The sequence below is a fragment of the Lactuca sativa genome, chromosome 8 (genome assembly GCF_002870075.4).
Source record: "Lactuca sativa cultivar Salinas chromosome 8, Lsat_Salinas_v11, whole genome shotgun sequence".
NCBI lineage: Eukaryota > Viridiplantae > Streptophyta > Magnoliopsida > Asterales > Asteraceae > Lactuca > Lactuca sativa.
In genome coordinates this window covers 288513325-288585413 of record NC_056630.2, presented here as the reverse complement: position 1 = coordinate 288585413, position 72089 = coordinate 288513325, and the positions used below count along the sequence as shown (strand labels likewise).

At 36.8% G+C, this 72089-nt stretch overlaps 3 protein-coding genes, 3 non-coding genes and 1 pseudogene across 6 annotated transcripts; 3 read left to right on the top strand and 4 right to left on the bottom strand.

Moving 5' to 3' along the window:
- The first annotated feature begins 13543 nt into the window (after positions 1-13543).
- On the top strand, positions 13544-15848 carry LOC111916954 (GDSL esterase/lipase At5g14450). The gene is made up of 5 exons (XM_023912599.3): positions 13544-14043; positions 14376-14585; positions 14905-15083; positions 15215-15485; positions 15565-15848. Exons 1-5 carry the CDS (start codon positions 13740-13742, stop codon positions 15780-15782), a joined length of 1182 nt encoding a protein of 393 aa, XP_023768367.1. The 5' UTR covers positions 13544-13739; the 3' UTR covers positions 15783-15848.
- A 6-nt stretch (positions 15849-15854) lies between these two features.
- TRNAR-ACG (transfer RNA arginine (anticodon ACG)) lies at positions 15855-15927 on the bottom strand. Its single transcript has one exon. It is a non-coding gene; the product is annotated as a tRNA-Arg (tRNA).
- A 7040-nt stretch (positions 15928-22967) lies between these two features.
- TRNAR-ACG (transfer RNA arginine (anticodon ACG)) lies at positions 22968-23040 on the bottom strand. The gene has a single exon. It is a non-coding gene; the product is annotated as a tRNA-Arg (tRNA).
- A 26614-nt stretch (positions 23041-49654) lies between these two features.
- Positions 49655-49727, bottom strand: TRNAR-ACG (transfer RNA arginine (anticodon ACG)). The gene has a single exon. It is a non-coding gene; the product is annotated as a tRNA-Arg (tRNA).
- Positions 49728-52239: 2512 nt separating this feature from the next.
- LOC111916953 (alpha-L-fucosidase 3) lies at positions 52240-54822 on the top strand. The gene is made up of 5 exons (XM_023912598.3): positions 52240-52637; positions 53448-53660; positions 53740-53912; positions 54032-54305; positions 54424-54822. Exons 1-5 carry the CDS (start codon positions 52376-52378, stop codon positions 54684-54686), a joined length of 1185 nt encoding a protein of 394 aa, XP_023768366.1. The 5' UTR covers positions 52240-52375; the 3' UTR covers positions 54687-54822.
- Positions 54823-56187: 1365 nt separating this feature from the next.
- Positions 56188-59159, top strand: LOC111916957 (GDSL esterase/lipase At3g26430). Its single transcript, XM_023912602.3, has 5 exons — positions 56188-56551; positions 57176-57385; positions 57459-57628; positions 58124-58394; positions 58752-59159. The coding sequence occupies exons 1-5, from the start codon at positions 56317-56319 to the stop codon at positions 59012-59014; spliced, it is 1149 nt and encodes a 382-aa protein (XP_023768370.1). The 5' UTR covers positions 56188-56316; the 3' UTR covers positions 59015-59159.
- Positions 59160-60318: 1159 nt separating this feature from the next.
- On the bottom strand, positions 60319-61439 carry LOC111916952 (phosphatidylinositol 4-phosphate 5-kinase 8-like; annotated as a pseudogene).
- Positions 61440-72089: the final 10650 nt, after the last annotated feature.

Here is a 72089-nt window from a genome sequence, read left to right as displayed (position 1 = left end):
TAGCCTCCACCTATTCACAAAATAAATACTCTTATAAATATAACTCTCGAGACTAGACTCAACCTGCCATTGGCACCCTTAGAAAGGTAAACGACTATTTTACCCTCCCCTCTTGTCACAAGGACTCTATTGACAACCAAACCCTAAAAGTCAACAAAAGTCAACGGTCCCACTTTGACCCTACTCGCCGAGTGCACCCTGATGACTCGGCGAGTTCTCATATGTCCTTTAACCCCTTTGTCCCGCTTGACACGCCGAGTCCCTCCCTATACTCGACGAGCCATACCAGCCATGAATCGCGGGGCCACCCCGACTCAACTCGCCAAGTCTCAAGAACAACTCGGCGAGTACCGTCTTGAACTTCAGTCCTCTAACTCTGTCCTGACTCACTGAGTCATCCCCCAACCCGACGAGTCTACTCGCTGAACAATTTACGTGAAACCCTAACCCTACTCGCCGAGTCTCAAGAGCAACTCGGCAAGTTCATGCCATGCACAAACTCTATTGACCTCCTGAGGTCAGATCTGTTTCCCCAAACCATAGATCTGGCCTCCCCAAGCATGAATGTCACGTAAAGTTCGAAACTTGATGCTTGTATAACCACAACAAGGCATCAAAAGGAGATTTGGTCCCAAAAATGACAACCTAAGTTCAATAACCCCAAACTAACCCATAAAGCTCCAAGGGTTAAGATCTTTGGACCTCTTTGAGTCCAGATCCAAGGCACAAACTCGAAGAGGGACCATTTGCTCCACATAATCACTCTCCAGAGGGGCTTAGAAAACCCTAACTCTAAAGATCAACACTAAAACTGAAGGAGGTTCGAACTATTACCTCAAAATGAAGTCTCTGAGCTCTGGATCTGCTTGAATCGCACCTCATCCTTGCTCTTGTCACCTTCTTCTTGCTAAACCAAGGATACAAGGATCAAAAAGGGTCTTCTTCTCTCTCACAGCGATTTAGCTCTCTTAGGGTTCTCTCAAGGGACTGGTAGCCGCAATGGGAGGCTATAAGTGCCCTTAAATAGGCTCCAAACCCGGGGAATTAGGGTTTCATTAAACAGCGTGGACTCATCGAGTCCACTAATGGACTCGCCGAGTCCGGACGCAAACCCGGATAAACATCCGCGACTCTACTCGGCGAGTTTAGGCTCCAACTCGCCAAGTTCCTCCACAAATTCCAAAATAAATAAATAAATAAATATACCTGGAAATTCAAGATGTTACACATGGGTGTAGTGAGAAGACTCACCTTAATCTGCTGAACACAATAGCTGCTCGCCTAACAATCTGAAACCTCACACTAAACAATAATACAAATAACCCTAAATTAGAATTATAATTCCACCTAATCAAAGAGTCCAAACACTTTAGCCCAAGCCCTTCCATGGTGGCCCAAAAGTCTTTCCTTTACTAATGGGCCTAGGATCCAAGATAAAAGTTATTAATGGGCCTCATGGCCCAACAAGCCCAACCAATACAACCATGGCCCAAAAAAATAACAGTCCACTAGACTCTAAATGGGACCATGACCAAAACAGAATAAGGCCCAATAAGCTTGCGAGCCCACACAAAGCCCAACCCCATCTGAGGTGTGTACGCCCAACGTACCACTCCAATATGCTTAGCGTACTGAGCCCCTTGGCTGTAAACGCAGCGTACATGATATTACGCCCGGCGTACGAGCTGATTATGCACCAACGACCATTAAGTGCTTAATGCTTGAGATTTCAACGTTAAATTTCATATCTGTGTCCATTAAGATGTCTTAGGGCATAAAGTTGGCAACTTTATGCCCTTGCATGCCATAAGGGTCCCCAATACTCTATACTTCCCATTAAGACCTCATTTAAGACTTCAAGCTCATGCATGGAATCAAAATAACCTTCAAGATGGCACCTTTATGCATCTAACATGCTCAAAGAGCTTAGATCTAACCATCCTAGTCTCTGGAGTTGCTCAACTCACAAGAGAGGGTCCAATAACCAAAAGGGACTTCATAACAAAACCCTAGCTCAAACTAACAAAAGAGATGACAAGTTTATGACTTTATACCTCTCGAAGTTCCTTAAGATGAACTAGATGCATGATCTAGAAGCTCAATGACACCTAAGACTTGCTCACCACCTTCTCCTTCAAGGATCACACTCTCACGAAAATCTGGGGTTAAGGGACGAAATGAGGCTATAGAGGCTGATTAGGATTTGGTACAAATGATATAAGGTTGCTTACATAGGGTGCAAGTCCAAGGATTAGGGTTTTAGATATCTAACATGTAGGCTCTGCGTACCTGCTCGTACGCCCAACGTATGAGCCTCAGCCACCCGATGCGCATCTCTCATGTACGCTAAGCGTACCAAATGTACGCCCAGCGTACGGAAAGGTCCTTTTGCCAAAAAAAAATACAAGGAGATAGACAATGGAATGCCTGGATTGGAGTGTTACAACTCTCCCCGACTTGAACTAGACTTTGTCCTCGAAGTCCACAATCGTAAATAGATCCGAGTAATGCTCCCGCATCTCGTCCTCTGGCTCCCAAGTCCATTTGGAGCCCTTCTGGTGCTGCCACTGCACCTTTACTAGCTTGACCACCTTGTTACGAAGAGCTTTAGTTTTTCTATCCAAAACTGAAATGGGTTTCTTCACATAATTCAGACTCCTATCCACCTGAATATCATCCAGAGAAATAACAACAGCCTCATCTGCAACAAACTTCTGGAGCTGAGACACATGCAAGGTGTTAAGGATCTGACCAAGCTCGTCCGGAAGATCCAACTGATAAGCAACCCTTCCAATTCGGGCATAAATCCTGAAAGGACCAATGAATCGGGGCCTTAGCTTGTCCCTCTTCCGAAACCGAATGGCACCCTTCCAAGGTGACACCTTTAGCAACACAAAATCACCCACTTGGAACTCGAGATCTGATCGAAGCCGGTCAACATAGCACTTTTGGAGGCTCCGCACAACCCTCAGTCTATCACACATCTGCTGAATCAACTTAGTGGTGTTAAGCACCACTTCGGTACTTCCCATGACTCGATGCCCAACTTCACACCCAACTAACTAGAGTCCTACACCTCCGACCATACAACATCTCAAACGGGGGTCAGTCAATACTAGCATGATAATTATTGTTGTATGAGAATTCTGCTAGTATAAGGCAAGTATTCCAACGCCCTCTGAAATCCAATACACATGCTCGAAGCATATACTCGAGTGTCTGAATTGTCCGCTCGCTTTGAACATCTGTCTGGGGGTGGTAAGTGTTGGGTTTTGAGCAATCTAACACTTCCTAAGTGTGCATGCAACCCTAATAAACCTTGGATCTATGTTTGTCTAAATACATGCAAAATAATAATTTTCCAAGGTTTATAACCTATCTAACATGGCATGGGGAACATTTCAACATAAAAGAGTTAGAAGAGATTACATACCTTTTTGATGAGTTTGGTTCTTGAGGAGTTTGACGGCCAAGCACCAATAGTGTGAATGCCTCAAATGGAATCACAAAACACCACAAACTCTTGGAAAACTTTGAAAGAGTATACACACTTGTATATTTCGGCCACACACAAGCTCACACACACTAGTTCACTAGTTACCATTTCATGCTCCAAAAGCATGCTTATATAGTGTGCATGGTTAGGGTGAAACCCTAATAACCCATGTCTTTTCCTTTCCAAGGATCCATGGGTTAAAAGCTCCATGGATCATCCATGGACTTCCATATAAGCCTAGCCCATTAACAAATGAGTGTTATCCCACACCATATAAAACAAATAGCCCATAATCTAATTAGTCTTCCTTTTAATCTCTAAATTAATTCATAATTAATTTAAGACTAAAACTAATTAAATAACATAACCTCATATTAATATATTATAACTTATAATATAGTAATAAACATATGTGTATAACTCCCATAAAATTATCCATAAATAGTTCGGGTGAGATGCAACCCAAATGGACCATGCCGGGTCGGGTCAAGTATATACCAAATAAGTTATGGACTTAGACACCTTATCCAACAGACTCCCACTTGGATAAGTCTAATAACTGTATTTGCCTATATAACTTCAGGAACCAACCAGCAATCGTAGCTCTCGAAAACTCCGTTGAACTATGAAGTGCCATTTTAAGACAAGTGATCATATAATCCTCTGTTCTCATGATATCAGCCGGACAAACACATGGAACTATGTCTTGCTTATTGTCTGGCAGTTGTTTCTCGATTTCCGATTTGTTTGACAAAGAACTTCACTGAACACATCGGTTTAGTTCTGACCGGGCCCGGTACATGGGTCAACACAAAATCATCGAGGGGCCCAGATATCGCTTCTATTTCTAGAAGGAATAGATAAACTTCGACTGATATGCTTGTTCTACTACTTATTGAATTGTACATAAAGGCACGTTTTATGACATAAAGTTACTGATGCGTTTACGTGCAATCAATGCACAACCAACTCATAGGTAACAACTCATATCTCTAGGTTTAAAGATTTATATGATATTATCGTCTCACGATCACTCGAGATAAATTCCATGAAGTGATACAAGTGAGCGTGGGTTTATACCAATACTCATAACTTATGAGTACTCATGAATGTTGCAGCAACCATTGCCATGTCTAAACACTTTTAGCCATCTACAAACCCAATTCATGACAATCTTGATTCATACCTACTTCCGACGTATGATCGATTGTGGAGGTTTGAATAAATTAATTATTCTGGAAGTCAAAACATGCAAAACTGAAACAATAGTAAATAATTGACAATGACAGTAACACTTTACTCATAAATAAATCACAAATTTTATTCATCATCAAACGTCGATTACATTTTACAAGTTTCAGAAAAACTATCTAATCTGTAAAACTAATATCGTCTCTCAGCCCGATGCTCCTCGCATGCTGAAAATGCTTAACCCTCGTCAGTCCCTTCGTAAGGGGATCTGCAGGATTCTCATCCGACGATATCCTCCTTGTCACGAGGAGTCCTTCTTCAATCTTGTGTCTTATGAAGTGATATTTTCTGTCAATGTGTCGGGATCTGCCATGATCTCTTGGTTCCTTGGCTAAGGCAACCGCACTATTGTTGTCACAGAAAATCTCCATAGGTTCCTTAATAGCTGGTACAACTCCAAGGTCTCCGATGAAGTTCTTTAGCCATATCGCCTCCTTCGCTGCTTCACTCGCTGCTATATACTCTGATTCACAAGTTGAATCAGCCACCATCTCCTGTTTGGAACTCTTCCAAGAAATTGCCCCTCCATTTAAGGTAAAGATCCAGCCCGACTGAGAGCGGAAGTTATCCCTATCAGTCTGAAAACTAGCATCACTATACCCTAATACTCTCAAGTCATCACTCCCACCAAGGGTAAGGATCCAATCCTTAGTCCTCCGCAGGTACTTGAGAATGTTCTTTACCGCGGTCCAATGAGCCTTGCCAGGGTTCCCCTGATACCTGCTGACCATGCTCAAAGCAAAGGCCACATCAGGGCGGGTACAAGTCATAGCATACATGATCGAGCCAACAGTGGAAGCCTACGGCAGTTGGCTCATCTCAGCTATTTCTGCCTCTGTACTCGGACTCTGAGTCTTACTCAGTTTGGCATTGCTTTGGATTGGTAAATCTCCTTTCTTGGAATTATCCATGTTGAACCTTTTCAACACCTTATCCAAGTAGGTACTCTTACTAAGTCCAATTAGTCTTTTACTCCTTTCTCTTAATATCCTTATCCCTAGGATATAGGCAGCCTCCCCTAGGTCCTTCATAGCAAAGCACTTCCCAAGCCAGGACTTGACCTCCTGCAAGGTTGGGATGTCATTTCCTATAAGTAGTATGTCATCCACATACAGTACCAAGAAGCTAACTATACTCCCACTAGCTCTGACATACATGCAAGACTCATCTTCACTTCTCGAGAAACCAAACTCTTTGACCTTCTCATCAAAACAAAGATTCCAGCTACGAGATGCTTGTTTTAATCCATAAATGGACTTCTTAAGCTTGCATACTCTATTTGGGTACTCTGCACTGACAAAACCCTCTGGCTGATTCATGTACACATCCTCAGCCAACTTTCCATTAAGGAAAGCGGTTTTGACATCCATTTGCCATATTTCATAATCATGAAATGCAGCAATGGCTAGCATAACCCTAATAGACTTAATCTTTGCTACCGGCGAGAAGGTTTCATCATAATCAATACCTTGAGTTTGAGTAAAACCCTTCGCAACCAGTCGAGCCTTATAAGTATGCACTTTTCCTTCCATGTCGGTCTTCTTCTTGAAGATCCATTTGCACCCGACTGTTTTACGGCCTGGTACATTGTCAACCAAGTTCCAAACTTGATTGTCATATATGGACTGTATCTCGCTGTCCATAGCCTCCTTCCATTTAGCAGACTCCGGGCCTGCCATGGCTTCCTTAACACTGCTAGGTTCATCCAAATTTACCAGTGTACTATCACTGATAAACGTATCACCCTCTGTAGTAATATGAAAGCCATAATAAAATGAAGGTGTGTTCCTAGCCCGTGTGGAACGCCTCGGAGGTACAGACATGTCAACTTGCTCAACAGGAGTTTCCTCCTCAGGTTGATTGCTAGTGTCTGAGGTTCCTTCACCAGTTGCTTCTTGAATTTCCTCAAGATCAATTTGCCTCCCACTGTCTCCTTGGCTTATAAATTCTCTCTCACGAAAGACCCCTCTTCTTGCTACAAAGACCACATTCTCACTGGGTCTGTAGAAGAGGTAACCGAAGGATTTCTGTGGGTAGCCGATGAAAATACACCTTTCACTTCGGGGTTCGAGCTTATCATGAGTCTCACGCCTCACAAAAGCCTCGCAACCCCAAATCTTGATGTGGTCTAAATTGGGAACCTTCCCAGTCCACATCTCATGAGGTGTTTTGGTAACCTTCTTTGTAGGGACTAAATTAAGGATATGGGCGGCAATCTCTAAGGCATACCCCCAAAAAGAGATTGGTAACGAAACTCGACTCATCATAGAGCGAACCATGTCCAACAAGGTTCGATTACGCCTCTCAGCTACACCATTCAGCTGTGGTGTCCTGGGAGGAGTCAATTGTGAGACAACCCACACTCCTTAAGATAGTCAAGGAACTCGGTACTAAGATACTCACCACCTCGATCGGATCGAAGCATCTTAACGTTCCTGCCCAATTGATTTTCTACTTCCTGTTTGAATTCTTTAAACCTTTCAAAGGTTTCTGACTTATGTTTGAGTAAGTAGACATACCCATATCTACTAAAATCATCAATAAAAGTCACATAATACCGATTAGCATCCCTTGTGGCGGTTTTGGATGGCCCACACACATCAGTATGTATTAGGTCCAACAAACCCTCACCCCTCTCACAAGTTCCAGTGAAGGGTGATTTTGTCATCTTTCCAAGTAGACAAGATTCACAACTATCATCCGATTTAAGGTCGAATGATTCCAAGACTCCACTCTTTTGGAGTTGGCCTATGCGTTTCTTGTTTACATGTCCAAGACGACAATACCACAATGATGCTTTATCTAGGCTAGTAGAAGAATCAATATACAACACATTATTTCCTAAGTTGTCTACAATCGACACAGTTTCATACACACCATCACAAGGTAACGCTTTAAAATAAAACACATTATTAAAGAAAGCATTAATACCACCACATTCATTATCAAACGAAAAGGTAAAACCTTGTTTGTACAAAGCATGAAAAGAAATAATATTCCTCGCCATATCAGACGAGTACACACATTTATTCAAATCTAATTTTAACCCATTATTAAGCAACAAAGTATAAACTCCAATCTTGGAAACAGGTGAAGCCTTCCTATTCCCCATGATCAAGTTTATCTTCCCGTGCTCCACATCCTCACTTCTTCTTAGGCCCTGCAAATAAGAACATATGTGAATTCCACATCCTGTATCAAGCACCCAAGAGTTAGAATATGTTGAGTAATTAGACAATATAGTGTAAATACCTGCATGGGTGGGTTTCACTTTCCCATCCTTTAGATCTTGCAAGTACTTAGGGCAGTTTCGCTTCCAGTGTGCCTTTTCATGGCAATAAAAGCATTCAGCATCCTTGGGAATGGCAGAAGGAGTGACAGAACCGCTCTTGGTCTTTAATGAGGAGCCTTCAAGAGACTTTCCATTGGTACCCTTCGAAGGGTGCTTCCTCTTTTTCCCTTTGCCTTGCCCGATAGCCAAAACAGGGGTAGATGTAGGAGTAGGAGTAGTAGAGGTAACAACCGCCTTGCCCTTAAGACCGGATTCAGCGGTCTTCAAGAGTCCTTGAAGCTTGCTGAGGGTAACTTCCTCCTTGTTCATATGATATGTCATACGAAAATGATCATAACAAGAAGGTAAGGAGTGCAAAATTATGTCAATTGCCAACTCCTAAGGGATGTTCACATTCAGCTTCAGCAAACGGTCCACATACCTTTGCATCTTTTGCATGTGAGCCGTGACGGAATCATTGTCCTTCATGCGGGTAGTTATTATGGAGGAGATTATTTCATACCGCTCCTGACGAGCACTCTGATGGTACCTTTCCATCAGGTCTTGGTGCATCTCAAAAGGGTAGAAATCTTCATATGACTTTTGGAGCTCGGCTGTCATCGTGGCCATCATGATACATGCCACCTTAGTAGCATCTCTCTCATGAGTCCTGAATTCAGCGATCTCCTCAAGAGTAGCAGTAGACTCATCAAGCTCTTTTAACTCCTTATCGAGGACATATTCCTTGTCCTCTTAACGAGTAACCATCCTGATGTTCCTAATCCAATCCATGAAGTTGGAACCATCAAAGATGACCCTCCCACAAAGATTCATGAGAGAGAAAGAACCAGTTGGGTTAGAGCCCGAAGCATTAGTGTTGGAAGACATCTGAAAGAAGAAAGCAAGTTTAGATTAGATATATAGAATCCTTAATAAGACACCCAAATGTAATATTAAGGCTAGGACCCAATCACAATATATTATACTTAGAAGAGGGATGCCGTAATCTAAGTAATAATATATTTGAAAGGTAGGTGAATGACGATTCACCAATTTCCACCATGAAAACAAAATGTATTATTAGGTTTTAATTGGATTTGAAATTCCTAGATTCTTTTGAGATTCATTGAACTTTTCAATGGCATGTTTCAATCTCGATTGTGCCCTTCAAGTTTTGTGACTGGGATGCCGAGGATCACAAAACAAGGTGTGAATAACCATGCTAATTCACTTGGTACCCTTAATATTATCACCTAATCAATGTGTCGGTTAACCACACACGCTCCATTCATCTATGACAAACATTAAGTCACCCTTCGTGATCCTTACTAGTCCAAGTTAGTGTGCCGGTTAACCACACACGCTCCACCAACGACTTGGTAAGGTACAAAGTGTGAATTCCATGGACTAGCACCATGTTCACATTTTTCCTAAAATAACTAAGATTGGGAATTAAAGAGGTTTAGTTACTTTATAATAATCATTATACTTTTAATGAGGATTTAAAGTCATTGTCCTACCTGTTCGGCTAACGACCCTCCACCAGTCAAGCAAGCGGTGGGTGAGAGTGGACACCCATTAAGTCGCCATTTTATAGGCAACAACCTTATACCCACCTTATAGACCGGCTTCGTGAATGAGGCCTACTAACGGTAGAACGACTTATTCTTATACATATATATATAATAATTAACCATTAATGTTATAAATAGTATAAGGGTTGAATTTTAACTATGAAAACTCTAAGGGTTGGAATTAAAGTTTATTAAAGTGTGTGAAACTTTACAAATTCCAAAACTTTAGGGCAAGTTTTGTAACTATCCAAGACTTTTCATTTCATAACTTATGAATTAAAGGTTCATAAAAATGAAGACTCTTCATTTTCATGTAACTTATGTGTTTAAATGTGTGTGTTAAAGAAAGTGACCTTTGGATATCCATAACTTGAGGACAAATTATGGACTCCATTAAAACACATAAATGATCAAGAATTAATTCTAAACAATTCAGCAAATAATTCCTATCATCTTCTAAATTCATAAGAACATGAACATGATCATCAAAATTTCAAGAATTATATGAACACATAAAATCATGGAATTTTGATATATGCTATTGTAAATGGATTAGAACAACCATTACACCAACTAAAACAAGTTTTAAAACACCAAAACAGCTTAGGGTAATGTTTCTAGTCCATTTCCAGCAGCTAAAGTCGAAAATCTGCACTCTGTCGCTCCTACTCGTCGAGTGCATGGACCTACTCGGCGAGTAGGTTGAAGATACACATGGACTGGGCGAGTCCCCCCATGGACTCGGCGAGTTCATCAGTCAGACAGCAAGTTTTTCGACTTTTTCAACTATTTTGCATCAAGTATCAAACAAGCAAGCCTAGGCTCTGATACCACTGTTGGGTTTTGAGCAATCTAACACTTCCTAAGTGTGCATGCAACCCTAATAAACCTTGGATCTATGTTTGTCTAAATACATGCAAAATAATAATTTTCCAAGGTTTATAACCTATCTAACATGGCATGGGGAACATTTCAACATAAAAGAGTTAGAAGAGATTACATACCTTTTTGATGAGTTTGGTTCTTGAGGAGTTTGACGGCCAAGCACCAATAGTGTGAATGCCTCAAATGGAATCACAAAACACCACAAACTCTTGGAAAACTTTGAAAGAGTATACACACTTGTATATTTCGGCCACACACAAGCTCACACACACTAGTTCACTAGTTACCATTTCATGCTCCAAAAGCATGCTTATATAGTGTGCATGGTTAGGGTGAAACCCTAATAACCCATGTCTTTTCCTTTCCAAGGATCCATGGGTTAAAAGCTCCATGGATCATCCATGGACTTCCATATAAGCCTAGCCCATTAACAAATGAATGTTAGCCCACACCATATAAAACAAATAGCCCATAATCTAATTAGTCTTCCTTTTAATCTCTAAATTAATTCATAATTAATTTAAGACTAAAACTAATTAAATAACATAACCTCATATTAATATATTATAACTTATAATATAGTAATAAACATATGTGTATAACTCTCATAAAATTATCCATAAATAGTTCGGGTGAGATGCAACCCAAATGGACCATGCGCGGGTCGGGTCAAGTATATACCAAATAAGTTATGGACTTAGACACCTTATCCAGCAGTAAGTAGTGTTGAAATGAAATTGAGTACCCAACTCATCATAAAACTTCCTCCAGAATCTGGAGGTGAAACGAACATCACAGTCCAAGACCATAGGTATCAGCACTCCGTGCCTGACCACCACCTCCCGCACATATATATCTGCTAATTTCTCAGCGGCGATACTCTCGGAAATCGGAATAAAATGTGCACTCTTCGTCAACCTGTCCACAATAACCTAAATGGAATCCACACCCCGCGTCGTCCTAGGTAACTTCGTGATAAAATCCATGGCTATCTCTTATCATTTTCACATGGGAATAGGTAGCGACTGAACTTTTCCATGAGGCCTCTTATGTTCGACTTTGACCTTTCTGCAGGTCAAACACAGATTAACAAACCACGCAATCTCCCACTTCATGCAGAGCCACCAATAGCTCAATCTCAGGTCTCGGTACATATTTGTGCCCCCCGGATGAATAGAAAACTTGGACTTATGCAACTCCTATAAGATCCTATGCTTCACTCCCCTAAATGCCAAAACTCAAACTCAGCCACACTGAGTCAATAACCCCCGGCTGTCTCGAACAAACAATAGAATTTGCCCCCGAATCCGCTCAATCTTCCAGTTCTCCCTTTTCAAACCCTCCACATGTGCCTCCTTGATCATATCCTATAAAAGTGAAATCACCGTCATCCTCAAGCAGACGTCTCGAATCAGAGCACTTGCCGTCTTATAGCTCAAAGCATCAGCCACCACATTGGCCTTTCCGGGATGGTATAAAATCTCACAATCATAATCTTTTACCACATATAACCATCTCCTCTACCTCATATTCAAATTCAGCTGGTCCATCAAATATTTCAAACTCTTGTGATTGGTGAAAATCGTGCATCAGACTCGATATAAATAATGCCTCCAAATCTTGAGGACAAATACCGCCGCCCCCAATTCCAAATCATGAGTGGGGTAATTCGCCTCATGAGGCTTCAACTGCCTCGAGGCATAAGCAATCACATTCCCCCTCTGCATCAGAGTACCAATAGACTGGATAATAGAATTATTAATCCAAGTAATGATCTTGGAGTTATCAGTATCCCATGAATCCAGTAAGGTTGCATAATTATCAGCCTTCTCTTCTGTTAGTTTCTTCTTGTCACCTGTAATAATCCCCCATATAGTCTTGCCTCGCAAGAATTTTTCATAACATAACTCCAATAGGTATAGTTTTTTCCATCAAGTTAAATACTAATGGACTGAAGAGAATCATCTCTTGGGGCCATATTTTAATATCAGTCAAACAGTAAATACGAGTAGCAGTAGAAACAATCAAGATCTCGAAATCAACAAAGTTAACAGACGAAACAAAACCCTCAAAAACCGACAAAATGAACAAATCAAATCAAACCAAATACAGAAACGAGCAAGAAAACCATACCCAAATTTGCAAACAGTGTCAATGTGCACGTGAATAGTGTAATGAACAGTACTCGATGACCAATACGTGAACAGTGCTCGATGAACAGTAACTCACCCCCCAAAACGAAAAGTACAGATAATCAACTGAACTCTGATACCATGTAAACTAACAAGTGAGAAAACATATAATGGATAGGGTTTTGTATTATTATCAAAGAGAAGTACAAATACAATGAAAGGGAAATACATAATATATAGACTAGCTAATTAGGATTTCCTAGCTAAAAGACACAATCATAAAACTCAATATAAGATAAAGGGAAAGACATAATATATAGACTAGCTAATTAGGGTTTCCTAGCTAAAAGACACAATTATAAAACCCAATATAAGATAAAACCCAAAATCTTATAGGCTAAATTGTAACTTACAAAATGTATAGAGTAAATTACACGAATGGTCCCTATGTTTTAGGGTAATTTACGCGTTTGGTCCCTAACTTATTGTTTTAACTCGGAAGGTCCCTACTGTTTGTTTTTGTTAAGCGTTTGGTCCCTGCCTTACCTAAAAAAACTATTTTTCCCTTGAATTTTTAATTTATTTAAATAAATACACTCCCAACCTCACCCATCTCACCTTATATTACCTACTCTACCATTTTTTCCTATTTAAATAATAGTTTTTTTTGGTAAGACAGGGACCAAGCGCGTAACAAAAACAAACAGTAGGGACCAAGAGCGTAATAAAAACAAATATTAAGGACTTTTCGAGTTAAAAAAATAAGTTATGGACCAAATGCGCAAATTATCCATAACCATAAGGATCATTGGTGTGATTTAGTCAAATGTATAATAACAATTCTAACTTACAAAATGGATAAGCTCCGCCGGAAAGATTAGTTAAATATAATTTATCATTTATGATACGTCTGTTCTTTGTTATTATTTTATCCATATACCCTTTTGTCCCTTTTCCGTTGTTATAACTTGTCTATATAATAAATCAGCAGGAATCGAGAACCCATATCTTTCCTACACAAGTTGAAGTTGAAGCCCTCTTTTGATTCTAAACAATTTACGTGTCTGTCGAGGTGTCATCCAGGTGTTTGTTAAAAGTCCCAAGTAAGAATTTCAGTTATTTCACCAATTATGCTTAAACCACCTTCAACAATGCACCGGAGACAAGGAGTGAGTTTGATTGTGGCAAGACGATCTCTCTTAGTTTGTATATTCTCTATTTCGATGTTGGTTAGAGGAGGCAGAATCTCAAATCTTTATGAAGATCAATCAAGTTCTTGTCAGTTTCCAGCAATCTTCAACTTTGGTGATTCGAATTCTGATACAGGATCGGTGTCTGCTGTATTTGGTCCCTTTCGTCTTCCTTATGGGATGACCTATTTCCATAAACCCTCCGGCAGGTTATCTGATGGGCGTCTAATCATTGATTTCATAGGTAAATTCATTAAAAATGTTTTTACATGAAAAATGGCTGAATTTTAGATCTTTCTGGTCGTTTTTTAATATTGGAAGAGATAATATGAATTCGGTTCTAAGAATCCCACTTTTAAGTTCGTTTTTTTTATCAAGATTTTGAGTCGATTTAGATTGTATTGATTGATCTTGAGTTGACTTCTGAATCAAATCATCACTTAGATATCTACTTATATGTCGGATTGTAATTAAGAATCTGAGTTTCTTTGTATATTTTTTCTTAATCTCCATGTGGGGTTCATATAAAGATAAATTTTTATATGTGGGTTTGAATTTGTGAACCGATATATGCAGCTGAAAGATTAGGTTTACCATACTTAAGTGCATATTTGGACTCCATCGGAACAAATTTTAAACACGGAGCTAATTTTGCTGCGAGTGGGTGCACCATTCAGCCTGCGGATGCTCTTATGCTAAACCGGACTTTTAACCCTCTCACTCTTGATGTACAACTTTCACAGTTTCAACAATTCAAAGAACGGTCTTCCGATTTGTATCACCAAGGTATACTCTTATGCTTTCGTTTTACACGGTCACTATTGTTGTTAATGTCAATGTCATTGTGTCACTCTCCGGTTTTATAGTGTCACTGGTGTTGTTACTGTCACTGTCATTGTGTCATTGTGTCACTCTCTGGTTTTACAGTGTCACTGGTGTTGTTACTGTCACAGTCATTATGTCACTCTCTGGTTTTACAGTGTCACTGGTGTTGTTACTGTCACTGTCATTGTGTCACTCTCTGTTTTTATAGTGTCACTGGTGTTGTTACTGTCACTGTCATTGTCATTGTTGTTGTTACTGTCACTGTCACTGTTTTTTTCAGGGTCGGTGAAAAGCTTGGACATTACAGATCGTTTTCCACGGCCTGAGGATTATAAGCGAGCCCTTTACACATTTGACATAGGACAAAATGATCTTCATGCTGGGATTAAATCAATGAAGGAAGAGCAAGTGAAAACATATATCCCTACCATAATCAATGAGTTTGTTTCAGTGGTAGAGGTATGGATAGAGGATCAATTTGGTTATATTTTGTTGATGATAGGCTAAATGGGTAAATTTTATAATTATTTAGACTCTATACAATCAAAAAATCATAATTATAATAAGTTTATATGTTGTTATTATTATAGAAACTTTATCAACAAGGAGCAAGAACATTTTGGATTCACAATACGGGTCCAATCGGATGCCTGCCATTTTTTGTGAAAAACTATCCACCAACTCCCGAAAACACGGACCAAATCGGATGTGTAAAGTCATACAATAATGTAGCACAAGAATTCAACAAAAACCTCAAAGATAAAGTTTCACAACTCCAAAAACAACTTCAAGATACATTGTTAGTGTATGTTGACATTTATTCGATCAAATATTATCTCATAAGTGAAGCAACCACTTATGGTAGGCAAATTATTTTTACTTTTAATAGGACCAGACTGGTCCACTACCTTTTTATCATTTTACCCTTTTCTTTTTGCAGGATTTAAGGATCCTCTCGGCCAATGTTTAGGGCAAGATGGTAATTTTAGTAGAGCTTGTGAGAACCCATTAGAGTATATTAATTGGGATGGAATACATTATACAGAAGCAGCTAACAAATGGATAGCTAATCGTCTTCAAGATGGCTCCTTTTCTGCTCCAAATCTTCCCCTCAAGAAATCTTGTCAAGCCATTTTAGGGTCCCAATACTTTCTGTAATTAAAACATTTAAATTGAATGAATTGAAAAGAAAAAACATTATTTTTCAAATCTTAAAAAAATAAATTTGTTCGACTCTGCTGGGGATCGAACCCAGAATCTCTGGTTCCGTAGACCAGCGCCTTATCCATTGGGCCACAGAGTCGCTTTTGCTTGTTTGTTCTAATTTACGAATATAAATGCAACACATGTTTTTTTTTTAAAATACATTAACAACCATTTCACATAAAAATAAATATATGGTATGAATATTGTATTTTACATTTATACTAGATAAATAGATGTATGGTTGATACCCGGTTTTCCGCTATATTAAAGATGAGATTCCAAGTAGTTCCGGTTCGACTTAAAATGTTTCTAATGCAACTATTTATTTTTGCGATTTCATAACAAATCTTTCACAATCCTTAACAGATTAACTTAGGGTGCATTCGTTAGGCCAAGGTAATAAATTCTTTTTTGACTACCATTATTGTAATTTTTTGATAAACTAATAGAGGATAAACTCCTTTGCTTCTCCCATTAGATTTTAAGGGTATCTATGCACATTATATATGATAACCAGGACACTTTCCTATAATAATAATAATAATAATAATAATAATAATAATAATAATAATAATAATAATACATCCTTGTCGGAATCAAAGTCACAGGAGGAGTAGGATGCATTCTCGGACAGTTTTTGAGATCTTTATACATTGTTGTTGTAGCGGGTTGCCAGATAGATATTGTGTGGCATCGTTACAATAAACGTGTGTAGCTTAGTGACTGGATCAAGAAAGGGTGTTATAAAGCTTTTGCACCTGATTGGTTTACCATCTTGAAGACCATGCGATATGGTTGTTAGGGGTGGTGCGGTCCGGTGTGGTTTTTTGGCCAAAACCGAACCAAAAACCATAACTTCGGTTTTTTGAAGTTTAGAAACCGCACCGTTCGATTTTTATGCATTTCGGTTCTTGCGGTTTTTTGTGGTTCGTTTTTTTTTTTGCGGTTTTTTGTCTTTTTTTTTGCCGTTTTACTAAAACTCAGGTAATTTGGCGAGTTACTTTGACTCAGATGAAGGGTGCTAATCATTTCTTGGAAATGAACCGATACCAACAACTCATAGTTTGAAATTAAATGATATAACCACTAATCCAACATGCTTGAATGTTTGAATATAATATGAATTAAATATAATATTTGTTTCAAAGTTACACATAACAATATCTATTAATGTATTCATATAAATGATATTATCATTACTAGTACTTTTCATACTTAAATGTTAAAAAATATCATAAACATGATTTGTTATTGTATATATCATTAAATGTATGTTTAAAAATATACAATCATCTTTTGACAAGATAGATATTTATATTTAAAGAAATTTTAATTGTCAATAAGTTATTTGTTCTTACAATCATCTTTGATAATATATATATATATATATATATATATATATATATATATATATATATATATATATATATATATATATATATATATATATATATATATGCGGTGCGGTTCGGTTTGGTTTTTTATGGTTTTTGTAAGACCAGAAACCGCATCGCACCGAATATTTTCAGTTTTTGCCAAATTAAAAACCGCACCATTGGTTTTCCTTTTGGTTTCTATTTTTCGGTTTTTTTGTTTGCGTTTCGGTTTTTACTCACCTATAATGGTCGTTACCTAGAAAAATGCAATAAGTTTATGTGTATGTGGACATGTAAAGCAAAAACTCATTCTATTTTATTTGGTGAACTGAAAATTGTTTTAGTCCCTACCATTTTCGAATGGAGAAATTTAGATTTTTGCTTGGAATGTGTTTGGTAAAGGTGATATGTTTTGAAAGTATTAGAAGACTTGCGATGTAGTCCGTTATTGGAATAATCCATAAAAATGTATAATCATCTAAAAAGGGTGCCTATTATTTGTGACCACCATTTCTTAGGATGGAAGGAGTCCATACAGCATATGTGGTGTTACTGAGTAAACAAGAATTTCAATCGTTCGACCCTCGATTATAATTACATTATAATTACACGTGATTTATTTTGTTCATATAGCAGAATGTAGTACCATGGTCACATGGAAGTCCAAAGACATAAATGTGGAATGAAATGTCTTGTGTGGGATAAACATATAGACGGGGGCGGAACATAAACATCGAAACTGGAGGGGCCAAAACCAAAACATAAAAAATCATATACACAATTTTCTTTTTTGTTTTTCTTGTGTGATTGATTTTCCATACATATATACCAAGTGTATCTGGCACTTAAAAACAATATAATAAAATAACAATTGCAAATACATTTTGCAATCTATTAATATTTTTTTAACTCAGTGACAATGATTTTACGACAATTGATTATACTAGATCGACAATTAACAATTTAACCAATATTAAAATAATGTATCAATTAATAAACACATTTGTATCAAACAAAATCTTTCTAAAATTCTAATTCAATTTTGTTAGATGTCCCCGATTTAAAAAAAAAAAATTAAAAAAAGTACCATCTTTTTAGATTATAAAACTGAATAGGTTAAATCTATATTTATATTTATATCTATATTTATATCTATATCATACATATTTATAAAGCTAGCATTTTTTCTTGAATTTCATGCATTTGAAACCCCCATTCTTTTTCCTTTCACCACATTCATTTAAAACTCTCATGACTTTTCAATTTCTTTATAATAATGATAATTATAATTTGGTAATTAGGTTAAATAAATATCAAACCTAAAGTGTAATCATATATAAACTAAATTTCAATATTAAAATAATATATTTACTTCTACTGATAAAATTATGTTTTTTTAACTTTTAACATGTTGTACTTCATTTATTCGTTTTAATATATTGTTGGATGTAAACCATTATCATTTTAAAGGTATAATTATTGAACAATTTGTATAAAATAATTAAATTATTAATTAAAATATAACATTACATGCTCAACTTAAATATAAATTTTATTTAACTTAAACAACCCAAATAATATTTTATAAGTAGTTAAAAGTGATAAATTGTAGTGTCATTCTAATAATGATTATAAGTTGGTTAATAAGGTTCAATAAATATCAAACCTAAAGTGTAATCATAAATAGATTAAATTTCAATTTTAAAATAATATATTTACTTCTATTTATAAAGTTATGTCTTTAAATTTTAACATATTATACTTAATTTATTAGATTTAATATGTTATTATATGTAAACCATTATCAATTTAAAGCTACAACTTTTGAACAGTTTTGACAAAAGACTTAAATTGTTAATTTAAATATAACATTACAGTGTCAACTTAAATATAAATTTTAGTTCCACTAAAAAAGCCAAAGAATATCTTGTAAATAATTAAAGTGATAAATTATACTGATAAATGCAAAAAAATAAATTGTAATATCAATTTAACTAAAATATTTCCTAAAGATATTTTAATAATCGTTAGAAGTTTTCAAATAAGTAGCTTAAAATAACTTACAATAACAATAGTTAAAAATAACTCTATATAAATGATTATATTTTACCTTTAAAATCAAAAAATAATGTTTGATGTTTTAAATAATTATAATAATATAAATTAAAACATTAAGCAAATAAATTTTAAAAAATTAGTTAACAATAACAAAATCTATAAATAATATTAAACCATATATATAGTATTTAATTTTATTGATGTGTAACTCGCGAGTAGAAGTCATTCAAACGATTGATGTTATGACGTTATAATAGATGTATATATTATCATATAATTCAAAATAATTAATATATTATATCAAATTAATATACGAATTATCATATCAAATTTAACAACAACGTTAGTGTTATATTTAAAAAATACATATACATATATATATATATATATATATATATATATATATATATATATATATATATATATATATATATATATAGACTTCAACTATATAGGTGTTTCTACGCATTACAATGTCAACTCAAATATATATATATATATATATATATATATATATATATATATATATATATATTTCAGTTCCATTTAAAAACCTAAAGAATATTGTGTAAATAGTTAAAAGTGATAAATTGTAGTGATAAATGCAAAAATTAAATTGTAATCTCAATTTAACTAAAATATTTCCTAAATATATTTTTATAATCATTAAAAGTTTCCAAATAAGTAACTTAAAATAACTTACAATAACAATAGTTAAAAATAATTCTATATAAGTTATTATAATTTTAGCTTTAAAATAAAAAACCAATGTTTGATGTTTTAAATAATTATAATGATAGAAATTAAAACATTAAGTAAATAAATTTTAAAAAATTAATTAACAATAAAAACATCTATAAATAACATCAAATCATATATTATATTAAATTTTATTCATGTGTAACTCGTGGGTAGAAGTCATTCAAACGATTGAGATTATGAAGTTATAATAGATGTATATATTATCATATAATTCAAAATAATCAATATATTATATCAATTTATTATATATACAAATTATTATGTCAAATTTAACAACATCATTATTGTTATATTTAAAAAAAACATATATTTGTAAAGATTTCAACTATGTAGTTGTTTCTGCACAACGTGCGGGCATTCACCTAGTACCTTATAAAGCTAGCATTTTTTCTTGAACCACATGCATTTGAAACTCTCATGCATTTTTTCTTTCACCACATTCATTTGAAACTCCCATGACTTTTCAATTTCTTTCTAATAATAATTATAAGTTGGTTAATAAGGTTAAATAAATATCAAACCTAAAGTGTAATCATATATAAACTAAATTTCAATAGTAAAATAATATATTTACTTCTACTTATAAAGTTATGTTTTTAACTTTTAACATATTATACTTAATAATTAGTTTTAATATATTGTTGGATGTAAATGATTATCATTTTAAAGATATAATTTTGGAACAATTTGTATAAAATAGTTAAATTATTAATTTAAATATAACACTACAGGGTCAACTTAAATATAAATTTTTGTTTACCTTAAGCAACCCAAAAATTATTTTGTAAATAGTTAAAAGTGATAAATTGTAGTGTCTTTTTAATAAAGATGATAAGTTGGTTAATAAGGTTAAATAAATATCAATTCTAAAGTATAATTGTAAATAAACTAAATTTCAATTTTAAAATAATATATTTACTTCTACTTATAAAGTTATGTCTTTAACTTTTAACATATTCTATTTAATTTATTAGATTTAAAATGTTATTGTATAACATTACATTGTCAACTTAAATATAAATTTCAGTTCCATTTAAAAAAACCAAAGATATTTTGTAAATAGTTAAAAGTGATAAATTGTAGTGATAAATGCAAAAACTAAATTGTAATCTCAATTAACTAAAATATTTGCTAAAGATATTTTTATAATCATTAAAAAAATGCAAATAAATAGTTTAAAATAACTTACAATGACAATAGTTAAAAATAACTATATATAAATGGTTATATTGTTACCTTTAAAATCAAAAACAATGTTTGATGTTTTAAATAACTATAATGATAGAAATTAAAACATTAAGCAAATAAGTTTTAAAAACTTTATTAACAATAACAATAACAATAACTATAAATAACATTAAACCATATATTATATTTAATTTTATTCATGTGTAACTCGCGAGTAGAAGTCATTGAAACGATTGAGATAAATTAGTTATAATAGATGTATATATTATCATATAATTCAAAATAATCAATAATATCAATTTAGTATACAAAATATTATATCAAATTTAACAACATTATTGTTATATTTAAAAAAAAAAAACATATATTTGTAAAGACTTCAACTATATAGGTGTTTCTGCGCAACGCGTGAGTATTCGCCTAGTAATAACATATAACAAGGAGTTGTCAGCCTACTTTTAGCTTTTCAGGTTTTTTTGTTTTCAAAACAACTATTCATCTTCGTTTATGAGTTATGACTTGTGAAAGAAAGAGAGAAAGATAGAAAGAAGTACAAGAAGAGAATGCGAGCGTACAAGTTTTTTTTCTCCGGTGGAGAGATCCATGTGCTTGAAGGTCGCCGGTCGGGGAAGGACCGAAGGTGGCGGGTGTGGCAAATGCCATAGACCGTATACGGTTATCGCACGAAGGTGAGCATAAAGGGCAGATAGACGAACGGTAGTGATGATATTTTCCTGTGAACTTAGCAACCTTTTTCCCAATCGCAACAAATATTTTTTTTTAGGGTTTTTATCATCCCAAATATCAACAGCTAATATATCTAAATAGTTATTTTGTTTTTTTATTGTTTTAGTTTCCTACTTAAACGATATTCTAATATGGCTTGAACTTTTCGGTGATTTTCATGTTCTTAGTTAAATACTTATATATTTTCTTAACTTATAAATCTCATAATCTTTATATATATATATATATATATATATATATATATATATATATATATATATATATATATATATATATATATATATATATATATATATATATATATATTCTTTTTATGTTTAGTCATGTGTAAAAACAAAGTCAAAAATCTTGGACGGGCCATAAGATAAATTACATGATTTTTTGAAGGTTGTTAAGTGTATATATTATATATGATAACTCAAAAAACAGGGGGGCCATGGCCCCCTTTGGCCCTCACGAGCATCCGCCACTGCATGTAGACATATTTAGTGTTCTTATATCTCATGGTGTGTTGCTTGATGTGTAAACCCTTCATAGTGAAACCAAATAGATCAAATTCAAATGAAACATTATTTTCGGTTCCAAGGATTCCAAGTTCGTTTGAGTTTTGTAGTCGAGCCCAAATGATATTTTGAAGCATACAAATGTTGTAATTTGCCTTGACCACAACTATTAATCTTGGCATTGGATTGAGTATATTGGTCTCGTAGTGTAGGAGGATGTAAGAAGGATGGTAGTCGCGTTGTTGGATGTAAAGAGGTTTGCTTGGGATCCTAATACTACTTGTTTTTGGTCATGAGCTTTTAGATTGTGTATTGAAAAAGGTTAAATATTGGTTGTTGGAGAGTTTAAGATAGTTATGGTGATGTTTTTTATGAAAAAAAATATGGGAAATAGCAAAAATACTTGATTATTATTTATTTTAGCAGTGATTGATTATTGAAAACTTGAAAAAGAAATTATATTTTCTGAAAGAGGATAGATATATATTAATAATAAAAAGGATCGACTCTGCTGGGGATCGAACCCAGAATCTCTGGTTCCGTAGACCAGCGCCTTATCCATTGGGCCACAGAGTCAATTTTGACTTTTTAACCAATTTACATAATATAAAATAATAACCTTGTTTTTGGTTTTTACACACTTTCAAGTCGATTAATCCGTTTCACAATTTCATAGTTCATACCAAGTCTCACACTCCTGTTAAATGACACTGCATTCGTTAAGCGAACCCTTGGGTTCTTTAAATAAAACTTTTAAGTACCATCATTGTAATTATATATATTAAATACCAAAATGAGTTTGTGAGACGAGATTACCATTCCTTAGGTTTTATATTTTTCAAGCTAAAACTATAAAATTCAGATCATATCAAAATTGTTAAAACATTTAATACAAAATTTTAATAAGGTTATATTTTGAAATAACAATTTTGATTCTTTTTATAGCAAACTTTTATATTTATATATTTTCCCCTAAACTAGTTTTGAAATAATAGTTTTCATTTCTAATTATTATAAAGTTATACCATTAATATTTTATAAGTTGCAATTTCGGTCCCTTATTATATTTTAAAGTTACGTTTTTCATCCGTTTTTATAGTATTCATTTTCATTAATATTTATTTTTGTTAATTAGATTAATTTTTATTAATTGTTTTGTAGTATTGTACCAAATATGATATATATTAAATTTTACTTTTGTCCATCTCTTCTATACATAATTGTTAAGATAGAAACTTTATTGTTATACTTTTGTGGTACAATTTGCAAAATGTTACTTTGGGAACTCTAATTTTTATAACACCTGCTTATGTTTTTTTTGAAGATAATAAAAGATTAACAAATGTTTGAATTGTTGTTTGATTTGACTAAAGATCGTCACCATAAAACTGCATAAATTAGCATCATTGTGGTAGGAAATAACATTGTAGTGTAACGGTCGAGATCCATGTATTACATTTCTTACCCTTAGTATGAAAGTTATTGCAAAATTTGGTCCCTTCATATACTGGGCGTACTTAAGGAGTACGCTTAGCGTACTAAGGATAGTTGATCGCGGAGGTTCGTCACGTACGCTAGGCGTACCAAGGGGGTGTGTGGGGCATACGTGACTGAAGACCAAAACCCTAATATCTGAGCTTGAGACCTATATAAATGTCCTTAAGTCTTTTAGACCAAACCCTAACCGGCCTCCATAGCCTCATTTTGTCCCTTAACCTCAGATTTCCTTGTGAGTGCGATTCTTGAGCTTAGAAAGTGTGTTGGTGGCCATTTTAGAGATCATTCAAGAAGGAGATGATGGTGATCAAGACGTGGGTGTCATTGAGCTTCTAGATCCTGCATCTAGTTCATCTTGAGGATCTTCTGGAGGTATAAAGTCATAACCTTGTCATCTCTTTTGATTGTTTGAGCTAGGATTTTGTTATGGAGTCCCTTTTTGGCTTTTGGACCTTCTCTTGTGAGTTGAGCAACTCCATAGATTAGTATTGCTAGATCTAAGCTCCTTGAGCATGTTTGATGCATAAAGGTGCCATCTTGAAGGTTGTTTTGATTCCATGCATAAGTTAGAGGTCTTAATCGGAAGAATGAAGTATTGGTGTCACTCATGACATGCAAGGGCATTAAGTTGCCAACTTTATGCCCTAGGACATCTTAATGGACTCAAATCTAAAGTTTGACATTGAAATCCCAAGTATTAAGCACTTAATGGTCGATTGATGCATGTCTTGCTTGTACGATGTGCGTAACAATGTGTACACAGCACGTACTGCTTAAGGGTCTGATACGCTGAGCGTACTAGAGTGGTACGTAGGGTGTATGCACTCTAGTTGGATTTGGGCTTTGTGTGGGTTTGTAAGCTTATTGGGCCTTATTTTTTTTGGGCCTAGTCCCATTTAGAGTTTTGGGCTGATATTTTGATTTGGGCCATAGTTGTTTTGGTTGGGCCTTATTGGGCTATGTGGTCCATTAATGACATTTATCTTGGATATTAGGCCCATTAGCAAAGGGAAGACTTTTGGGCCACTATGGAAGGAATTAGGCTTAGGTGTTCAAACTCTTTGATTAGCTCGTGTTATAATCCTAATTTAGGGTTAATTGTATCATTGTTCAGTGTGTGGTTTCAGACTGTTAGGCGTTCAACTTTTGTGTTCAGCAGACTGAGGTGAGTCTTCTCATTACATTCATAGGTCAAAGGCACCAAGGCCGACCCATTAATTGATATGAGATGATTAGTAATGGAGTATGTAACGGTTTTCTATTTGATCTATATGTGGACTTATGTGAAGACCATGGGAGGAGCCCATGACACATGGCAAGACCATCGAAGTAGCCCATAGCTCGGGGATACAAGACCATGGGGATAGCTCATGGTATTCCAAATGAAGACCATGGAGGGAGTCCATGGCAAACTTATATGTATGTGTGCATGACATTATGTGATTATATGTTTCGTGTGGTTTGGGAAACTCACTAAGCACGTACTTACAGTTTTGTTGGATGTTTTAGGTACTTCTAATTCTAAGGGCAAGGGCCCGGCTTGATGGAGCGGCGCGTATGCTCCGATATTTTCGCGTTGAGTTTTGATACTTTGATCTTTTAAAACACTATGGTCATGTAATGGGATTTTTGGAAACAATTGTGGTTGGTATTTATGATTATAAAATGTTAAAATTTTCTATAAAATTTGGGTTGTTACAAGTTGGTATCAGAGCCTTGTTTTGAGAGATTCAGACACACTCTTGGGTGTGTCAGAAATCAAACTGAGGAAATTGGTAAAAATTGTTTTTCAAAAAGAAACCAAAAGTTAAAATTTTCCTAAAAATGATTTTTGTAAGAAAAAAGGAGATAGCGCAATGCGCGTAATCGGCCGAGCTCAAGTAAGTGTTCTGCCATGCTATAGTATATATGGAAATTGATGTTGAGTGGATTATTTTCTAAGTGTATGCTTTCAAAGTTGTACATGCTTAGGATTTTATAGCCTTAGAATAAGGGAATTTCACTTATTATTGTTCCTTGTCTGGTTGTAGTTTAGGGTAGAAGCTTTATTTGACAGTCTATGTGAATCTTTTTGTGTATAACTTGCATGCATAGGGCAACATGCTATGATTGATTTGTGTTTCTGGTTTGATGAGGATTGAGAATCCTAGAACAGTCTAGGACCTGAGGTAGTGTTGTGTTTATGGGTCATGATTTGTGGTTGAATAATTTAAGGATTTCAGGTATGGTCTTGGGGAAGGTACAGGTCGGTGTGGAAGGTAGTATTGTATTGGATTAGGTGTCTAAGCCCATAACTATAATTGATATGTACTTGACTCGATAGTAGCATGGTCCATTTCGGGTTGCCTTCATCAGGACAATTTGATATGATGGATATTTGAGTAAGAGGTTATTTATGATTTATTAATATATTATAAGTATTATATATTAATTGAGAAATCACATTATTTAATTAGTATTGATCAAGAACTAATTTGTAATTAATTTAGTGATCAAAAGAGACTAATTAAATTAACAGGGACTGATTATGTAAATCAATGAGACATATGGTTTGGGCTAATGATCCATGATTAATTTGTAATGGGCTAAACTTATGTGAAAGTCCATAAATTATTAGTCAATGTAAGTTATGGATCATAAGCCTAGGTGTAAGAATTAGGGTTACACATAACTCTTGGAATTCTACAATATATATGTGTAACCCCTTTAGCAAAAATTGGTCCTAAGAGTGACATTGCAAGAGGATGGACGATTTTGGTGCCTAAACTCTCTCTCATTTGTCTTCCAATTGTTCATGATGTTTGTGACTTGTTTGAGGCACAAAACTTGGGGTGCTAAGCTCTTGAAAGGCCAACTTCTACAAGCTACACCAGAGAGGTAATCTTCTAACTTACTTTTATGATTTATATGTCAAATTGCATGCTAGTTGTAGGCTTCATGCTTTGGAAATTTTGTTGCATGTATAACTAGAGAAAACTTAGATTCAAAGCTATTAGGGTTGTATGTGTACCATAGGAGTGTTATAGTACACAAAACCCAACATATTGGGCCCATACTCCTGAAAGCACAAGACCTATACTTGAATCAATGACAGACCTGATAGCTCTTAGGAGTCCAGTGAGGAGGAATCCCTTTTGAATTCCTTATCCTTGTTATGTGTGATATTTTCAGTTGAGGATGGTGATGATCACGCTAGGTTCTGGTTCAAGATCAGGTTTAGGCTATGGCGCAGATCCAATTGATGAGAGACTGTGTGATCTTATCGCGACTGAGGTTACTCATGGCATTCTTGACGCTACCCTGGTGATCTTTGGTACCGTCAAGGAGGGAATCATGGAGATCATGTAGGAGTGGCTTAGGTCTTTCCGAGCCAAGATTGCTATAGGCCAGGTTGGGGCTCGATCTCCCTCATTTCGGGAGTTCAAGGCATGCGGTGCGCCTGAGTTCTTTGGGATCAGGGATCCCATCACTAGTCGACGATGGGTGGCAGACTTGGAGAATGCTCAATGCATGAGCTTTTGCCCCGAGGCGGAAAAGGTGGGGTTCGCATCTTGTATGTTGAGGGATCGAGCACGAGATTGGTGGGAGGAGGTTACTCGGGAGGTGGGATCAACGGGTGTGGTTGAGATGTCTTGGGAGGAGTTTGTGAGGAGGTTTGATCAGGAGTTTGCACCGTCCATTGAGGTGCAACATTTTGGTGAGAGAGTTCCAGGATTTGCAGCATACTACCAAGATTGTGGCGGATATCACCGCTAAGTTTCGCGAGAGGGTACTATTGGTCCCGCAGTACGTTGTGGATGAGGAGATGAAGAAGACGAGGTATCATTCCTGCCGAGGGATGATATCCAAGAGTTTGTGAGCTTTATTGTAACATTTGGGATTAATAAGGTACTAATTTTATTATTATTAGATTGATGAATCGAAATGGATTGGGCTTAGACCATCGGATCCTTGTGTTTAGGCTGAGAAGAGTCATACGTGGGGCGTACAATGCCAAGTACGCTCAGCGTAATCATGAGATGAAGACGCGCATGCCATGCACATACGCCCAACGTACCAAAGGGTATGTGCAGCATACGCAAGAAGATTCTAAAACCCTAAAATTTAGGGTTTGATCCGTATATAAAGGATCTTATACCCTTAGTCCAGCCCCCCTCTCACCCTTAGACAACCACCACGAAAACCCTAACCTATATTTATGTGTTCTTGTGATTTGGTAGCCATTTGAGAGCATTTTGGTGTTGTTGTTATTGGATAAGGTGTCTAAGTTCGTAACTATATTTCGTATATACTTGACCGGACCCAAGATGGTCCATTTGGGTTGCACTTCACCCAAACAATTCTTATGAATAATAATTATGATTTATTAATATATTATAAGTTATAATATATTAATATGAAATCATATTATTTAATTAGTATTGATCTAGAATTAATGTAGTGATCAAAAGTAACTAATTAAATATAGACTCTTATATATATAATGGTCTAATGTTCATTTATAATAGGCTAGGCTTGCATGGAAGTCCATGGATAGTCCATGGATAGTCCATGGAGCTTTTAACCCATGGATCCTATGGAAAGGAAAGGTCATGGGTATTAGGGTTTACATAGATGTAACCCTAACCCACCATACTATATAAAGAGGTCTTTGTGTAAGTCCCCAAAATGCATGTGTATCAATCAAATCCGTTTGATGGTGCGAAATCTCAATCAAACGGATGATGTCAGATCAAATAGAAGAGAAGGAGAATAAGAAGATGATGAATATTGTATTATTAGATGATTAGAATGTAGATCCAAATACAAGATTCACACACAACACACACTCTTTTCTCTCTCTCTAGGTCGTACACTTCTTTTCTGTTCATCAATCTACTCCTCAACCCTAACACCTATATATATATATATATATATATATATATATATATATATATATATATATATATATATATACTAGGGAATATGGGCTTGGTGAACATGGGCCGTAAATGGTTTTACGGTCGTAAACACAACCGTAAACCCGTTTACGGCCGTAAACACTGACCTGTTTACGGTCCTTTACATAAAAATACATTTTCCTAGAAAAGTAAAGTATAAACCATACTTTTGACCCAACAATCTCCCCCTTGGTTTATAACTTTCTTTTCTTAATTGACCCAATAAGCTCCCCCTAAAAAGTAGCTGGCTTTTCTTGTTAATCTTCATCGAGAGCTTGGCTTCAGCATTAATCTTCAAATTCTTCACAACTTCAAGATGAACTTGATGAATCTTCAATGAATGACCTCATATTGAGCAATTGAGCTTTTCTGCAGAATTTGACATTGAACGCCCATTGAGTGAGGAGGCTTGACGTACTGATTCTTGAAAGATAGAGCTTTCAGCTTGAGAATCTTCAAAGAGAACATCAAAGAGAACAAATCCTCTGGATCACTTTAGCAGGTACAACGATAGCATCAGACTCATTGAGAAGGCTTCAATGCAATCCGTCACATAATCTTCAATTTCTGCTTCACCTTGCTTCTGGGGTAGAATAATTTAATGTTGAAAGAATAATCTTCATTTCTTGCTCCTTCGAATGAGAATTCTTCGATGATTACGGATGAAGCATTGGCTCAGAAAATCCTCGATTCAGTCTCCATGAGTCTTATCTATACTTGAAATCACTTTTCAAGATAAAACAAAACTAGAAGAAAACTTAAAACAGAAACAAAACAGAAATAACACTATTTTTGGATTTTTAATTTTTCTGAATTTTGTTTGATTTTTGAAATTTTCTGATTTTTCTTTGATTTTTGAATTTTTCTGGTTTTTTTTAATTCTCCCCCTAAATTTGTGCATAGAGGAAAACTATGAACAAATTTAACAAAAACAAAAAAATATTTGGGATCAAAGTTGTGAGACAGCCTGAACTTGTTTATCAGTACCTTCACTTTTATGAATAGATCTGGTCAATTGCCGGTATTGTGGTCCACTTAAACACGAAGAGTATCGACAAACTTTTCTAAATAAACCATTTAGCTGATGACGACCACGGGTATTGTTGTCCACTTAAATTAAGCAGCGAGATCTACAAACAACCTCTAAATGGTTCAATTTTAGTTGCACTAGAACGCGTTCCCCACTTCCCGATATACCCTGGTTATCAAGAACTTCCAAAGAACTCCTTACTCTAGGTGAGTAAACAATTATTAAGGAGGAAGTCATATTTAGAGATAGATGCATATGTTGTGTCCCAGGTCGGATATATTTCAATCACGCAGAGGGGACAACATATGGCTAACTAGGATAGAGGGATTGGGAGGTAGAATGTTGCATATGCTGTGTCCAGGTCGGATCTTCCGATCACACAGAGGGGATAGCATATGGTTAACAGTTAGAAAGAATTTCATAGATAAAGATATGCGTAGAAATAGAGTTGCATATGTTGTATTCCAGGTCAGATCTTCCGATCACGCAGAGGAAGCAACATATGACTAACAGACAGAAAGAAAGAAGATAATCTTCTACAGACCTACTTTATCAGAACCCCCCAGTCACCCTATCAGAACCAGAATTAAGGACATAAGTCCGTACATCAAAGAAAATTCGAACCACTGTTCTAGATGCGTATTAATTTAGTGTATCCTGTAGGTTCCCGTGTTTATCTCACTGCTCAATCTACCCGAGCTTCGTATGGTTAGTCCAAACAATCGTATCTAAATCCACACTTTCAAATCCTTCGTGCCTACCAGCACATTGAACACAGAGTCTAGACAATTCAGATTCAGTCCTTTACACATATTTTAGACTGCCCATTATCACTTTCTTGATATCACTTCCCAATAATAACTACTAATGAAAGATTATTAAGAAAATAAAAAATTGTCTTTGAAATGAATCAGATTAAGATCAACTCAGGAGTATAGAGAATAAAACTCAAACCGTAATTCATTGATTGAATTCGCATCCAGAAGGTCTGAGAACAACATGCATAATCTCAGAAAAGATCCAAAAATTCTTCAAGTCATTAATCACTAGCCCCATGTGATCCCTTCCTTTATTCCCTTCTTTCCTTTCCCGAAAAGGACACATACTCTCGAACAAAGTTTTGAGTGTTGTACAGTTGAGAGATGTCTCCATATCATGTGCCTGGAACAACAACTACCAACAAACTGAAGTCTAATGATATGCCTCCATAGCTGCTTTGACACAGAGCGGGATCAGTTGGTCTTTGGAACCTAGTCCATTTTGAAACTGGGTCAACCTTTGTCATCAATGCACGATACTCTCTCCCATGACATATCCTGCTTATCACAAACAGAAGATGTAGAAACGTTAGAAGCATTAGGAGATTTGGGAGAGTGAACCTTCGGAACCCATCTGTAGTTAGGTTTAACCCATTTCTTTTTTGATCTGATGAGTGGCTCAGTACTTGCTTTTGAACTTGATGTCGGCCGTTGAGATGACATTGACCTAACTGGTCTTTGTTTCACTGGAGCATCTCTTGGATTGCGCTTCTTGGCTGACATTTCCTTCTTGCCCTTGGGATTCAGATTCTTGGCCTTGTAGGTTTGAGTCTTGGCCTTCTGCGTATTCCAGTCACCATTGTCTGAACGTGACCTGGAAGAGTTTCTTTTGAAGTATCTCCCACTTGGCGCGTTTTTCCATCCTTGTGCGTAGTAGGGAACGTACGCGCGATTAGGACAATTTCTGGCAATGTGTCCAGGTGTTCCACAGTGAAAACATGTCTTTTTCTTCACTGTAAAGTTATTTCTTCCTGCCCCTAGTGGCGTATCCATGCCTTGTCTCTTATTGATCCCACATGCACACTTGCAACAAGCACTCTATTGCGCTGAAATTGGAGGCCTGTATTTCTCAATGGCAGGTTTGTTAGGAGTAACAAAATTTGAAGCAACAAATTCTAAGTTCAAGGAGTCATTTGTTTGTTCAGTAGTGTTCTCCTTGTTCTCATCTTCTGCTACTTTACCTGCACATGAAGTAGAAACATTAGTATTTTCAACCTGAATACCTCCTGACACAAATCCAGTTGGTTTGCCATATTGAAGATGTGCCTCCCTGTCAATTTCTTTCTATGTCATAGGGATGGATGTGTAGTTATGATTGAAAGGTGGAGGAACACTATCATACCATAGACCCTTATTTTGATTATCTTTGAATTTTAATTGGGCTTCAAATAAGGACTCGACTGTCTGACTTGATGCAGTATAATTTTTAAAACTAACATCTATTTTTCCACACTTAATTTTCAAAGTGTCAAGTTCTCTAGTTACAGCAACAATTTGTCTCTTAATATAGTCATAATTTTCACACTTGTTGCTATACTTTTCCTGAAGCTTCCTAAAGTCTTTGGTTTTTGCTTCTAATTCAGCCTTCAGGGGTTTCTGTCCTTTCCTAAGTTGATATCCTTCGTATTTTAGGTCATCGACTTCCCTTTTTAGCAAATCATTATGTTCACGAAGAATTTTAATCTTATCTTCACAAGATGGAGAGCATGAAACTTCATTGGCCGGAATGTTCGTGGAACTCATTGTTTTTCCACATTTCAAAGCATCAAGCTCTTCAATTACATCAGCAATACTAAGACGATTGAGATCTTTTGTCTTCTTGATGACAGCTACGTTCATATCCCACAATTTTGGAAGTGAATTTAGTAGCTTTTTGTTTATCTCAGATTTGGTCAAGAAGATCCCAACTATATTCATCTCAGTAGTGAGTGTGGTAAATTGTTGCAGCTGAGTTTCGAGGGTTTCTCCAGGGATATAATCAAAAATGTTGAAATTTTGTCTTAACATATCATGACGACTCTCTTTCATGTTTTTAACTCCCTCGTAGACCTTAAAAGCCATTAAAAAGCACAACTAGAAGCCAAAATCAAACATAAAAGTCAAACCCTTTGATTATAAACCTCAAAAGTCAACCTTAAAAGTTAAACTCAAAAGTCAAACCGAAAAGCTAAATTTGAAATTTTAAAAGTTAAACGAAAAAGTGAAAGTTTAAAGTCAAAGGTCAAACTTGAAAGTCAAAGTCAAAATTTAAGGTCAAAAGTTAAAAAAAATAAAAGTCAAAAATCGAAATATAATTTTATTTATTAATAATAATAATAATAATAATAATTATTATTATATATATATATATATATATATATATATATATATATTATTTTGGATGAAAAGGAATTTAAAAAAAAATAAAAGAAATTGAATTTTGGGTTAAAAGTGTCAAATTTTGAAAGTTGAAACCGAGAATAATGGGTTATGAATTAAATTTCGAAAGATTGTAACAAGGGATCAGGTAGCCGAGTTGGATAAGGCGTTGTGTTCTTGATCTAGAGGTCCCGGGTTCGATCCTGGGCACCCTCAATTCCTTTTCGTTTTTTTATGAAGGCGCTGATGCGAGGAACCCTAGCCGTCCACTGAGCCGAGCCGCGAACCGCGAATTCTGAGCCGTAAACCGCCGGCCGTAAACTCCGGCGACCATAAACAGTTTCCGGCCGTAAACCCTTCAAATGCCGTAAACTCTTCGCAGATTACGTGAAAACAACGATATTTGCCCATTTTTGCTCCAAAACTCGAACAAAAACTCGTTTTTATCAAAAACGCAAAGAATAGACCCCCTTAATTTTCGGAGATCTATCCAAAAACGCAAAAATATTTTGAAAATAAGATCAGATAAGCTCCAGATCTAGCAAAAATGACTGATACAATCCAAGCTCTGATACCAATTGTAAGCCCCCAAAATGCCTGTGTATCAATCAAATCCGTTTGATGGTGCGGAATCTCAATCAAACGGATGATATTAGATCAAATAGAAGAGAAGGAGAATAAGAAGATGATGAATATTGTATTATTTGATGATTAGAATGTAGATCCAAATACAAGATTCACACACAACACACACTCTTTTCTCTCTCTCTAGGCCGTACACTTCTTTTCTGTTCATCAATCTACTCCTCAAACCTAACACCTATATATATACTAGGGAATATGGGCTTGGTGAACATAGGTCGTAAGTGGTTTTACGACCGTAAACCTGTTTACGGCTGTAAACACAACTGTAAACCCGTTTACGGCCGTAAACACTGACTTGTTTACGGTCCTTTACATAAAAATACATTTTCCTAGAAAAGTAAAGTATAAACCATATTTTTGACCCAACACTTTGGCACATGAAATGACAAGAAGAGTAGGCCAATTTTCTAGTGTGCATACTATTCTCTCAAGTTTTCCAATTTATGTGGTGATTTGTGATTCCATTTGAGGCATCCACATTATTGGTGCTCGGCTCTCAAAACTCCAAGCAATCAACCACAAGAAAAGGTATGTAATTATACTAGTTTTTTTTATGTTACAAGTACCCCATAACATGCTAGTTAGGATGAGAACCTTGGAAAATTCTTATTTGCATCTATATTAGAGAAAACATAGATCCAAGGTTTCTAGGGTTGCATGTACACCATTGGAGTGTTTGAAGTCTCAAAACCCATCAGTGGTATCAGAGCCTAGGCTTGTTTTCATTATACTTGATGCAAATTGCTGAAAAATGTCAAAATTCTGCTATCTGTTTAGTAAAATCGTCGAGTCCATAGGGGGACTCGACGAGTCCATGTACATCTTCATCCTACACGTCGAGTAGGTTCTTGCACTCGGCGAGTAGGAGGCCCAGAGTGCAGTTTTTCGAGTTTTTATGCTGGAATTGGACTAGAATCATTACACTAAACTGTTTTGAACTTATAAAACCTGTTTTTGATGTGGTAATGATTATGCTAATCCAATTTCAAAGGTTATTATCAAATTTTCAAATTTTGTATGTGTTTATATGATTCTTGAAATTGTTGATATGAATGTTCATGCACTTATGAGTTTTAGTAGATAATATGAATTATTTGCAAATTGTTTGTTAGTTTAATTCTCGATCTAAATGTTTTTAATGGAGTCCATAATTTGTCCTTTTTAATGGAGTCGATATGGATTACCAAAAGTCATTTCTTTTAAAGATCCATTAAAGAACTCATAGATTACATAAAATGAAGAGTCTTCATTTTAATACACCATTAAACTCATAAGTTATGGAATTGAAAAGTTTTGAAGAGTTTCAAAGCATGCCCTCAAGTTTTGGAATTTGTAAAGTCTCACACACTTATTGAATACTTAAATTCGAACCCTTAGAATTTTAAAAGTTTAAAATTCAACCCTTATACTATTGTAATATTAATGGTTAATATGTATATATATATATGTGTGTGTGTGTGTATAAGAGCAAGTCGTTTTACCGTTAGTAGGCCTCATTCACGAAGTCGGTCTATAAGGGGGTATAAGGTTGTTGCCTATAAAATGGCAGATGAATGGGTGTCCACTCTCACCCACCGCTTCCTTGACTGGTGGAGGGTCGTTATCCGAATGGGTAGGACAATGACTTTAATTCTCATTTAAAGTATAATGATTATTATAAAGTAACTAAATGTTTTCATAAATTCCCAGTCACAAAACTTGAAGGGCACAATCGAGATTTAAACATGCCGTTGAAAAGTTCAATGAATCTCAAAAGAATCTAGGAATTTCAAACCAATTAAAACCTAATAATTTATTTCATTTTTTATGGTGGAAATTGGTGAGTCGTCATTCACATACCTTCAAATATTTTATAGCTTGGATTACGGCATCCCTCTTCTAAGTTATAAAATATTGTGTTGGGTCCTAGCCTTAATATTACATTTAGGTGTCTTATTAAGGACTCTTTATCTAATCTAAACTTGTTTTTCTTCTTTTCAGATGTCTTTCAACAGTGCTTCTGGCTCAAACCCTACCGGGTCCTTCTCTCTCATGAACATTTGTGGGAGAGTCATCTTTGATGGTTCCAACTTCAATGATTGGATCAGGAACATCAGGATGGTCACACGCTATGAGGACAAGGAATACGTCCTCGACAAGGAGCGTAAGGAAATTGATGAGTCTTCTGCTACTCCAGAGGAGATCGCTGACTTCAGGACTCATGAGAGAGATGCCACTAAAGTGGCATGTATCATGTTGGCCATGATGACAGCCGAGCTCCAAAAGTCCTATGAGGACTTTTAGCCTTTTGAGATGCACCATGATCTGATGGAAGGATACCATCAGAGTGCTCGTCAAGAGCAGTATGAAATCATCTCCTCCATGACAACAACCCGAATGAAGGATGGTGAACCCATCACGGGCCACATGCAGAAAATGCAAAGGTTTGTGAACCGTTTGCTGAAGTTGAATGTGAACTTCCCTGAGGAGTTGGCTATTGACATCATATTGCACTCCTTACCTTCTTGTTATGATCAGTTCCGAATGATCTATCACATGAACAAGGATGAGGTCACACTCAACAAGCTTCAAGGACTTTTGAAGACCGCCGAAGGTGGTCTTAAATGTAATTCGGTTGTTATCACTCTTACTCCTACTGCAACCCATGTTCTGGCTATCGAGCAAGGTAAAGGGAAGAAGAGGAAAACCCCTTCGAAGGGTACCAAGGGAAAGTCTCTTGATGGCTCCTCTTAAAGTGGAACCAAAGGTGGTTCTACTACTCCTTCTTCCAACCCTAAGGAAGCTGAATGCTTCTATTGCCATGATAAGGGGCACTGGAAGCGAAACTGCCCGAAGTACTTGCAGGATGTTAAGGATGGGAAAGTAAAACCCTCCCATGCAGGTATTTACATGATTGCTTGTTACGAGGACAAAGAATATGTCCTCGACGAGAAGCTTGAAAAGATCAATCTAGAAGTCGCTACTCCCGAAGAGTTGGTTGTCTTTGAGGCCCAGGAGCATGATGCAATGAAAGTTCATTGCATTATGCTGGCCACCATGAATCTTGAACTCCAAAAGTCCTATGAGGACATGTATCCATATGAAATGCATCAATATTTGCTGGAGAGGTACCACTAAAGCGCAAGGTAAAAGCGCTATGAGATCATCACCAACATGATCAACGCTAAGATGGGGAGTGGAGATTCCCTAACCTCGCATTTGCAGAAGATGCAGAGGTATGTTGATCGTCTTCGCAAGTTAAATGTTAACTTTAGGAAAGATTTGGCTATCCACACCATTCTGCACTCCTTGCCCTCGTGCTACAACCAATTTAGGATGATCTACCATATGAATAAATAAGAGGTCACCTTGTGCAAAATCCAAGGGCTCCTAAGGACTGCTGAGAGCAATCTTAAGGATAAATATGTTGCATCATCCACTACTATGGTTGCTCCTGTGTTGGAAATTAGTCAAGGAAAGGGTAAGAAGAGGAAGGCTCCAAGTAAGAGCCACCAAAAGGGTAATCCCCATGATGGTTCCTCTCTAGTGGAACCAAAGCTAGTTCAGTCAAACCTAGACCCCAAAGAAGCAAAGTGCTACTTCTACCACGAGAAGGGCCACTGGAAACGAAGTTGCGCCAAGAATCTGCAAGACGTAAAGGATGGGAAGATAAAGCCCACCTTTGCAGGTATGTATTCTATTAAATCTAAAAACTAATCATTTGCTACTTCATGGGTTCTTGATACAGGATGTGGTTTCCACATTTGTTCTGATATGCAGGGCCTAAGAAGAAGTCAGGGGGTTGAACATAGGAAGATAAACTTGATTATGGGAAACAGAAGATCGTCGCCTATGACCAGAGTCAGAGTTTATTCTTTAGTGTTGAGTAATGGGTTAGGATTAGATTTAAATAATTGTTGCTATTCGCCAGATATGGCAAGAAACATCATTTCATTTCATGGATTGTTTAGACAAGGTTTCAGATACTCATTTGATAATAGTAATGGTTCTATTAATGTTTATTTGAATGGTGTCTTTTATTTCAATGCATTACCTTGAAATGGGATTTATGAATCTGTGTTGGTTGTTGATAATTTAGGAAATGATGTGTTGAATATTGATTTGTCTAATAGTCTAGACAAAGCATGCATGTGGCATTGTCGCCTTGGCCATGTCAACAAGAAACACATAGCCCAACTCCAAAAGGATGGAGTGCTGGATTCATTCGACCTTAGGGACGATGTCGTGTGTGAATCTTGTTTACTTGGGAAGATGACCAAGTACCCTTTACTGGCACTTGTGAAAGGGGTGAGGGTCTATTGGATCTCATACACACTGATGTATGTGGGCCCTTTAGATCCACCACAAGGGATGCTTGCCGCTTCTACGTGACTTTTATAGATGATTATAGCAGATATGGATATATCTATTTAATCAAGCAAAAGTCGGAAACCTTTGAATAGTTCAAATAGTTTAAGAATGAAGTGGAGAATCAGCTGGGCAGGAAAATCAAGATGCTTCGGTCAGACCGAGGAGGAGAGTACCTAAGTCTTGAGTTTCACAACTATCTAAAGGAATGCAGAATTGTTTCGTAATTGACGCCTCCAACAATGCCACAATTGAATGGTGTGGCTGAGATACATAATCAGACCTTGTTGGACATGGTTCGTTCTATGATGATTCGGTCTTTGTTACCAATAGCTTTCTGGGGGTATGCCTTAGAGATTGTCACCCATATCCTTAACTTAGTTCCCACCAAGAAGGTTACCAAGACACCTCACGAGATATGGACAGGGAAAGCTCCCTCGTTGGCAAATACCAAGGTTTGGGGTTGCGAGGCTTTCGTTAGACGAGAGACTCACGACAATCTTGATCCTCATAGTGAGAAGTGTTATTTCATTGGCTATCCATAGAAGTCTTTTGGCTATCTCTTCTATAGACCGAGTGACAATGTTGTCTTCGTTGCTAGAAGAGGAGTTTTCCGAGAAAGGGAACTGATAAGTCAAGAGGAGAGTGGGAGGCAAATTAATCTTGAAGAGATTCAAGAACAAAGAAATGAAGGAACCTCTAACACTGGCACTCAACCCGAGGAGGAAACTCCTGTTGAGCCCATTGATGAGTCCTTACCTCGTAGACGTTTCAGTATGGTTAGTGTTCAACCCAGTTTTATGGTTTTCATATTACTGCTGAAGGGGATACGTTTATTAGTGATAAAACACAGATAAATTTGGACGAACCTAGCAGCTACAAGGAAGCCATGGCAGGCCCGGAGTCTACTAAATGGAAAGAGGCGATGGACAACGAGATTCAGTCCATGTACGACAACCAAGTTTGGAATTTGGTTAATAATGTATCGGGTCATAAGACAGTCAGGTGCAAGTGGATCTTCAAGAAGAAGACAGAAATGGATGGGAAAGTGCACACTTATAAAGCATGATTGGTTGCGAAGGGCTTTACTGAAACTCTTGGAGTTGACTATGATGAGACCTTCTCACCAGTTGCTAAAATAAAGTCTATTAGGTTAATGCTTGCAATAGCTGCATTTCATGATTATGAAATCTGGCAGATGGATGTGAAAACCGCTTTCCTTAATGGGAAGTTGGCTGAGGATGTGTACATGAATCAGCCAGAGGGTTTTTTCAATGTGAAGCATCCCAATAGAGTGTGCAAGCTTGAGAAATTCATTTAAGGATTGAAACAAGCATCTTGCAGGTGGAATCTTTGTTTTGAAGAGAAGTTCAAAGAGTTTGGTTTTCTACGAAGCATAAAAGAGTCATGTGTATATATCAAAGCCAGTGGGAGTATAGTAAGCTTCCTCGTATTGTATGTCGATGACATACTACTCATATGAAACGATGTCCCAACCTTGCAGGAGGTCAAGTCCTGGCTTGGGAAGTGTTTCGCTATGAAGGACCTCGGAGAGGCTGCTTATATTCTGTGAATAAGGATAGTGAGAAACAGGGAAAAGAGACCGATAGGACTCAGTCAGGATACATACTTAGGTAAGGTACTAAAGCGTTTTAGTATGAAAAAATCAAAGAAAGGGGAGTTGCCAATCCAAAGCAATACCAAGCTGAGTAAGACTCAGAGCCTGAGTATAGGGCAAAGATAGATGATATGAGTTGAGTACCTTACGCTTCCGCAGTCGGCTGTATCATGTACGCTATGACTTGTACTCGCCCTGATGTGGCCTTCGCTTTGAGCATGGTCAGCAGATATCAAGGGAACCCTAGTATAGCTCATTGGATTGTAGTTAAGAATATTCTTAAGTACCTACGAAGGACGAAGGAATGGTTTCTAGTCCTCGGTGGGAGTGATGACTTAAGGGTACGAGGGTACAGTGACGCTAGTTTTCAGACGGATCGGGATAATTACCGATCACAGTCGGGATGGGTCTTTACCCTAAATGGAGGAGCAGTGACTTGAAAAAGTTCCAAGCAGGAGACCGTAGCTGATTCAACGTGCGAATCAGAGTACATTGCGGCAAGCAAAGCGTCAAAGGAGGCTATATGGTTGAAGAACTTCATTGGAGACCTTGGATTTGTGCCATCCATAAAGTAGCCAAGAGAAATTTTCTGTGATAATGAAGGAGCGGCTGCCTTAACCAAGGAACCAAGAGATCATGGCAGATCTCGACATATCGACAGAAAATACCACTTTATTAGACATCGGGTATAAGAGGGACTCATCGTTGTGAAGAGGGTATCCTCAAAAGATAACCCAGCAGATCCCCTTACGAAGGGACTGAGTAGGGTCAAACACTTGCAGCACGCTAGGAGCATTGGGCTAAAGGACGATATAAGTTTAGATTAGATAGATAAGAAACGTGTAATAGATAATTTGTACTTAACATTTGATGAATAAATAAAGTTGTGTTATTTATGAGTAAAGCTACTATCTTGTGTTGGTTATTTATCTATTGTTTCAATTTTGCATGTTTTGACTTCCTGAATAATAAGATTATTTAAACAGTCCACAGTCGTTCATATTTTGGAAGTAGATATGAATGAAAACTGTCATGAATTTGTTTGTAGTTTGTCTAAAAGGTTTTGGGCATAACAAAGGTTTGCTATAAAGTTCATGAGTGCTTATGAATATGATTTGAGCATTGGAATAAACGCGCTTGCTGGTATCACTATTTTTTATTACGAGTGATCGCAAGATGATAATATCATATGATCTTTAAACCTAGAGACATGGTTATTATTTGCTAGTTATTATACATTGATAATGTGTAAACGCATCAGTAACTTGATGTTATAAAACACATTATTGTGTGTGACTTAGCTAGTGAGTGATAAAAGCATATAAGTCGAAGTTTTTCTGTTCCTTTTATCCTAAGAGGGTAAGAGCGATATCTGGCCACTTGATGATTTGGTTTGACTTATGTGTCGGGCCTGGTCAGAATGAAGTTGATGTGTTCGACTATATTCTATGTCGAACAAATCAGAGATCGAGGAATAAATGCTAGACAATAAGTATTGTCGGCATGATATCTAGAACAGAGGATTGTACGATCCCTTATTTGAAGGACTAGTTTTGATCAGAGTTGACAGAAGCGTATAAGAGCTACGATTGCTGATTGGATCCTGAAGTCATATGTGAGATATAGTTACTAGACTTATCCAAGTGGGAGACTGTTGGATTAGTGTCTAAGTCTGTAACTATGTTTGGTATGCACTTGTCCTGGTTGTGCATGGTCCTTTTGGGTTGCCTTCACCAAAGCTACTTGACAAGGTAATTCAAGAAGAGAGAGAGAGAGAGAGAGAGAGAGAGAGGATATTATGGTTTATTGATATATTATAAGAATAATATATTAAAGGAGAAATCATATTTATTTAATTAGTATTAGTCATAAATTAATTAGGAATTAATTTGGTGACTAAAAGAGATTAATTAAATAAAGGGGCATAAACTGTCAAATGTGTGATAGTTGATTTTCGGGCTAGGAAACCTAATGGACTAAGGGGGAATGAAATTATGATGAGGGATCATCATATTTTCGTCCAAGGGCCTTATTCCAGAAGGTTCCTTGGGCTGCTTGGTGACTAAGTTGTCCATTAGGGTTTAGACTGAAACCCTAGAAGTCTGCACTATAAATAAGACCCCAAGGCTCCAATTTTCAGCCACTTTCTTCCAAGAGAAACCCTAGAGCCGAAAATTAGCGTCTTCCCTCCTCTCTCAAAGTTGCCTTCTTGCTTGTGGTGTTTGTGACTCATTAGAGGAGTTACAATTGTGACTCTAAGCTCAAGAGAAGAAGATTCAAGCCACTATTGAAGAGGTAAACATCTAGATCTGATGTAATTAGATAATTTCGAAATTATGTATGCTAGATTAGGGTTTGCAAGTCTTGGATTCATTGCATGTACAATAGAGAAACCTAGATCCAAGAATTGGGGTTTATATGAGCACATAGGATTGTTCTTATGCATAAAACCCATCACTCATATCATACTCAAAACCCATGTATCAAATATCTCAAAACATGTCATATAAAAATAATGTCAGAGTACATCTCTCATAGATCTCATGTGCGGAAAATCGTGTGTGATGCGCTGCTATCATGCCGGCTCCTTTTTATTCGAAGAAGAAGGACCTGAAATCAAAACTAAAAACTGTAAGCACGAAGCATAGTGATTTCCCCCATCATATCACATAAACACATACTGCTAGGCATATCTGGGTGCCTGGCCTACCATGTTAGGCATATCTAGGGTGTCACACCCCGTTAAAGCGGAAACACGAAGGGTGACAGGCTAAGGTCTCATAACACAAGGTAAATAGGAGTACCAACCATAATCATTGAGAATTTTAAGTTTACATCATATTTGAATCAAAATTACATTTTAATTCCTTACTACAAAGTCTAATACATAACAAAAGAAACATCAAGTGCAAATTCTTGTTGATGTCTAATTTAGATCACTGACCGTTCCCTGAAAAGCATGCAAAAACGAGGGTCAACTATAAAATAGTTGGTGAGTTTCACAGGTTTATAAAAGTACATCATTTCAGTGAAAAAATATAGGTTTGTTCAAAAGTTCCAACTCGAAATGAGTGTTGAATGCCAAAGCACTCCGTTCACAACCAAGCCTACCGACGGTTCTTGCCCCATTCCATTATGTCCATGGTTCCCATAATGTCAGTTCACGGAAATATGCACTCGCGGTTCTGGGCGAGTGGGGGCTGTCGACCCCTAATAGCGCTATCCATAAGACCATCGGCTCCAATATGAGTTAATAGGTTGTATCGGTTCTCCGGGGACTTAATCATACAAGTTCATACACCAAGTTCATAATACAAGTTCATATCACAAGGTTCATATAAAAAGTTAATAGCATGAAGTTCATAACAGAAAGTTCATCAAAGAGTATAGTTCCAAGTTCGTCAAGTTCATAAAACAATATTGTTACAAGTTCGTTAAGTTCATAAAACAATATCTTTCCAAGTTAAATAAGTTCATAAAGCAAGACTTATCAAGTTCATAAAACAAAGTTCAACAAGTTCACAAAACAATATCGTTCCAAGTTCATTAAGTTCATAAAATAATTTTCATAGATATTGTAGCATGCTTTCCACCCCAAAACATGAAAACAGTAAAAATAGGGGAGTGCGTGAATACTCATCCTGGAAAGTTTGCGGCTCGGGCTTTGCGGGTTGATGTTAGTGAGTGTGAATCCTAATAGCGTCCAACGGAACAAATAGTATCTAGTGAGATATAATTCACTAAACCATTATCTAAGTCTACTTGTCCTACTAGTGGTGTCATTAAGTGCCCAATGTTTGTTTGGTTCATCATTAGTATTATTGAATTCATGGTGTCTTATATTAAAAAATTCATAAAGGCATGAAAATGAACTCCAAAAATTGTAAAACTTTATATTGTGTTTCTACATGAGGTTATTAGTGTCCAGAAATTTTATAGACATTTTTTATGGTCGTTTTATATTTATTTGTAATTTAGGATCAAATAATATAGAAAATCCAAATAAATTGGTAAACAGTTTCTAAAATTACCAATTTAATTTTTACAGGTTCTTATAATGTTCTTAAGGTTGAGAAAAATATTGGTTAGGAACTTTGAGTCCAATAACCCGAGATTATAATTTCATGCTCCCATTTAATGAAAAATAGGGAATAAATATCAAAAAGTGTCCAAATTGTCTGAAAATTTACATGGCTTTCTTATTCTATGATTTTATTCATAGTGGGCGAGGCCCGTATCTCCCAGCTAGCGGAGCGTGGGCGAGGCCCGTATCTCCATGAGTGTGGGCGAGGCTCGTATCTCCTAGCTGTTCATTATATGATTTTATGGTATGTGGTATTATGGGGGGACTCACTAAGCTTCGTGCTTACATATTACAATTTTGTTTTCAGGTACCTCTTCTTTGAAGGGGAAGGAGCTGGAGCGGTAGCGACACATCATACACGCACATTGTTTACGGCACCACGAGTTATTCTGGGATTTGTACTCTGACATTATCGTCGTTTTTATGTTTTGGTTTTCAGACATGAAATATGTTTATGAAATGATGGGATCAAAGGATGTTTATTCACAAATGTTTTCCAAAGTGTTGATTTAAGAATGAAATTTTTGGTCGTGAAAATTGGGTCGTTACAAGGCGTCCCCAAGATCTTTCATCTCAAAATGCTTTGAAAGAAATTTCTTGGTCTCATATAAGACCCCTAAATCATTGGTGGCAAGTAATATATCATCAACATACAAGACCAGAAAGATGTATTTACTACCACTGAATTTGTGATATACACAATCATCTACTATATTTGCCTCAAAACCAATTGAGACAACTATTTGATGATTTGTGGTACCACTGACAGGAGGCTTGCTTGAGTCCATACATAGATTTATTTAGTTTGCAAACCATTTCCTTTGAGTCTTTCGATACGAAGTTTTCTGGTTACACCATATATATAGTTTCATCAATGTCACCATTGAGAAATGATGTCTTAACATCCATCTGATGTAACTCAAGATTGTAATGTGCGACTAGTGCCATGATCAACCTAAAAGAATCTTTTGATGAAACCGGAGAGAATGTCTCTTTAAAATCAATTCCTTCCTTTTGAGTATAGCCCTTAGCTACAAGACGTGCCTTATGTTTTTCCACATTACCTTTTGAATCCCTTTTGGTCTTAAAAATCCATTTGCAACCAATAGGCTTTGTACCTTCAGGTAATGGAACAAGTTCCCAAACTTTATTGTCTTGCATAGACTTATACTCCTCGTTCATGGCATCAATCCACTTTTGAGAATTTGAACTTTGCATGGCCTGAGAGAAGTTGATTGGATCATTTTCAATCATTCCATATGGTTCTTCATTTTCTTGGAGATATACATGGAAATCCGAAGGGATTGCACTTCAGCTTTCTCTAGTGGATCTCCTAAGTTAAGGTTGTTGAGGTTGTTCATTATGAACAGGAGAGTGAATAACATTGTCTTGTTGAGGTTCTTGAATTACTTCTTCTCCGACAGGCACATTAATTTGTGTATCGTCAAAAGTAACAGTAGGAATCGAGATTGATTCCTCCTCAAAGACAATGTCTCTAACCTTATTTTCCCCCCCAAACTCAACATACTCAAAAAACGTTGCAGATCCTGTTTCAAAAATTGATTTTGTTGCAGGATCATAAAACTTATAACCCCTGGATCGTTCATAATAGCCAATGAAGTAGCTGCTAACGGTTTTGGAGTCCAATTTCTTTTCATTCAGCCTATAAGGCCTTGCCTCAGCTAGACATCCCCAAATACAAAGATGAGTTAAACAAGACTTTTTCCCTGTCCAAAGCTCATAAGGTGTTTTAACAGCTGCTTTAGTTGGTGCTCTATTAAGAATGTAAGTTGCAGTCTTATGTGCTTCACCCCAGAGTGACTCTGGTAAAGTAGAGTGACTTATCATACTCCTAACCATATCCTTAAGAGTTCTATTGCGTCTTTCAGATACACCATTCATGCTAGGCGAACCTGGCATTGTGTATTGAGGGACAATTCCACATTCCTCTAGGAATTTAGCAAAAGGTCCTGAACGTTGTTCACCTGATTCGTCATATCTACCATAGTACTCACCACCACGGTCAGATCTAACACATTTAATCTTTTTATTAAGTTGGTTCTCAGCTTCAAGTTTAAAAGATTTAAACACTTCTAATGACTGAGATTTTTCATGAATAAGATATAGATACCCATAACGTGAGTAATCGTCTATGAATGATATAAAATATTGTTGACCATTCCAAGAAGCCGAAGGGAATGGTCCACAAATATCTGTATGTATCAATTCTAAGACATCTGAAGACCTGGTGGCATCTAATCTTTTGGTTTTTGTCTGTTGTCCCTTGATGCATTCAACACAAATTTTCAAATTTGTGAAGTTGAGGTTACTTAACACTCCATCTAATACAAGCCTATCAATTCTCATTTTTGAGATATGGCCTAAGCGTTTGTGCCATAGTGTTGCTGAACTTTCATTATTTAATTTTCGCTTAGTACCACGTGAATCCACATGCAAGGTTTCATTATATGAAGTAACAATATCAAGCATATATAACTTATCACAATACGTTAGAGAACCAGTACCGATAACATTTGAATTTAAACACAAACTAAATTCACGATTTCCAAAAGAACAATAATAACCAGATTTATCCAATTTAGAAACAGAAACCAAATTGCGTCTAAAAGACGGTACAATGCAAGTGTCTTGAAAATCCAAATAAAAACCAGTATCTAGTAATAAACGAAATGTGCCAACTGCTTTGACTTCTACCTGCTTGCCATCACCCACATAGATATATCTTTCAACATCATTTGGTTTTCGGTAGTTTAGGCAACCCTGCATAGAAACACTTACGTGAGTAGTAGCACCAGAATCTATCCACCAAGTATTTTTAGGTACAGAAACTAAATTAACCTCAGAACAGACCAAAGCACGAATTATACCTATCTTAACTCGCCAAGCGTGGTATTTTGGACAATCCGGTTTCAAGTGACCAGGCTCTTGATAAAAGAAGCATTTTGGAGGTCCCGATTCCTTTTTCTTTTGATCATTGCCTAAATGTTGTTTCTTTTGCACTGGTCCCTTATTAGCAGCTTCTTTTCTATTTCTTTTGCCCTTACCTTTAGAAGTACTGGCAAAATGAGCACTTTTAGTTGTTTCCTACTTCATCCTTTCTTCTTCTTGCACACAAAAGGAAATGAGCTCATTAAGAGTCCATTTGTCCCTTTGGCAGTTGTAACTGACCTTGAACTGGTTAAATTGTATAGGAAGAGAAAGCAATACCAAATGAACTAGAAAATCATCAGAAATTTCTAGTTTCAATGCCTTCAGTTTTGAAGCAAGATGAGACATCTCCATGATGTGCTCCCTTATGTTTCCTTTGCCTTTATACTTCATTGAAATCATCTTTTGCAAAAAGGTACTTGTTTCAGCCTTATCATTTTTTGCAAAACGTTGTTCAATTTCAGCAAGAAAATCTTTAGCATTAATAGACTGCTCGTTTGCACCTCTAAAGGCTACTGGAACGCCGCACTTAATGATCATTAGACTCATGCGATTTGAGCGATCCCATTTTTCAACATCCCTTTTATTCTCCACTGAACTTATGGGAGTAAGGATGGGTTGCTCAATCCGAAGTGCAAGGTCAAGATCCATGCAGCCGAGAACTAACATAACGTTCTCTTTCCATTCCTTGAAGTTAGTCCCATTGAGAACTGGAATGTGATTCAAGTTGGAAGATATTATACCACGATTAGCATTTGCTGGATTTCAGAACAAAATACTAATTAGTTTTTATGCTCATTAAACCATAATTATAATCAATCAAATTCAAATTATGACATCACAAGGTATCAACACAACATTAATATCAAGTCTTTGAACAACAATATTAACTTTTAAGAGATATCTTGTTTAAGTAGTAAAAATATTGACAATAAAACATGTTAATCAATAAGTCCCTCTTTGGATTGACTAATTAATCATATGAAACCCAAAAATTATCATATATTTACCACTATATAAATTTATGTTTATCCGACCAAATATTAACCTACCTTTGGGTCGATTAATATCCGCATTGACAAACACATAAACCATAAAAATTTAATAATAATATTTGACAACAAATCATCCCATTTAACAAGTCCCTCTTTTGATTGACTTATTAACGACATGTAACCAAAAATAATTGTCGCATATTCATTATCATATGCGTGTTTATTCGGCAAAATATCAACCTACCTTTGGGTCGATAACTGAATTTATTGATAAACCAAAATATTTTCATATATTATTAACAATGCATATTAGAATTCAAATTATACCGTTCTAAAATTAAACTGCATACACATGAATAACAAGTGAAGAAACAATATATGAAATAACAATTTAAACATTAATAAACTAACCCTACAAAAATAAATAAATGGCATAATTTAACAGAAACTACTTTGTAAAGCAAATAAGTGCATCACAAAAATTCAATGGCAGAAAATAAAATAAACAAATACAATTTCCTTCATCAATTTAAAGTATTATTCTCAAATTAAATATTATAATCGCATACTTTCAAAAACAAATAAATAAATAAAATTCCAAAAGCAAGTATAGGTAAGTGAGCTTTGGCCATTAAGTAATTCGTATACACATTGGCAGAAAAATAAAATAAACAAATAATGGGTAGACTTTTATGATTGAGACATGACGGTGAACTTTAAGTACAATATATGTATATTCAGCAGAAAAGAAAATATTTGTGTCAGCGAAAAGATATTACTTTTAACTGTTTTCAGAGAACTTAATTAAAAGAAAAGAAAACCCATCTCACTTTCATAAAACACAAAGATATATGTTAACAAGGGTTGTTCATTCTGCTTCAAGTATGCTATAGTTTATAACAAACAAATATATATATATATATATATATATATATATATATATATATATATATATATATATATATATATATATATTCTAATATCAGATTCAAGAAGGCTCTGATACCAATTGTTAGCATATAAAAAACTTAATCTATATGTGCGGAAGCTTTCAAGGCCAGACTTTCAAACTTGAATCTGGATAAAAGAAGTAGGAGAAGGAGAATGTGTATCTGCTTCCATTGAAGCTTTTGGATCTGAAGAACAAGTTTGGTTTTCCAGTTGATCTCAAGACAACTCTAAGAACCCTTTGCAATAAAAAAAAACGAATTTGTGAAGTAATTTCGTGTGTCTTGATTTGCTTGTCATCACATATGTTTATAGATGGAAATAAACCCTAATGTGAGAGATGGAAGAGATCTTGAGGATCTTGAGTCAAACCGGAAACTCAAGCCACAAATGGTAAGTGAATATCAGTCCATCAAGAATCTTATACACTTGCCATAATATCTTGGATTTAAATGATAACAATATATATATGTTCATTTATAGAATGGTCCATGATTTTCTAACAATTTTCTATTCCAAAGATTCCAAGTCCGTTTGAGTTTTGTGGTTGAGCCCAAATGGTATTAGAAGTATACAAATGGTGTAATTTGTCTCAACCACGACTATTAATCTTGGCATTGGATTGAGTATTTTGGTCCCTTAGTGTAGGAGGATGTGAGAAGTCGCATTGTTGGATGTAAAGAGGCTTTCTTGGGATCTTAAGAGTACTTGTCTTTGATGATGGGCTTTTAGACTTGTGTATTGAAATTGGGTAAAAATTGGTTATATGAGAGTTTAAGATCGTTATGGGCTTATGGCAATGCTTTTTAGGGAAAAAAAATGTGGGAAATAGCAAAAATACTTGATTCTTATTTATATTAGCTGTGATTGTGTTTGATTATTGAACTTGAAAATGAAATTATATTTTCTGAAAGAGTATAATTAAAAATACTTGACAGCAAGAGCATCAATTAAAATTACTCGACTCTGCTGGGGATCGAACCCAGAATCTCTGGTTCCGTAGACCAGCGCCTTATCCATTGGGCCACAGAGTCAAATTTGAGATTTTTTACTGATTTGAAAATATATAATTAAGATACCCTACCAAGTCTCACACTCCTGTTAAGTGACAGTGCATTCGTTAGGCCAACCCTTGGGTTGGTTTAAATTAAATTTTTAACTGCCATCATTGTAGTTTTGACATATTTAAATAAAGTGCATCTTGTACCCATTTAAACCATAATTACATTTACAAGAGATACTTTGACCTTATTTATAATCTATGATTAATGTTTAAAAAACAAAGAAATTATACCTACTATAAATATACAACATTTTTAAGATTTTATACTTTTATTTTGTAATGTTTTAGGGTTAACGGATTATTTTAGCTAGAGTTGTGCAAAACCATTCACAACCTAAGTATTTTATAACGGCTTAATTTTTTGAGTTTACCAAAATGCTATAAAATAAAAAAGGCAATTACAACGAAATAATGGCTCCAATGTTTTGCACAAAAACAATTCAATTAAGCTTAAGTTTGACACTTTTATTTACTACCCAATTAAACAAATACACGGCACTAATATAAAAAATAAAGCGTCTAGGAGGATCAAAAAGTGTCCATGATTCTCAATCTCCAAATCATCCAACATGTATTCAAGCACACCACTTTTAAACATGATCGTTGATTCTATTGACCATTAATTTCATCTATTCTACATAACAATTTATGTAGATATCCTGTACACCATTTCATGTCATTGCCCGTAATCTTTCCAACCTCTATTAGTCGATTAAATTCTTTGATAACCGATGTGACATCCTCAATTATACGACTAACTAAAAGCTTTTTCTTTATGTTTATTTAAAATAGAGTATCTTTCAAAAAGAATACATTAATTTAGAATTTGTCCCAAAACATTATTTTGATGTGAGATCATATTAATATCAAGTCATTTCCAGAGAAACGTTTTTCATTACTACTTAAAAGCTTAGATGTCATAACTGATACAGAAAACATAAGCATAAATTTGTTTTTACAGGTCTTACAACAACTTATTATACTAATGACCTAAACTCATCGAATCTCTCATATTCAAATATCACTATTAAAAATTAATAAAATTTGGTGAAATGTTAATATGAGTATTTCTTTGAAGGAAAAGGTTGTGAAATGATGTGTCGTTAATATTGAATGAAAGATTAAAATAATGAAAGACTTAGGGTCTTATGTCGAGTTCGGACGGGCTAATACCAAAAAATGATAAAAGAACTATACATCATTTCATGAATTTTAATTTTAGCAGATTGATTATCCAATGAGAACCGGTCCAAAGTTCAAACATATTTCCTTCCTTAGAAAATTTCAAAATTTATTTCAAATTGTAGTTTTGTATATTATTACTTTTCAACACTATTCATGCATTTGATAACTTGTATTATACAATTTTAAAACTCTCATCCGGATCACCCTATCCAACCACCCACCTTTGTCGGAGATATGTGTAAAACTCAGTTTAGTTAAAAAGATATATGTTGCCATAAACATATGCTTTTGTGTTAGATGCGTAAAATGGCACCATAATTTTAAACATATATTTTTTAATTCCAGGTCATAGATAACTATAAACATGAATGTTTATGGAATTTAACCTAAAGATAAAAGTATAATGTTATAAACAATAGAAAAATGAGATTAAATTTGTATTGTACACATCTTATCCCATTTTACAACATCAAAGACTCAAAGAGTCAAAGTAAACAGTTTATGTTAAGTTCGGCCCGACTAATACAAAAACACGATATAACAATATTATTTTGTTAGCTAAATCTCAATTAAAGAGTTATTAAATAAGATTACTATTCAATATAACTTCATGCATTTGATAATTTGTATTATCCTATTTCACAACTCTCATCCCCATCAACATACCCAACCACCCAACTTTGTTGTGCAAAACTTAGTTTAGATGAACAAAATCAAGATTAGACAAAAATATATTAAAAGGGACTTTATTTTGTGCAATTAACCAGTTTTCAGTGCGATTTATCAATGTTCTTTTGTGTTAAATGCATAAAATAGCAACATATTTGAGTATTAGTTTTTATCTCTATAAAAATATATCTTTTTTTAAAGTTTCAAGCTATGCATTGCAACAAACATAAAGTTCTATAAAATATGTTGCTATAAAAGCTATAAAAAAATCCGTACTTATAAAAGTAGACAATTCAACCCATGTTATTAAACTTGATCTTTTTTCTTCGAGCTTTAAATTACATTACATCTTAGGTTTGGGTACAGTTTTTCATTATATTTATAGTTAAATAATACTAAAAAAAGATGTAACAAAATCTTTTCCTTGAAAACATATAAATCATTATTTTTATAGTTTTAGTCTCAAACAGAAAGTGGGATATCGTTTTGTAAACCTATATTTAGCCATGACGACAGTTTTGAAGCTCATATCATCCTGTTTTACTCTCGAAAAGACATAAATACCCCTTAATCTTGCTTCTTTTTATTCCTTGCCCATGAAACCCACCACTTTCGGAAGACCCATTTTGGTAATTCCTTACTATATGCAAATGGCATAAAGCCCATGATGCACATGTAATGGGTTAGTTTTTACTGACACATTATCTTCTTCGTTTTCCTACCAATTTCTCCCCCCTCACCGTTTTCTCTATCTCTCAGTCAGTCATGGAGCTCCGCCTCCGGAGGAATCTTCCGGCAGAAGCTTTTATGTTGTTTTTAGTGGTTTTGTTGAGGAACTCAGTTGTCGGTGCCATTACCAGTAAACACCCATGTGATTTTCCGGCGATCTTCAACTTTGGAGACTCGAATTCCGACACTGGTGGCTTATCGGCGGCGTTTGGGCAGGCCGGACCACCCCACGGAGAGTCCTTTTTCCATGGTCCGGCCGGTAGGTACTGTGATGGCCGGCTTATTATCGATTTTATAGGTATTTATTATACAAATCTCTTTCTTTTGCATATTCAATAAGATATTTCTTGGGTAAATTTTGTATGATCCATTAGTTACTTGGTTGAAATCAGAAAATTGATGTATTTATTGGATAATCATTAAAATTAAAATGACATAAAGGGTAGTATTATAATTATAGATAACAATATTTACCATATTTAATTATTTATCAATAGTAAAATGAACTTTTTGGATTTTCTCTATGTGGCTAGTTTCATGATTTTTTCAATAATGATATGATTATCTCGCGATAGAAAAAGTCATTTAATTGTACAAAAGATTTATTTTTATATGACCTGAAAACACGACTATATTCTATTCACGTGACAGACGATTAATGGTGTCCCTAACTCGGGTCCAAAATCGTATAATTGGAGCTGCACGTGACTGAATGGCATAACAATACTTTTTTGTTTTTTAATAAAATATTTTATATATGAAAGATCTACTAAGTTATAATTATAGATTATATTTCTTTTATAAATGTTTTATACTTCTATTTTTTTCTGTATCATAACAATGAGAACTGTTAGAAATGAATTGTTTTTCCCAGTAAAAATCTGTAAAAAAGAAAAATATGGTATGATAAATAAATTAATGAAATTATATTATATATTTGATGATGTGTATTTAACCATAAATAAAATTATATATGACCTTTCAATTTAACTAGTTCACCATATTCATTAATATAAACTTTATATTAATTCTAAGATAAAATGTACATTTGTATAATTCTTAAAACATTATCTAGCAATTAATGTTTTTTTTTTTTTAAATTTTGCAGCTGAAAGCTTCGAGCTGCCATACTTGAGTGCATACTTAGATGCACTTGGCTCGAACTTCACCCAAGGAGCCAATTTTGCCACAGCTGGTTCGACCATTAGGCCACAAAACCAAACCCTCCACCAAAGTGGGTTCAGTCCTTTTTCTCTAAATGTTCAATGGTATCAATTTAATGATTTCCATCGTAGGGTACAAAATTTTCGCACCAAAAAAGGTAACATTTTTCATATTATTATGATATCTAATAATCATATTTATAAGCATTTGTGTGATTTATAAATTTCATTGTGTAGTTGATGAAGTATTTAAGCGTTTGATGCCCAAAACTGAGGACTTTTCACGTGCTTTATATACATTTGATATCGGGCAAAATGACTTGACTGCTGGCTTATTCCAAAACTTATCTCTTAGGCAAGTTAGGGAGTCCGTACCAGATATATTAGGTCAATTCAAAACTGTGATCAAGGTGAGTGTTTCCCTTTTAATTTTCGTATATAATATATATGAACCATTTCAGAAACAAATATTATGATCATATAATATGTTTATTATTACATTTTGTAACGAATTTAGTTTTTTTATTAGGATATCTATAATCAAGGAGGCAGAGCGTTTTGGATACACAATACTGGTCCATTTGGGTGTCTACCATACGTCCTCGATCGTCAACCAGTCACAACTGGACAAGTGGACAAATATGGATGTGTGGGCCCATTTAACGAACTTGCTCGGTATTTTAACCTTCGGTTAAAACAAACTGTAGATCAACTACGTGAGCATCTACCAAAAGCAGCAATCACCTACGTCGATATCTATTCAGTCAAATATGCACTCATTACCCAAAGCATCAATCACCTACGTGAGTGATTTTATTCAATTCTTTAATTTAAGATAAATCTTGCATTATTTGCAAATAAGGTACAAGAAAGTGTTTTGTTCATGTGATTTAAAGACTTGTATGTTTGTTTGAAATTTAGGGTTTAAACATGCATTGAGAGCTTGTTGTGGTCATGGAGGAAAGTACAACTACAATGTGCATATTGGTTGTGGTGGGAAGATCAAAATCAATGGTACGGAAATCTTGGTGGGTAAAGCTTGTGCAGATCCAACGACTGCGATAAATTGGGATGGCGTACATTACACCCAAGCAGCCAATAAATGGGTATTTGATCAAATTGTAAATGGGTCATTTTCTGACCCGCCAATCCCGTTAGGATTGGCCTGCCGTAGACAACATTAAGGTAGTATTTGGCTTTGATATCCAAATTTGTTATAGGTAGGGTTCTTAGTGGAAATTATTCGAATTCTAAGTTTTAGGGACTTGAATCAAACATGCTTTATTTTTGTTATATTTATTGAATATAGATGGTGCTTATAGTTGTTATTCTAAAATCTGAATTTTGGGCTCAGGCTTATTTTATTAAAAGTTATTTCAAATGATAACTTTAAATTATCCTGAGATGTCTAATCTTTCTCGAATCAAGTTTGAGTAACACTCATCATGTTGTTAAATCAAATTCAAACTTACGAGTTGTTAGATTAAAATAAGTCATTTAGTGTTGAATGATTCTGATATTTTACTGGTTAAAAGAAGGTAGATTTTATTAACCGTTTAAAGGCTTTTGATTAGTTTAGAGACAATATCAAAGTCGTATTGAATGTTGACCGATTTAAAGGTCACCTCTTAATAGTTTCATTAAGAGGTTATCAAATAGCCCCTTAATTTAGTATTGTTGAATTAACCTTGAGCTCTTTCCAACTCGTTTGGAACCTATCAAATTGCACCACCCAAGACTAAAAACTTCAAATATATTGATCCATTTTTAAGCATTCCTATCTATTAAAACTTAATTACTTGAAAAGGAGGTGTACCTTACAATGATGTAAACTTTTGATAAATTGAAAGAGAATAATGTAATTAATATATAGGTAAATGTTATAAAAGACATTCTATTGTTATTTTTTCGATTTTGATGTTGTATTGTTTTCCTAAATTGAATATCATGTTTTCCAATTTTGTTCAATATTGACCACATAACGGGTTTCCTATAATTCTCTCGGTAACACCCTTGATGTCACCCCTTTTCTTATTAAACCCTCAATCATGTGGAAATGAACATTGATAAACTCAGAAAAAAATAACGCCTCATTCAAGAGGATATTTAATTAGGGTTTGTCCAAAGAAGAAAGCTCAAATGAAATTCCACCGACTAATAGCAACATTGGACCATTGACACTATTAATGTAATGTGTGTATGGTAAAAATCCCTCCTTTATTTATAAGTTGTGTTAAAATTATAGATTTCTTACTTTATAGTTTATGGTCGAAAGTAATCCTTACATGAGAGATTATTATGACTTAGACTTTGAAGAAAGTGAGTTGTCTTAGAAAGTGATGAGGATGGCCATATGTTTATGTTTTTGGTGGATGAGAGGAATTGAATGACAATGATAAACAGGATGAAGTCAAAATTCAATATTAGGTTTGTGTTTTTTTATTTAAAAGAAAAATAGACTTAATTAAAAAAAATTTCCAAAAGAATTTTCCGAAAAATATAACATATTTCATCATCGTGCATCACATTTAAAAACACCATAAAAAGTAAAACATAAAAAATGCAACACTTTAGGTAATAAAAACTCCATATGGATTGCCATTTTAAATGTATTTTACTTTTATTTTATATATGAAAAATGAAGGAAAATGTATAAATATTGTTATATGATTAACATATTTGACTTAAGGGTTGAAGAAGCACCGAAAAACTAACACCCTTTAAACTTATACTCAAAAACTGATAAAATCTCAAACCTCAATCGGCTTCTTCTCCTTTCTAAATTTCAAATCTCTCTCTCAAGAGATCTCTCCGATGAAAATGTTTCCGATCTGTGGATTAATGATCTCTGTTACATTACTGCTACTAATTCCGACTTTCTCTTCGCCGGACTGTAATTTTCCGGCAGTATTCAACTTCGGTGATTCAAATTCGGATACTGGTGGTTTATCGGCGATGTTCGGACAAGCTCCTCCGCCTAACGGCGAAACTTTCTTCCATTCTCCTTCCGGCCGCTACTGCGATGGCCGTCTACTAATCGATTTCATAGGTTCGTAATTCCCTATCTTCTGCTCCGAAAAAACACTCCATCAATTTATCAGAATCGTAAGTGTAGTTTACCCTGAGAATCCAAATTCATCGATCCTGAAACTCATAATTTTCCGATTTATGATGCTAAGCGTAAAGTCGTATCTTATCAGTTCAAATTGATCCATCGATTTTAGTGAAATCAACATATAGACGAAACTTTAATTGTAGTTTTTAATACCGTGGTTCCCCAAATGTGTTTTGGAATTTGGCTGTATTATGATCAGAATCTTCATGCCAGGGTTTGTTAGTCAAAAATTTGAACCATGCAATTTTAATTTCCCGACTTTATTTGTTCATTTTTATATTATTGATGGCGATACATATCTAATTAGTCAACAAACGTTACATATTTTATTAATGTTTCTTTTCATACATATTTTTTTTCTACTCTCAAAAGATAATTTTGACAAGTTCCATAACTTTTCTTCAAAAAAATCCATCTTAAGAAATATCCAAAGAAATCAAAGGAAACAACTTTAACATGACCATTAAATTTTGGGCAGATACATATATAATGACAATATTTTACAATAATGTAACATTATAAGAAGGCGAATTGAGTGGATTTTGTTTTAATTTTCAGCTGAAGGTTTAGGAATACCTTATCTTAGTCCATTTTTGGATTCAATGGGTACAAATTTCAGCCATGGAGCCAATTATGCGACAGCTGGATCCACAATCCGACGTCAAAACACTACAATTTTTCAAAGTGGGTATAGCCCGATTTCTTTAGACATTCAGTATGCAGAGTTCTTTGATTTTTTGAACAGATCCCAAATAATCCGACAAAAAGGTACTTACTTTTTGGCTCATTTATTATAACAACTTGTCTTTAATGCATTAAAATATTATACATTATGTTGCAGGAGATGTCTTTAAGGACTTGTTTCCTGAAATGGACAAGTTTTCAAGCGCATTGTACACATTTGATATAGGCCAAAATGATCTCACTGCTGGGTATCGACTTAATATGACTACTGAAGAAGTAAAAGCATACGTTCCTGATGTTATATCACAGTTCACAAATATTGTGAAGGTGAGATTTATACCCCTGTCTTTTTCCTATTAACTCTTAATTTGATAAATAAATTTTAGAAAATGAAAGTTCACTTAGAAATGAACAAATTTTCAAAAAACATCATGTCAAAAAAGAAAACACTCATATGTTGTATTTTTGTGTTAATGTGGATTAAATAAAAATTGGCTTAACGTATTCAGACACCAATCCAACGAGCTTTTTTTTTATTATTTATTATTTTTTTATATTCTCCCAAATATACTTTTTATAGATTATAAAAAAAATTCAATCTTCTATATACCATTTTATGTCATTTTACATATTTCAGCTACCTTATCAGCTATCAGCTAACGTGACAAACATAATCTTGGTGTTATTTAGACGGGTCATTCGGTTTAGAAAAAAATGAAACAATTTATTATAATACATAATATATTACAAAACGGTTTTATTAAACTCATTCTTCAAATTATGTCATTAATTATTTCTTGAAAAAAAATTGTAATTAAATAGAAAGTGTACGATCGAGGCGGGAGATCATTTTGGATACACAACACGGGTCCCGTTGGTTGCTTGCCGTACATAATGGATAGGTACTTGATTGCGGCGGCGCAAGTGGATAAATACGGTTGTGCCGCCCCGTATAATGATGTGGCACAGTATTTCAACGAGAAACTTAAAGCCGCAGTTCACCAACTTCGAAAGAATCTTCCTTTGGCCGCCATCACCTATGTTGATGTCTATTCGGCCAAGTATTCACTCATTGTACAAGCAAAAAAACTCGGTAACATCGTTTTTCCTTATGATTTTTAGAAAGAAAAAAAACGATCTGATCTGTTTAGGGTCTGTTTGGTATTTTATACAGAAACCAAACAGACCCAAAACCCTAAAACAATGTTGTTTTGGGGTAGTTTGGTTTTTTTTTTCATGAAAAAAACCAAAAAAACACAAAACATTATCATTATAAATTTAACTTTTTTGAGTTTATAAGCTAACTTATTAATAAACTATCTCAAACAGCTTATAAAAAAGCTAATTTATAAGCTATTTTTGTGTTTTCATCAAATACTAAATTGCAATAAACTCAAAAAATAAGCTAACTTATACGCGTAGAGGGAGTCTGACTGAATTAAGATGACAGGATTTGGTGATCCGTTCTTGGTGTGTTGTGGGCACGGTGGAAAGTACAACTTCAACAACGCAAGGAGGTGTGGGGCCACGAAAATGATAAAAGGCGAAGAATTATTGATTGCAAAATCGTGTGAAAATCCTTCGTTGAGAATCCTTTGGGATGGGATTCACTACACCGAGGCAGCTAATAAATGGATGTACGATCAAATTGCTAATGGGACATTCTCTGATCCACCTGTTCCCTTAAACATGGCTTGTCATGCTCATAGATAGATAAGAGAAACAAAAACTCACTTGTATTCTACTAATAGTATCTACAACTCTCAAAGACTCGAACCATCAAATTGAATTCACATGAACCAATTAAAATACAGTTGGATAATTTGGTTTGGTTTTGGAATATGAAATCTTTAATTCATGCAAAGGCTACATTAAAGGTGGCGTGTTGTTAGTTGTGACGTTTTTGTAACAAATTTTTGGAATGTTAATATGTGTCATTATGTAGGTGTTGACGTATTGGTTTTAGTGAAAAGTCAAATAGAAAGTTTTGAGTGTGGTTTAGTAAGACCTAGGGAAGAATCCCCGCTTTGCGGGGTTGGATACGTCAAAGAAGTGGACACAATAGGAAGATTTTATTGAGTAACATTGGATTGTTTTAGAAAAAACTAACTGATAGAAAAAAATTATCATACCGCTTATTGCTTAAGTCGATTTAATTTAAACATAAGAAACAATACAATTACAAACTTCCAAACTAACATAAATAAAATGATGGCAAAAAACAGAAACTAAAATTTAATGTAATAGCAGTGATCATTCAGCTGGAAGATGGTTGGATACCGTTCAAAACTTGCCAAGGGATAATAATCATAATCTTCTTAATATCAGCATATGATCTAATATAAGAGATAACGACTCACCATAATTGAATTATGGGAGGCGTTTGCACCTAGGCCCAACGGGAAAGACCTGAAATATTGATAAAAATTACAGTCAGTTTTGTTCCTATAAGTATATAACATCAATCATCAATTTGGATCCGTTTGTTTACCCTTTATTTTATCATCATCTAATAGTAAAAAAAAAATGTAAGATATGAGAATATAATAAGAGAAATATTACCTTTCTTCACTAGTAGTGCCCAAGTCTTTTTTCCGATGGTAATGATTGATGTTCAAATCTTCCAATCGTCACAAATAGATTTTTGGTTCATCTTTTATCTTTGAGTGTCAATCATTTACCTTCACAAACTTCCTAAGTTTGGAGGAAATTCTGCAATATTAAAAATAAAATTTGTTAAGAAAAAGGGCATAACTAAAAAAGTTTTAGTTAAGATTGGCTATCATCATCCACGGCATACCTTCTACATTCCTCTTTCTCTATGGAATGCAATCCAAGTAGAAGACTATAATCAATAATCTGCTGAGATTCTAAAAACAAACAGTCTAGCTGGATTTGCCTGCAAAATAACATACTTGTGTTAAAATCATAAATTATTTCAACTTATTATAATAAAATATAATAGACATACTCGAAAAGGGCCTCACGCAGTGTCTTGTCCATATGAAATTCATATGCAAGATCAAGGTCTTTTAATTTGGTGCCCTCGTCTATATGATCCTTACATGTAAAGCTGCCTTGATATGAACCCTTCAGATCATACCTCCCGTGTATCCATAATTCTGTTTTAAACATATTTCCCATCACTATAAACCGCACCTAAAACAAAATAAAATTTGTAAATCACATTAAACTAAAATAAATAAATTACACAAAATATACCTTCTTGCCACCTCATCCGACATATGAGAAAACATTTCTGTTCTCTCAGAAGTAGAAAACTCTCTAGTGGAATCCCCAAGGGTATAATCGTCATCCGGCGGGATTCTCCTGCTTGTTATACAACTCGACTCTCTAAAAAAACTACTAAAAGTAAATTTTTCAGAATAAGTTCGGGAAACATTACGTTCTGGATCCCTGAATCTTTGAGAATGGGCTTTTTTTTCTAAAAGATGAGCATTTACTTCCTGCTGGATAAAATGTGCGTTGACCATCTTTAAGCCCTTTTGTCCATGTCCCAAAATAATAATTACCATCTGAAAACCTATAAACACCTGACCCATGTCTATACCCATTTAACCAAGATCCATCAAAAAGGTCACCATTTACCCATTTCATTACCCCTCTACCAAACATTTTACCAGATTTCCAGTTCCCTTATATACGTGTTTCCATTCCCCCAAGCGTACTTTCCACTTCCTTCATGAACTACATCTTTCCAACAACCATCATAAACATCGGAATTACTATACTCCTTTCTTCTAACACCATTTTGAATGTTCAATCTCCATGACCCTTTGTATGCAGATCCATCAGGAGTTGTTAATGTGCCAAAACCATGGAAATATCCACCAGAAAAATCACCCTCATAACTTGTTCCAGAAGACCATGAGATTCGACCTCTACCACACATCTTTCCATCTTCCCAATTACCATCATAAACTGTGCCATCTGACCATGTGTAGCTACCCATGCCATGGGGGAGTTTACCATTGACATTACCAAAGTAAACATCTCCATGTAACTTTATCTCCCGACTCATCCTGAAAACCATCAGGTGTTGATATGGTTATAATAATGAAGATATATAAAAATCTAAAACTAAAAGTAAGATATGTTTTGATATAGATCTAAAGAACTCAACTTACAAAGGGGAGATAGTGTTTGAATAGTAAAAGCAGACATTGTAGGAATCGACTGACCACAAGAAGCAGCGTTTGAAATTTGAAAGAAACAAATAGATATTGTATTATATCCTGGAGTAATTAACTCCTAGATAAAAAAAAAGAATATATAATGACAATAGTCAGTAATGATGTAATTTTCTTCATGCATGTCTTCTTAAGACCTGAAAAGTAGTTTTATCAATACAAGTGAAAAGTTGTTGAGCTAAAATCCTATAAACCCTAAAATATCGACATTGGTATTGCAAGTACCTGAGTTAGTCTTTGGGCTTGGGGATAGAGTATTGGATGTCGTCAGAGCGATGGTAGATGTAGCAAGACCATTACTCTGTGCATTCTCCGTCAATTGCAGTTGCAGTTTCCCCATCGCCTTCAAATTCGCAGGCTGAAATTCATGTTTCACCAGCATTCCGTCCTTAACCGAACCACCGACCAGCCAGACATGATGATTTGTCGGTGTACTCCGTACTGGATTCTGGAACTTCAAGCGAGATCTTGCCTTCAACAATGGAGGAAGAGGAGTTGATGTTGTATGTATTCACTATCATCGATTGTGAAAAGAGAAGATAGATGTTGCGTTGCCGTATGGTTTCGCTTACAGATACGTCTTTGGAGAACAGAGAGAGAGTAAATCCGTGGGGAGCTGAAATGGGTATATCGGTGAAGGGATGAAAGTAACCCAGGTGGAGGGAAGTTCATAGGCATTGGGAAGTATCAAGAGGTCTAGTGCCGGTGGGTTGTCTGAGAACATAACACGTAGTTACAACAATTTTATTCTTGTTGGTTTAGACAGGACAAGTAGCCATGAAATAAATAAATAAAAGTAAATCATCAAAAAAAAATAAATCGAAAATCCAGCCAATGAAAGTCAAGAACTGTTCAAGTGGTTGTTGTAAATTAGTATGTATATATAATATATAATAAGAAAAAAACTTGAATAGGGTGCTTGTTTTAACAATGAAAAACAATGGAAAGATGTTCCTTCAACGGTTCAACTCTAGGTCTCGGTTTTGGTGCTTTTCATGATTGTGGTGTTTGATTGGGATGAAAATTCATGTATTCATGTCCTTACTTAGAGGTCAAGTTGGCACATCAAAGGGGAGGGGGATTTGCCAACACAACACCAATAATCAAACATTATAAATATTTTACATATTAGCTTTTGGTGCTGATAGGAAAGATAAACTAAAAGATAGGTATTCTTTAAGGGAGGAGGGAGTCGTTCCCTCCCAACCCACCGAACCCACTGCCACATCAATTTTTGTTTCTTCTTTTTCTTCATCTTTCCCAACTCACAACACATGGAAATCCTATCTTTTTTAACCCACTCAACCCACTCAATTAAAAAAATATACAAAACAACTAAGGACAAGTTTTAAAACACATGGTACAAGAGAAAATAAGAAAGAGAAAGTAGAGAAAGATGATGAAGTGGGTTAGTGAAACCAATCAACCCACTCGTTGAAGCGTGAATGGTACCGCCGATAACTCTATTGCAAATTAAGATTTTACATTTGATTGTTTTGTATTTTTTTTTAATTGAGTGGGTTGAGTGTGTTCAAAAAAATAGGGTTTCCGTGTGTTGTGGGTTCGGAAAGATGAAGAAAAATAAAAGAGGAAAAATGATGTGACAGTGGGTTCAGTGGTTTGGGAAGGAATGACTCCCTCCTCCCTAATAAAATTATTTCAGATATTTTGAACATAACTATTTTGACATGTTATGGTCACATCTTTGTCAAGTACCTAATAAATCTGTTTAAACATGTTAGCATATAACATCTTTGTCAAGTACCTAATAAATTTGTTTAAACATGTTAGCACATTACTTATAACTTTTGTATTGATTCAAATATACGTGAAGAGATTTATTAATCAAATATAATAAAACTCCATTGAAACCCTAGGTTGACGCGACCGCTTTAGAACCACTATGGTTTTGCGATTATTTCGTTGCTATGACGTTTTGATACCACCACCAAACCGACACCGCTACACGATGAAAAAACTCATCTGTACTCATCTCTATATCCGCCATTGCATATCACTACTTTAGTACTATTATTGTTATGCAATCATTGAGACAATAACAGTGCAATATATATTGCGAAAAATTATGTTTTTTTCATGAGCGGACAAAACATATTAAGATTGAGGAAATAGACTTATTAAGCAATTAACTTTTCAGTTTGTCCACATCTAGGTAACTATCTTTTTTTTACACATCTAGGTAACGAAGTTTTTGGAAATGTTCACGTATAATCATTATGACTGACTATAACATGTTACATCCAGTCATAATGGTCATATATGAACACTTCCAAAAAGTTCGTTACCTAGATGTGTACAAAAAAAAAGATAGTTATCCATATGCGGACAAACTGAAAAGCTAATTACCTTTTTAATTTATTTGTTATGTAGGGTCTATTAATTTTTTAAATATATACAAAATAAATACATAAATAAAAAATAATTAAAAAGGACACAGTAGTCTTTTGAGGTAAGACAAGACCAAACGCACAAACAAAATGAACAATATGTATCATCTGAGTTAAAAAAGAAGTTAACGACCAAACACACAAATTACCCAAACCACAGGGACCATTCGTGTAATTTACTCATGCTTTTTTAGTTTGTTCACAACTGGGTAACTACCTTTTTTTGTACGCATCTAAGTAACGAAGTTTTGTGGAAGTGTTCACATATGACCGGTTATGACCAGATTTAACCTGCTACAGCCGTTCATAATGGTCATATGTGAACACTTCCAAAACGTTTGTTACCTAGATGTGTACAAAAAAAGATAGTTACCTAGATATTAACAAACCGAAAAGTTAATTACCTTAATAAGTCTATGTAATGTCCCATTCCTGGTATGTTGCTTCTGTGGCATTTATTTAGAAGTTTTCGAGAGGGACTCGGCGAGTCTATGGCCCGACTCGTCGAGTAGGGACGAGATTTCGAGCACGTGTTAGTCGGCGACTCGGCGAGTCCATATTCGGGACTCGGCGAGTCTGCCTGCCAGGTAGAAACCCTAAATCCCCGGGTTTGCACCCTATTTAAACCACCTTATGAGCCCCAAACTCGTTCCCTTCACCCTCAGAGCATCATTTAGCAAACCCTAATCATTCCCTTGAGTAATTGAGCATTTCTTGTGTGAATCTTGAAGTTTTGAAGAGAAGAAGGAGGCTAGATCCAAAGGAGAAGAAGAAGATCCAAGGTCTTGCACCCATTTTAGAGTTTATTGAGGTATCAGCCGATTCCCTTCTGTTTCTATGATTTATTTCTCTTTCACAAGCATATTTAGCCTCTTTTAGCCATTTCTTAGCTTGTTCTTAGTAGAGAGATCACATTAGATTGATTAGCCTTCGGATCTAACCATGCTTCAGTTCCAAAATCGTAGATCTATCACCTTTATAGAGCCATTTTGCATGATAGCCCTAGATCTACTCTTCTAAGTGCCTTTTTAGCCTTTATATCCCTTTTCATGCGTATGTACACGTAAAGTTGGAAACTTTACGTGGTAAATCAGCCTTAGAAACTCAGATCTATAAATTGTATGCGGTGGTTTTGATCAGAATCGAGTTTTTAGGATCTGCATGCATGTGACTCGGCGAGTCATTCTTCGGACTCGGCGAGTCAGGTCGCGAGTCCCCGATCTTTACCCTTTGAGTGATTCCGAGTGGAGGCCAGTGAGCAGTAGGATGGACTCAGTGAGTCGGAGGTTAGACTCAGTAATGGAGGGACTCGACGAGTTGTTCATACAACTCAGCGAGTCCAAGACAATCTTCTTAGATCGAAGAACAACTCGTCGAGTTGTTCATATGACTCGACGAGTCGGATGCAGATTGCCTGAGCTTTTGAATCAAGAGGGTACTCGTCGAGTCAATGCCATGCTCGACGAGTAGCCACGAGTAAGGTTAAGAAGTGAGACTAGGGACTCGGCGAGTTGGCGACCCAACTCGGCGAGTCAGGTCAACTATAGGTTGACTTTGACCGGGAGAGTTGACTTTGACCAGGGGTAAAAGAGTCATTTACCCAATGCAGTGATTAGCATCTGATTGAGTGTGTTTATGGATTTGTAGCTGAGGAGATACCGGAGCTGCAGCAGTTAGCTTCCAGAGCCATACACACAGCAGCCAGTTCACGAGGTGAGTTTCCTTCCAGTAGGAACGGGTCTAAGGCCACAACGTCGGCCCGTTCAGTCAGCAGTAGTTTCTGGACTTCGGTCCAATGCAGTAGTTAGTATGTTTGACGCCTCTGTGGCTCAGACAGGATTTATGTGTTTATGCTAGTTGATATGTTATGCTATGATGTGTTCAGTTAGTCCGGACTTCGGTCCGATGCAGGGGACGGGGTCCCAATCAGTTTCGGACTTCGGTCCGATGTAAGGGATGGGGTCCCAGTCAGTTTCGGACTTCGGTCCGATGTAGGGGACGGGGTCCCGGTCAGTTTTCGGACTTCTGTCCGATGCAGGGGACGGGGTCCCAGTCAGTGGCCAAGGCCCAATATGTGCTTTATATGTATTGTATGGTATGTGGTAGTTTGGGGGAGCTCACTAAGTTTCGTGCTTATAGTTTCAGTTTTGGTTTCAGGTACTTCCGCAAGCAAAGGGAAGAGCTCGGGATGATGGCATCGCACACACCACAGCTTCAGTTTTTGTCCTGGGAGTTGATTCAGTTTTCTTGATATGTTTGGATACAGTTGTGATACAGTTCTTCTCACAGTATTTTATTATGGTTTTCAAAACATGCAACGTATGGTTTTATTATGCGATACTCAGTTTCATGGTTTTTGTTATAATAAAAATTGAAATTTTTGGGTTGTTTCAAGTTGGTATCAGAGCCTTGGTTTGAGGGATTCAGGCGCACTCCCGAGTGTGTCTGAACTCAAACTAAGGAAGTGGTAAAAAGTTTTTAAAAAAGAAAAGGATTTTGAAAAGCACTTAGAAAGAAAAGAATTTTTAAACAAGATAAGGGTGTGGTGCATGCGATCAGCCGAGCTCAAGTAAGTACTCCCAAATTACCCATACAAGTTTTATTATGATTAATTGTTCCAGTTTCAGTAGAACAGCATGCTAGTATAGGACTAAGGATCTAGGAGGATGCCTTATGTGCCTGCTATATGTGTTTCAACTTTATGAGAATTGCATGCTAGTATTGAGTAGACAGCAATAGGATAGCCTGTTTAGGTTATGCCTGGTAGCACGAGCTTAGCATTGTATGCTAGAACAGTTCCTCGTTATGAGAGTAGATTTGCTTGAGTAGTTTCCGGTGTCCGAATGTTGCTTGCTTCGTGCTTTGTAGAACTCTTGGTGATGAGAGTTAGCTGTTAGGTGAATACGTCACGTCACATGTGATCAGGGTTGAATAATCTCAGAGTGTTGGATTTGGCCCTATTGCGCAGCTCTTGTTTGGGTCCAACCGTTGTAGGGACGAGCCTTTTACTCGAAGGATTATCCGTGCCTCATCACATGTGATGGTATTCAGGTGATGGCTAATTAGCATTACAAGGAGGCCTTCAGCAGTTGAGGACTAGCTTGAGTGGAGTCAGAGATTTCCCTAGGGCAAGCCTAGGATGAGAGTAGCAGAGATCAGTAGTAGTAGAAGTGACTTGGTGGAATCAAGGCAGTTCTTGAGGAAAGTACGGATAGATGTGGAAGGTAGTATGGGTCCGTACTACTGAAAGCAGATGATCCGTACTCGAATCAAGGAAGGCCGAGACAAGACCAGGAAGCTAGTAGTAGTATCAAAGATCCCTTGAGATATTTCAGTTTTCTGATGTTGCTATGATGTGTTTCAGAATGGTGGTTTTGCGTTCGAGGCCAGCAGCCGGCAGTGGAGGTGCCGGGGAGGGATCAGGATCAGGCTCGGGGGACGAGCACATGGATGAGCAGACCAGAGAGTTTCTTTCTTCAGAGATTACTCGTATCATACTGGAGCAGACTCCTGTGATCTTCGGTTCGATCAAGGAGGGTATCCTAGAGCTGATGGATGAGAGGTTGGGCACCTTCCGTGCCGAGGTGGCGGCCATGATGGGGTCGCGCACACTTACGTTCAGGGAGTTCAGGGCATGTGGAGCTCCAGATTATCATGGGGCGCGGGACCCCATAACGAGTACTAGATGGTTGGCGGATGTGGCCAACGCGCTCCACACGAGCAGGTGTCCCGAGGGGGAAAAGGTTAGATTGGCGTCCTGTCTTCTGAAGGACAGGGCACGTGATTGATGGGAAGAGGTCGGACATACCATTGGAGATGATGCAGCGTTAGATGCCATGACCTGGGCTGATTTCTCTACCAGGTTCAGGGCGGAGTTTGCACCGGTTATTGAGGTGCAGCAGTTAGCCAGAGAGTTTCAGGACCTCACCCAGACTACAGAGACCGTGGTGGAGATCACCGCCAAGTTCAGGGAGAGGGCTCTTCTTGTTCCTCAATATGCAGCCGATGAGGAGATGAAGAAGGCCCATTATCATGAGATGTTGCGGAGCGATATCCGCCAGTTTGTGAGCCGGTCCAGCTGTAAAACGCTGGATGACATGATTGCTAGGGCTCGAGAGAGGGAGATTGAACTCGAGATGGAGAAGAAGAGGAAACCGGAGGCGGTTTCGGGTTCAGGAGGTTCAGGCAAAAAGCCCAAGGTTTCAGATCACAGATCCAGGATTCAGCCGAGCCACGATCGATGTGGCAAGTGTGGGAGGATGCACGATGGGGTGTGCAAGGCAGGGAGTTCCGGCTGCTTCAAGTGCGGTCGGACTGGGCATTTGAGCAGGGATTGTACGACCCCTGCTACTGCCATCGCAGCATCAGATCTGATTTGCTTTCAGTGCAATCAGAGGGGACATAAAAAGTCCTAGTGCCCGAGTTTAGCCGCAGTAGGGAAGGTGGTTGCACCTGCCCCTGCTACTTTGAGGATTACAGATGGCCGGCAGGGCCGAGCCGAGGCGCCAGTGGCGAAGAGTAGGGCTTTTCAGATGACAGCAGAGGAGGCGCGAGCGACTCCTGATGTGGTGACGGGTATGTATTTTCCCTTCATCTCTTTATTATTATTGATTGATTATTGCTTATGATTATATGTTTTATATAGGGTCGTTCTCTGTGAACGGCATTTCTGCTATGGTATTATTTGATTCGGGGGCTACCCGATCATTTGTATCGCTAGCGCTTAGCAAGAGATTTAGTAAAGCTCCAGGGGAGCTGGATTGTCCACTAGAGGTTGAGATAGCAGATGACAGGACCGTGAGGGTCGCCAGAGTGCATATAGGGTGTTCTCTTCAGTTGTTTGATGAGCAGTTTTCGGTGGACCTGGTTCCTATTCCCCTGCGAGGGAATAAGGTTATAGTAGGCATGGATTGGCTGAGTCCCAATGGGACGGTGATTGATTGTGAGCTACAGCTAGTGAGGGTTCGCACTCCCAGTGGGGGAGAATTAGTGATTCAGGGCGAGAGGCCACAGCGCGGACCAACCTTTTGTTCTGCCGCGAGAGCGAGACGCTATTTTCAGCAGGGTTGCGCTGGTTATGTAGCTTATGTCTTGGATGCCCGGGAGAAGGGTAAGACGACAGTTGATGATGTTCCGGTTGTGCGAGACTTCCCGGATGTATTTCCCGAGGATTTACCGGGAATACCTCCTGAGAGGCAGGTTGAGTTTAGGATCGACCTGATTCCTGGTGCGGCTCCGATAGCCAAGGCACCGTACCGTCTAGCTCCCCCTGAGATGCAGGAGTTGTCTACGCAGCTGCAGGAGCTGCTAGACAAGGGTTTCATTCGGCCGAGTAGTTTGCCTTGGGGAGCGCCGATCCTGTTTGTGAGGAAGAAGGATGGGTCGCACCGTATGTGTATAGATTACCGGGAGTTGAATAAGGTAACGGTGAAGAACCGTTACCCGCTTCCGAGGATAGATGATTTGTTTGACCAACTTCAGGGAGCGTCTTGGTTCTCCAAGATCGATCTACGCTCCGGATATCATCAGATGCGGGTTAGGGATGAGGATGTGCAGAAGACTGCCTTCAGGACTAGGTATGGTCATTATGAGTTTGTGGTGATGCCATTTGGGCTCACCAATGCTCCAGCCGCGTTCATGGATCTCATGAATCGCGTGTGTAGACCGATGCTGGATCGGTCAGTGATAGTATTCATAGATGATATCTTGGTGTATTCCAAGACGTAGGAGCAGCACGAGGAGCACCTGAGGGAGGTGCTGGAAGTTTTGAGGAGGGAGAGACTTTTCGCAAAGTTCTCCAAGTGCGAGTTCTGGTTGCGCGAGGTGTAGTTCCTTGGTCACCTCGTCAACCGGAAGGGTATTTTGGTGGATCCGGCCAAGATAGAGGCCATGATGCAGTGGGAAGTCCCGAAGTCTCCATCCGAGATTCGGAGCTTCCTAGGGTTGGCAGGGTATTACCGGAGGTTCATTCAGGATTTCTCCAAGATAGCAGTGCCGCTCACCCGACTGACCAAGAAGTCGGTGGTATTTCGTTGGGGGCCTGAGCAGCAGGCAGCGTTCGAGACCCTCAGGCAGAGATTGTGTGAGGCTCCGATCCTTACCTTGCCAGAGGGGGTAGAGGACTTTGTAGTCTACTGTGATGCCTCAATCACAGGTATGGGAGCAGTGTTGATGCAGCGACGTCATGTGATAGCTTACGCCTCGAGGCAATTGAAGCCTCACGAGGCTAACTATCCTACCCATGATTTAGAGCTGGGGGCGGTTGTGTTTGCCCTCATGATTTGGAGACATTATCTTTATGGGGTCCGTTGTACTATCTACATGGATCACAAGAGTTTGAGGTACCTTATGGATCAGCCGAGTCTGAACATGAGGCAGAGGAGGTGGTTGGATGTGCTGAAAGATTATGATTGTGAGATCCTTTACCATCCAGGGAAGACCAACGTGGTGGCCGACGCCCTAAGCCGCAAGGTGTCGGCAGCCCCTATCAGAGATTTGTGTTTGAGGATGACAGTGATTACTCCGTTGTTGGAACGGATTAGGGAGGCTCGGGTTGAGGGCCTCAAGGAGGAGAGGCAAAAGTGTGAGAGGATAGTGGGCCGAGTAGCTTCGTTTGATTATGACAGTTGGGGATTGCTGACACTTCATGGGAGAGTGTGGGTACCGTACTGGGGTGGGGTACGGCAGGTGTTGATGGACGAGGCTCATAAGTCACGATTTTCTATCCACCCAGGGGCGACGAAGATGTATAGAGATCTTCGACCCGGTTATTGGTGGCCCTGCATGAAGCGGGATGTCGCTTGGTATGTTGAGAGATGCCTGACCTGCAGGAAGGTCAAGGCGGAGCACCAGAGGCCTCACGGCAAGATGCAGCCGTTAGACATTCCCGTGTGGAAATGGGAGGACATTACCATGAATTTTATCACCAAGCTTCCCAAGACCGCACGAGGGGTAGATTCGATATGGGTAGTAGTGGATCGGTTGACGAAGAGTGCTCATTTTATCCCGATCCAGGAGAGCATATCGGCAGAAAAGTTAGCCGATATCTATGTGCGTGAGGTAGTGGCACGTCATGGAGTGCCGGTATCGGTGGTGTCAGACCGAGACGTCCGTTTTACATCCAGATTCTGGAAGCGGTTTCACGACAAGATGGGTACTCGTCTCCATTTCAGCACCGCTTTCCACCCTCAGAAGGACGGGCAGAGCGAGAGGACGATTCAGACTCTCGAGGACATGCTCAGGGCATGTGTTCTAGACTTCGGTGGCAGTTGGGATACGTATCTTCCATTAGCGGAATTTTCGTATAACAACAGTTATCATGCGAGCATTGATCGACCTCCCTTTGAGATGCTTTATGGGAGGAAGTGTAGGACCCCGATTTGTTGGGGCGAGGTCGGTCAGCGGGTCGTTGGGAGCACAGAGGTGGTGCTCAAGACGACCGAGTTGATTCAGCAGGTCCGTAGTAGACTACAGACTGCGCAGAGTCGGCAGAAGAGCTACGCCGACAGGAGGCGTTCAGACTTGGAGTTCTGGGTGGGCGATATGGTCCTTTTGAAGGTCTCACCCTGGAAGGGTGTCATCAGGTTTCGGAAGAGGGGAAAGTTGGGCCCCAGATTCATTGGTCCTTTCAGGGTTTTGGCCCGAATGGGTCGGGTTGCTTATCGGTTGGATCTTCCAGTAGAGCTTAGCCAGATACACAACACTTTCCATGTGTCTCAGTTGAGGAAGTGTTTGGTGGATGAGTCAGCAGTGGTTCCCTTAGAAGATATTCAGGTTAATGGCAGCCTGAATTATATTGAGAGGCCGGTCGCGATTCTGGACCGGAAGACAAAGACCTTGAGGAACAAGGCAATTCAGCTAGTGAAGGTGCAGTGGCAGCACCGGAAGGGGTCTGAGTGGACGTGGGAGTCTGAGGAAGAAATGAGAGAGCACTACCCGGAGTTATTTGCAGATTCAGCCTGAGACAAGTGGGGGAGAATTGTAACACCCCATTCCTGGTATGTTGCTTCCGTGGCATTTATTTAGAAGTTTTCGAGAGGGACTCGGCAAGTCTATGGCCCGACTCGTCGAGTAAGGACGAGATTTCGAGCACGTGTTAGTCGGCGACTCGGCGAGTCCATATTCAGGACTCGGCGAGTCTGCCTGCCAGGTAGAAACCCTAAATCCCCA

Coding starts and splice junctions, on each gene's coding strand:
- LOC111916954 (XM_023912599.3), top strand. CDS start 13,740: ATGCTTAAACCACCTTCAACAATGCACCGGAGACAAGGAGTGAGTTTG. Junction 14,586..14,904: donor TTCCGATTTGTATCACCAAG/GTATACTCTTAT, acceptor TGTTTTTTTCAG/GGTCGGTGAAAAGCTTGGAC. Junction 15,084..15,214: donor AGTTTGTTTCAGTGGTAGAG/GTATGGATAGAG, acceptor TTATTATTATAG/AAACTTTATCAACAAGGAGC.
- LOC111916953 (XM_023912598.3), top strand. CDS start 52,376: ATGGAGCTCCGCCTCCGGAGGAATCTTCCGGCAGAAGCTTTTATGTTG. Junction 53,661..53,739: donor AAATTTTCGCACCAAAAAAG/GTAACATTTTTC, acceptor TTCATTGTGTAG/TTGATGAAGTATTTAAGCGT. Junction 54,306..54,423: donor CCAAAGCATCAATCACCTAC/GTGAGTGATTTT, acceptor TTTGAAATTTAG/GGTTTAAACATGCATTGAGA.
- LOC111916957 (XM_023912602.3), top strand. CDS start 56,317: ATGAAAATGTTTCCGATCTGTGGATTAATGATCTCTGTTACATTACTG. Junction 56,552..57,175: donor TCTACTAATCGATTTCATAG/GTTCGTAATTCC, acceptor TTTAATTTTCAG/CTGAAGGTTTAGGAATACCT. Junction 57,629..58,123: donor AGTTCACAAATATTGTGAAG/GTGAGATTTATA, acceptor GTAATTAAATAG/AAAGTGTACGATCGAGGCGG.